The sequence below is a fragment of the Oxyura jamaicensis genome, chromosome 20 (assembly GCF_011077185.1).
Source record: "Oxyura jamaicensis isolate SHBP4307 breed ruddy duck chromosome 20, BPBGC_Ojam_1.0, whole genome shotgun sequence".
NCBI lineage: Eukaryota > Metazoa > Chordata > Aves > Anseriformes > Anatidae > Oxyura > Oxyura jamaicensis.
The window spans coordinates 9,029,542-9,101,630 of NC_048912.1; the positions used below are offsets into that span (position 1 = coordinate 9,029,542).

The following is a 72,089-nucleotide window of genomic DNA, read 5'->3' on the forward strand; positions in this document are numbered from 1 at the left end:
TGCAAGTGCAACTATTTTGAGGAGTTTTAGTGACTGAAACGTCCAAGAACCTAAATCCAAGTGCCCTCTACTGGTGCTGGCGAGAAAAGCGGGGATGGAAAGCGTGGGAGGGGAGAGCAGGGGTGGCAGAAAGAGGAGGGAAGTGAGATTAAGCAACAGCAAAAGGAAACTGTGTCAATACACTGGGTATGGCCTGAAAACTATAATCACGGAACAGAACCATTGAATTGTTGGCAGGCCGGACTGCTCGTGTAATGAGCAGTCCACGCCAAAAGGCACTGCTGCTCTGAAGGCACTGCGTGCCACAAGGTCGAAACTACTGCTGCTTTGGGGTGGTGTTAGAAGAGATAATGAAGCCCTTTTTAACAAGTAAAGTAGTCCCTGTAATTTACTTTTATTATTATTTATTATTATTTTGTGTGTGTGTGTGTGTAATTTTTAGCTTTTAAATTTTGTATTAAAAAAAAAGGTACAGAAGAGAAGTTTGGAGTGTTCAGTACTTAATGTCTTTACTTTAAAGCTGAGACCAGCAGTTGTGCAACAATGACATTACCATATGAATCTGGTCCTGGAAGAAATTATATCATGTGTGCTTATGGGAGCTTAATCCATGAGGTCCTAGGAATGCTGGGATCGTATGTGTGTACATGCACGCACACACACACACAGACAAAGCAGCTCATGGAAAATCTGTTTCAGACAAGTTTTTGGACAGAGCGATTCATTCTTGCCCTGTTAGAAAAGCAGTTTGTACAATTTGGTGGTATCACTGCACTGTGAATTTGCAAGGCCAAGAAATACTTGTAATATACACTTGTGAGCACAATGATTTTATTGAGACAAAAATCCTACAGATTACTGATCTACTGCCTCGCTAAAAGTAAAAACAAACCAAACAGAAAATAGAAATTCAAGAGGCAGATTTTGACATACTAGTAGTTAAAAATGTGTAATTTGGGGAATGTACTTTTAAATTCCTGCAATAACAGAAGTGAATTTTTCAGATTTACTGAAGAGACCATGACAAGAATAGGAGAGTCACCCAGCATGCAGAAGACACCAAGGCAGTGGGGAAATGCAGGCTAGAGCAGGAGAACTGGATGGAGATGGGATTCAGCTGCTCTATGAGGAAGCAACTTGGGGAAGTGACAATTTTGTCTGTTTTTCTGCCAGGAAGGCAGAGGAGGAGACTGCTCTGTGCAGTCTGAATGGAGCTGGATGGGATCACAATTACTGACTGGAAGACTGACGTAATGACCGCAGATCTGTGTACAGTATCACTTTTTCCTTGTTACATCCAAAATCAGTTTCAGAAACATCACGTGCTAAGTAACTCACTAAGTAGCTGTAATAGTTATACTGGGAGAGGATGAGCACCATTTGAGATCTGCAGTATTGGATCCATTCTGTACTCTTTGTTTCCACTAAATTCAGTTTGGGTCATCCTGACTTAAACCCATTCAATTACAGTAAAAGCAAGTCAATTTCTGACACCTAAATTATCTTAACACATTGAAGCTGATAGAAATGGTGACAAGACCTCATGCGAAATTGGACTCATACAGTAAGCCCCCCCCCCCTTTTTTTTTTTTTTTTTTAAAAAAAAAAAAGCTATGTATTATAGTTTTGTTAGACTACAAGTTGATGCAAGGATCGAGTCCCCAGTAACCACCACCACCAGACTGACCTAAAAAACCTAAAACCTTGGTCACCTTCCCAACATAAAAAAAAATATTTCCTGCTAGCCAGTTAGCTTACAATTTCTGTATGAAACACATGTTGATATTTGATTACTCCCTATAATAGTGTCCATCTGTGGAAAGGGCTGCAGTGCTAATACACATGCATGAAAGCAGTAATCTTATTTTCAATACCAAGGATTGTTTTATCTGCTTCATCTTTAATATTTCACTGCTGGGAACAGGTTGTGCATATGGTTTTGCAGCAGCCTGTTTGCAGTCATTTCATTGTGCACACCTCCCTTTTTGCACCTTCCCTCTCCACCTGAGCTGATTATACAGTGAAGCCACATTAGTTTTTATATAGTGTTCATCATCTGGCCCAAGCCTAAACCTCCTCACGGGCCGGATATTAAGTCATAAACAGCTCAGGAATAGTTCTGGTAATGAAAGTTGAATATCCCATCAAATGGGACAAAAAAAAGTCTACCTTGCCTGAACTTGGATGTGCCTCACTTGAGCAATGACTGCGTGTGCTGGGCTTCTGCTGGGCATGGAAGTCCCCGGTGCTGAGAGCTACCACGGGCAGTGGAAGACGAGCAAGCCCCACAGCCCTGCTTTGGCCCTTTACATGAGGTGGAGCACAAGGCCTCCCACCTGCCTCACACTTCACCCAGGGGAAAGCAGCCACAATGCACTTCATTTCCCAGCACTTCCCATGGGATGGCAGAAAGCTAGGAGGGCCTGGTGCACAGCAGAGGCTGCTCTGAACAGCTCAGTGGCCACGAGGACTGCTCTAATAGTCATAGGCCTCCTCCCCATGGCCCACCAAGAAGGCCACAAGGACAACCTGTGGCCTTGATCTCCCTCGTGCCCCACAGATCCGTGCCAGGCCAACACACAGTACTCCCACTGCACCACAGATCCCCCAGAGATGCACACAGTGTTGAAATATTGTCCTACAGGAGAGGGCTGTAGGACAATATTTCAACACTGTGTGCATCTCTGGTTATAAAGTGAGGAAGTCCAATTACATCTATGAGGTACAGATAAGTACAGAACAATAACACATTATGTTACTGGGGATATCTATTTTAAAGGTAGCCACTGCACCAACTTTCGAAGACTGATCTTTCCTGACAGAGAATTGCTTTTTGTTCTATAGATAGCTAGCAACAAGATACAAATTCAGACTAGCGACTGGAATAAAGATCTCATTTCAAATATCTGAGATGTTTGCTGTTGATAATGAGTGGATTACTCTCATTGGTCTTAATTCTCATCTCAGATAGCAAACTAAGATCTTTAAGAAATACTCAGGATTTCATATTCAATTGTTGGTAGGGCAGAGGTCAAGTAACCAACCTCTCAGGAACCTTCCTCTTAATACTCAGAAATTATTAAGAGGAAGTCAGACAAAAAAAAAAAAAAAAAAAAAAAGTATTTAGATCAATGCAATGACTTTCACAATATGCATTTTTAATCCTGAAAACAAGTAAATAAAAATATTCTTCAGAAACAGATAATATTAAGTCATCCCTGATGGAAGTCCAGTTCTGAACTAACTCACCCTATTTTTTCAGCATTTATAGGACCTAACACTACACTCTCATGAAGAAAGAAATTGAGAGAATAAATTCAGAATAAATGAGAAGGTTGGAAGTATGCTAATAATGTCAATTTAGGGGGATCTTTACAGCACCTCACTGTCAAAGCATCACCATTCATAAAAAGTTCTTTGAGAAACTACAAGCTGAGTACCCTAACACTGAAGCACACATAGTCATTAGTTGCTTAGGAAATTCTTGGCAAACATGTACCTAAGAACAAAGATACATCTGTGAACAAAAAGCTTAAGGAACACTTTTTGCAAAACCTTAAATACTGTTTCTATCCTAGAATATAGACATTTACAAGTAATTTTGCCAGTAACCAGTAGTAATTTTAGTACAATATTTGTTTCCAAGTACTTGAAAGCACCTACTCTTGTGTCATGGACTAGGAATAGTAACTGCCAACTTCACCCTCCCTACAGAAATTACTGCTTGCTTCCCTCCTCCCCCCAGTCTAGAAAAACAAGGCACAGATTTGATGGAAAGAGTAATTTTTCTAAATTCTTCCACTTTTGGCATATGGTTTAGTTTTGGTTTCCTCCAAGCTAGAACAATATGCTTTACAGGAGACAAGATGATGAATGCTTAATTTTGGGTTCTGTTAAAACAAACAACTTTCTCTAAAAGCACATGCTTTGTTTCAAAGTGACATTTGTTAAAATATCTCAGTGTCCATATTATATTACATAACTGCAGGTCGGCTCTGGTGACTGACACAGTGACATGGGGCAATGACAGAAGGCAGCTTTGCCTTAACCCTCACCCCTCTGCATCTCCCACATGCTCTGGACAAAGCACAGGTTTCTACTTCCTTTCATACTTTTTCTAAACTGCTTCGTGACAATCAAGGCAAACTACAAACTTAAGACATGTAAAGAACTTAAAGAGAGAGAGAGAGAGAGAGAGAGAGAGAGAGAGAGAGAAAACACACCAAGATCAACCTGGTAACCACTTAAAAATATACTAAAAAAGTATTTATTATAGAGCACACACAAAGAAAGTGTAATGCAGACATGTCTGCCAAATCCAGCATCATTCTCCAAAATCAAGATGTTCAGTGCAAGCCTTGCTTGAGTCTGTTGGTGAGGCTCTTACAAAATGCCAGTGCATTTTACGGGCAAAGTCAACTGAAAAAAAAAAAAAAAAAAAAAAAAAGAAAAAAGAAAAAAAAGCTTGTTATTTCTGTGATGAATGTGCCTATGTACTTCTGGGCTTCAGTAAATTTACATTTTAGCACAGCCATTCATCTTTAAATAAATATTGATTGAGGTCAAAGCTGTTTATGTTTTCAGGGTTGAAGTTAGATGGCTAAGCCCACATTTAGATTTCTGACAAAAGGAGTGTATCACCTCCCCGTCTTACAGGTGCACAGCACTCCTGAAGTGCTTTTGATGAGTGCATGAGCTAAGACATTGCCACAGCATTTCCAAACCAACCACACCGCAAACTCCAGAGGAGGCTAAAAGCAGAAAAGCTTATCAAGGACCAGTGTCTCCTTGGGAGACCACAAATAGACTCCCCTGAAAGACTGAACACATACTCCAGATCAGAAGACAACAAAGCAATCCCACACCATTGTGTCTGCTCTGTTTGGGAGCATACAGCCCCTACCTGGTCCTCTTTGAATCCAACCCTTCTTCTGGCAGCTAACACTAGCTTTATCTTCCTTCCCTATCCCTCTTAAAGAAGGTTAAATCCTCTCAGCAACTCCTTTGAAAACCAGCTGGGCTGACCCACCCTACTGCAGCGATTAACCTTTGCTAGGTCTCTGTGGGACCTGTGGACCCCAACATGACAGCAGGTTGATAGAAATATTACTAGCAGGACTGAATGGAGGTCAGAGAGTGGGAAAAGGAAACCAAAAATGATCTTTGTTGACAAAAACATTAGCATGGATTCAGTCACACTGGAATTAAATTTATGTAGCTCATGTCTCTGGTGGGGTCTTTTGCTAGCACAGTTGTAAACACTTAAAATCACCAAAATGCTTCTGTATGCACCACTAGTGGGTTCTTTGGGTACAGGGAAATGTTTCTACAATATCTACAACCAGGTTCCAATCCATGATTGGGGATTTGAATATAAATACAGGCATTTTATGCTGATAAGTCAGTACTAATAAAATTGCCTACCCTCGATTGCTGAATTTGATCAAGGGTGCTTCTGAGTTTGTGCCGCAGACATTTAAGAGGTTACTGTCTCCACTTAATTGCTCTCCTATTCTTATGGCAGCTGACAAATCCTTTCAGTCATCTCTGGACATAGGCAGGCATTTTAATTTACTCTGAGAAAAGTATGCAAAGCTGTGAAATACTTCTGAAGAGTCAGCACAGATTGACTTCTACAAGTCTTCTATAGTACTTCCAGTAAGAATCACCAGGCTTTCGGAACTCTCCAGGTATCTGTTTACCAAGGTATTTATATGAACCTGATCTCAGCAACCAAGCATGATGTGCATTCATATGTAACATGACATCTCCTCCAGAATGGTGGCAACAAGCACATATGTTCATACATTTACTAAAAATACTAAATAATTTGCCAAATGTTAACTATTTAAATTAATTTACTAAATTATGCAGAGAGAGGAATTTATTGTCTCCTGTACAAAGGCTGAGTGAGAAGGCTGTGAGAAGTCTTTGAGAGGGAGAGACTAAGTGAGAAGGCTTTGAGAAGGAACAGATAGATACAGGATCAACGGCAGGCAGCAGGACATCTGCAGCCTAAACTCCTACTCTTCCTACAGACCTCGCATTGTAGCAGTGATTGCAGTGCTGCCTGCTGCCCTGTTAGCCCATGCTCCCTTTCAGCCCACGCACCCTCTCAGCCCACACAAGTGGACTCTGAAGCCAGCTGCTGGCAAAGTCCCATGTATTCTTCCAAATCCTCTCCTTGTGCCCTGGAATGGAGGCGTTGCAGAGCCCCCTGAACACAGTTCTCTGTGACAACCTGCTGAGGAATTGGGACAGCAGCGCTTTGGTTTGAGTCAAATGAAAAAAGGGAAGACTTTCATTTCTACCAGACATATGTTCTCATTTCTATTCTCTCACTTATCAGGGATTATATGATCTATCTATGGAGGAGCAGGTAATTTGATAATTGCATGCTTTTCCAATATTGTGAATTGATGTTAAAAAAAAAAAAATGCTTCAGAGGCAAGCTGAATTTTACAAGCAAAGTTTTGCACACGCAATTATTTTCCTCCACTCATGACAGCCACTGCCAGCTCTCAAAAGCTGCCAAGAGAAAGCTTCTAGTGATGACAGTGCCTCAACATATTGGGATGCTTCAATCTTGTTTACTCAAGTAATGTAATTTCAGTTTATACCAAGAATCTATTCCTCCGATTAACTAGAAATTGCTAACAGGAAAAAAAAAAAAAAAAAAAAGTAAAAAAAAAAAAATTGAAACTTAATCCTTACTTGTTCTCCAAACAACCCTAATGAAGAACTCACAAACATCCTTAATATTTCTAAAGTGCTGCAACAAAGATGAGCCTGCAAAATTCTAATAATGTTTTAAATGTCCTAAAGATTGTGTTCAGTTTACTGTTCTCTGTGCACTGCAATGTCATAGTAGGCCCCTACTTCTACTCTGTGTGAAGGTAGGTGAAGGGGTAGTGTCAAATGCTGCATCACCTGATTACATTGGGATGTGATAAAGAAGGAATTTGGACTTTGTACCTTTCCGGTATAGAAAGCAAATTGTTAATGCTTCCTGTGCAGTAGGCTGTTTTCCCATAGAGTTCAGTAGATGACAAATTTAATAGGAAATGATTAAGTAAAAACAAAGAATGTCAATAACAGATTTATTCTTCTTCTTCAATGCTTTTGATAATTTGTTTTTGAAAAAAATAATGCAGTCTTTAAGGAATTTATACAGTTCTTCAGCCTCTGTCAATGCTGGTGCAGAATTTCCTGTTTTTGTGTTCTCAGAACTGCTAAACTGCTGAAGTTGCCAGTAAAGACCTGGGTGTGTTATGCAGAAGAGGTGGAGCCTGTAGCAAATCCAGATTCTTCACTGATACTCTCAGATGAGTATAAAAAAATTAGAACTATTCAATTTGTAACCTCACAAGTAGGGTCAGTTCCCAAAACCACAACTCATCCGTGCACTAACCATTTGTGTTTATCTCCTGCCACACTATCCTTTCTGTGTATGACACCATGGATTTTGTTGTATAAGTCATCCCCAAACCAGCTGTAAACATACAAAAGGATATGGATATAGTCATAAATCATGTTCTAAACGTGGGGCGCAGAGCTAGCAAGCGAGACACACACTCACACCCCCTTGGAAGCAGCTTTGTCCTTCCCATGGTTGGACCCTGGTCTCAGCATGAGCAGCCCTTCCCCAGTCATCTCCTAAAGAACAGCCTTGTGTTTACAAGGGGCAGGATACTACTCACGTTCCCAGCTGGAAACCTGCTCCAGCTTTACAACAGTTCTGGTTGAGATACAGGCCTGGCATGTTCAGGATTTGGCTTTATCTTTCAAAACTGCATTTAGCAACCTGCCTTATTACAAATATGATAACAAGGAATGTCAGAAATAATCCACAGAATTATCAGGAAGAGTAGTCAGGCATTGGAATGGGTTGCTCAATGAGGTGGTGGATTCACCATTCCTGGGGGTGTTTAAGGAAAGGTTGGACATGGTGCTTAGGGACGTGGTTTAGTGGGTGACATTGGTAGTAGGGTGATGGTTGGACCACATGATCTTGAAGGCCGTTTCCAACCTTAATAATTATATGATTCTACGAACATGTAGAAAGTACAGGTGTGAGGTAATCTCTGGGGTATATTTCTCTTTTGCTTTGTGTGACTGTTTGGTGCACACAATTCAACAAGAGGTTTTAGTAGACAAGCAACACCATGGGAACTTCAGAACACCATTTATGATATTTTCAGGCATATAAGAACAGCTAAGACAATCTGGAGACCACAAGAAGTAATGTACCTTGAAACTCAGTGCCCAAGAAAACTGTCCCGCCTGACAGTCTTGCACTCTGATGAACTCCTCAGGTGGCAAACAGGTGGAGTTGTGAGAGGAACAGGGTTTTGGGGTGCAGAGAGTGTCTGAGGGGCCCGAGGGGGCACCCTGGGGCTGCCTGCCTGGCTGCTTCTGGCCCACAGGGTCTCCTCAGACCCAACAGGACCTCCTCTGACCCATGGGGCCTCTTCGGGGCCTCCTCAGAGCAGCAGCCATGCAGATGCGCACAAGACAACCAGCTCACAGTGCAGACTGAAAAAATGGGCTGTAGGAAATGCTTACACCAAATAAGTAATAGCTGCTGAAGTGCAATTACCTATTTTGTGTGTGCTGGTAATTAGCTGCTGGTCACATGCACGATTAATGGGTGGACTGTTTAATAATGGAAATTACATTGTTCTATGCAGGCTGTGTATTGTATGAGTTGGTGCAGGGCAGTTTTGCCAGGAATTATCTATAAAAACCTTCTTGAAGTGTAATGAAGTTAAACATCTGGACAGATTCCAAGGAAGAACAACCGAGCTCAAATATACTTTCAAAGGAGATAATTTGCTTTCAGGTTGCAGAAACGCATGGCACCCAGGCTGGTGAGAAGGTGCTTGTCCCTCCGTGCTTGGACTGAGCATGGCCCACCCTGAGCTCATCCCTGAACCACAATCAGGAGCAGAGGCCTGGGGTAAACACCTGTCTATTGTAGAGAAGTGCTTACTACACAAAAAGTGTCAGTTTAAACCCATTCTTGGGTTATTTATATATTCCTGAGACGGCATTTGGTTCTTAAACTTTTTCAAATATGAGTACATGAAACACATCTTAAGATCCTACAAGAAATCTGATCTACTTCAGTTCCCCTCAAAAGATTCTACGTTTAAAAACAGACCTTGTTTGCTGACAACAAAGCCTAAATGCAATGTCTTGGTTTGGCTGCTCTTTTCCTTTGTCTTGGATTGCAGCCTTTTCCAAAGCTTTGATTTCCAAATGACTTGTTAAGCTTTACCGGGCCTGAACATAAAAGCTGTACTTTCATGTTTGTTATATAGCATGTGGAATGCGGAAGCTCAACTTAACTGTGGATGCATCTCCTAAGACCTTTCTTCCTCCTGGGGCTCCATGTGTTGCTGCTTTATGAGAAGGCTGACTCGCTTCTTCAAAGCTTGTGTTGTTCCTGTTATCAGAGAGGAATAAAAAAAACGGGGAGTTTCTCTGTGGGAGGCAGTGCCAACCCTAACCGTTATTTCATCTGCAATAATAGCTCTGTGGCACAGGGGCACCCACAGCCAAACTTACTGTTTTTCTTGTTTTTCTGCCAAGAGGATTTCCTGATTCCTGAAATTAGCCCTATTGCCAAGTGATATGGTCAAATCACATGGTCACCAGTCCTAATTGCCTCAGGAATACAGAACGGCAGTCAGTACAGATCTACTCCTAAAGCAAGAACCAATGAGTTATCTTCTACAAAAGGCCTGAGCTATCCAAAATATAATAATAACATCTATACTATCTATAATACACTAATAATAACATCTATAGGATCTATACAATTAGCTAGAACATTTTTTATTTGAAAATAGATTAAATACATTTCTAATACAGAGGCAATTACACTAGTATGAAGTTACGATATAGCACAATAGTTTATTCCTCTTTTCTGATGGCACTCACTATGCCAATGTCTGGCACTTTTATACAAGCATGTAACCATGGTGGTTGTCTCACTGTTTGTAGCTTTACATGTGCGGATCTAATTAAAACTGTATACTGTTGTAGTGTAGACAAAGTCTAAGACTGTTTCTTTTTGTGTTGCAATACTGGATACGACAATCCCAGTTCTTTCCTCATGCTACTATAAATGGGGATCTACAGAAGTCACAGGTCCTACACAGCTGTAGAAGTAGGTTGTTACAAATCAGGTTTGAAATCTGTAAGTGGTCAGTCTTGATTGATATAACTTTGTGTGGCATCAAAGACCCATTGTCCCAGGGAGGAGAACAGAAAATGCTATTATAACTAAAAGACCTTTTGTTTCTGCTTTCTACACGTAGAAACAGTGCCAAGTTTTAGTGTAATGCCTCAAGTCCACGTTTGCAAGGCAAGTGCAAAAATGATATCTTTCTACAGTGAATATTATCAAGAAAAATAGCTCTTTTACCTCTGTCTATGACTACTTAGAAATGTAGTTCTGCAGATTTTACAGAATTCTCACTCAATTGTCAGTTGTAATCTTTCCTCAAACAAAGAAAGACAGATATTCACTCCACAGGCAGGGCTTTCATATGTTGATTTATGCCTTAATGTCATATCAATCATCAGAAAACAGGGATGCAAATAATAAACTTTGTTTTAAGATTAAAGCAGCAAATGATTTTGTGAAAGGATTAGTATGTTTATTTAACCATAATGAGATCAAAATATACAATATATATCTTTCAGATGCTAGTGTGACTTAAAATGTCAGGCTTACAGTTCTTTGTCTGAGTAAAGGGCTGAATAAACCACAGAAATCTTATTTTTCTGTAAAATTTATTAACTACAGTTATTACAGGAGCCTTGTGAAGCAGGGAGGTGCCTGGACAGCCTTGATTTTGATTTTATTAGGATTAATTACAAGTATAGATATAAACAAATATCTGATGAAACAACTAACTTTTTTTTCCCTATCTGAAAAACATTAATAATAGGATTGTAGGTACAGCCTTTGAGTTAGGACTATGGTGGGGACGCGGGTGCCCCCTTGTGTTCCTATTAGAACCTTAAATAATTTTTAATTTGTTATCCCACCTCATCAAGACAGGAGAGAAGTTGTCTCAATCACATAAAGCTTTTGCATTTTAGCTTTTTAACTTACATTAATAACCAATATGAAGCTAAACTTTATAACCACTGATTCTATCATACTGCAGACTTTTTGCTAATTTTAGCACTATTTAATACCACAGAAGGTGACTTGTTTTTACATTTAAGTATAACATTTATCAAAAAAGATTTTTTTCCTGGCTGCTTTGAAACTCTCTGAAACTGAGGATTTGTTGCTCATGCCTTGCTGCACAAACTGCATTCCTTTGTCACATGCATTTTTTCTGCTATTTATTTAATTCACTGCCCATTTCTTACCTTACTACCCTCTATAGACTGAAAATCATCCACATGACCTTTCTTTAAATATAATACTACACATTGCTTCTTGATGATCTTTACAGCTGCTTTCTAACATCTAATGAACAAACCCTGTAAATGATATACCTTAAATGATACACCAATGTTTATTGTAGCCTCAGGCATCTGATGACAACCATGTAAAGGAAAATAATGAGTCATCTCTATTGCAAGTGAGCGTAGAGAGAGCTGCTGATCCTTCAGCAGCCAATTGTATTCATTACTTGGATTTCCCAGCAGGTAGGATAGACACTGGATCTGTTTGCACTTCGGCATCAGACATCCTTTTGGAACCCTGTGGAATAAGATATAGAAATTTATAAAAAAATTTGAATATTTCTAAATGGTTAAGTGGGGAATTATGTGTTAGAGCTTTGCTAGTAGATGTTTTCCTCTCATTTCAGTTCTCTGTTCTTCTTAATTTTCTCTTTACTTAATATGTAAGTACACGAACACCATCTATATCACAACAATGTCAGAATGCTACTGCCTGCAATTTTGCCTAAATGCATCAGTTCCTTCAATATAATTTTTATATGATTTCCCCAATCATCATGAAAAGTGATTGTGCTTAAGAAAGTGGACTAGCTAACATAACAGAGACTTGTTCCTGCTTGCAGTATTGTAGTTTTGGCATAATTCTCACCAAAATATCTCTGGTCTAAACGCTTCACTGAAACCACACCAAGAGTCCATCAAGCATGATTAATAGTGTATTATAGCCAGCCTCGGTCTGCTCTAAGTTACAGGAACATTAAATACTTTTATGCATGACAGGTATTTGACAATGTTAGAGTGATAAAGCTTTTCTACACTACAAATATAATTCTGGTTTTGGAAAAAGTTCAAGACACTAATCCGGTTTAGATGAAGAAAATACATAGATCTAGCTCTACTAACAAAATCTTCGACCAGTAATTAATAGAAACTTGGTTTTAGTTTACAATGCCTTGGCCCAATTTTACTGGCATTGAACATTGCAGCAGAATGGATCCACAAACACTAAGAGGTCACTGTTAACAGCGTGTATGGATGCCAATCCTGTTTGCAGCCAGATGCCTAAATCATTACATACTGAACAGAAAAATACAGTGACAATGCTAAAAGTGGCTATGTGCTTTTCCTATAACATGAACTTTGCAGAATCAAATATGAATTGTCCTTTCACACAGTACACTTCACACTGGGAACCTGACTCACCACTTCAGGTCACCATGGGACTATTCTGTGTCAGATTAGGAAAGGGAAACATCTCAACTTCCTTGTCCCTTTCAGGGAGGTAAGATCAGTGTTTTTGTATATCGATTAGACTTCGCCTCACTGACATGCTTTCAACTTTTCACCTTTGAAAATCTAAGTATAAAAAGAGCAGACAACAATCACAATGGACTGAAAACAGCCCCTGCCTTAAATTAATTGTAATACTGTGCTGGGGTTGGCCAAGAAAAAAAAAAAAAAAAAGTAAAAGGGAAAAAAAAAAAAAAAAAAAAAACACCATGTCAGGTCAGGGGGTTTGCCTTGTTAAAAACATGGACAAAAATATTTTTTTTTTTTTTTTTTTTTTTTTTTGCCACTTACATGTAGCAGCAAATATAAGGCATTAAAAATACAAACAGTTCTAATGTCTATCAAAAAAAAAAAAAAATTAGCTAGTCATTCCAGCTTTGTCCAGCAACCCTAAAAACTTGCCCAACACTTGGATTTCCCCCATTACATGATTAGATTGGAGTCTCTCAACCATGGCTGTAAGTGAACACATTTCTAGGCTGCCTAGGAAATAAGATGATAACATTTGCCAGCCTTCCTATAAATGATGCAGACTGGGTGGAGACTAGGGGAAGGGGAAGCTCATTTCACATAATCCCCATTTTGACTCATTTAGTACATATGCAGAAGTGTCTTGTTATTTGCCTATACTACAGTCTCCCTGCTGCACCCATTTTCATGGTGGTTGCTGATTAAAGCAGGAAGCTTAAAGAGAGACCAGCTGATGATTCCTGTTAAACTGGAATTTCCAAGCCTGATGTGAAATAAAGAACTTTGTTCCTGCCCTTTTAACGGACAAATTCCAGCTCTGCCCTCAGATTCAGAAGCGCGGGTACCACTGGCTTACATCTTGCTCTTGATTACTCTGCATAATCTCTTTCAGCACAGTGAAAGTTGCCTGCATTTGTGACAGTTAGGCTGGAGCATATTTTGGGCAGAACACTTTAAAGTACGCCTTCAGGAATGTCCTGGTATTGGAATATTCTTTTTTTTTTTTTTCTCCCCCCCAGCTTGTGCTCAGAAATTTATGTCAGTATACCAGATACACAGATCAGAATAGGTCAGAATAGTTTCCACATGCTAAGCACTTCCAGCTTCTGACAACTTCAGTATGAGTTATTCCAGCTCAGAAAACAATATCATTAATCTTCTGTGTCCCGTCCCCCTCCCCCCCTTTTTAGATTTCTAATCTAATCTTTCTAATTTTTACTAAATACTTTTGCATTTCATATAGCTTAGAAATTCATTTATTTTCACATAGGAACAGCCACTGAACCTTACCAACCTTGCCAAAACCACACAACCAGGCTATAATACAGTTTGCTTGCATAAGTGGCTCCGTTTGTATCAAAAGTCTCAGTATTTTTTAGCCCAACTGGGAGCAGAGGCTTGAACTGAAGCGTTCTCATCAGCTGCATTCCTGCACTATGACATCCTCTTACTCTGTGCCCTTTCCCAGACAAATCAACAGATTGAGGAGAAAGTGTTGTTAAAATAGCTGCTATTGAAACAGCTCATCAGAATTTAGGAGGAGCTCAGTGGGCATGGGTTATGTAAGCAAGTAAGACTTTATAAGATCTCATTAAACATCTTCTGCTTCCATTTTATCAGTATAAAGCTTAATATATATATATTTCTTTTTTTTTTCTTCTTCTTCTTTTTTTTTTTTTTTTTTTCTTCTCTGAGTTGTTACCAGAGTTGTTATCTTGAAAGGAAATTTCTGGCATTGGTTTGTGTCTGATCTAATACTTTTAGATTAATGATTACACCTTCCTGGGTCTTAGCTTGATTACTTAGGAGATGTGTAGATTATTTTTTTCAAAGCATTACAGAACTATGTTTCTTAGGTGTGGGTAATCTTTGTGATACTGCAAAAGAGGTAGTCACTTCCTGGGATATATTTTCCATAAATAATGCCTCTTTTTTTCCCTTCCTCATCTACAATTGCAACAGAAGACAAGGGGCTATACAGCCAAGCTGTCCAGTATACTACTTGAGCAAGAAAGATATCTCACAGAATATCTCTACTTCCTCTACCTTTATTCTGCAGTTCTTTTTCCCAGAATGGTCTTTTAACCCCTGCATCACCTTCTCTCTTGATCAAAAAGCTTTCCCACCACTCTGAATCACAGATACCTTTCCTGCATCTCTGACTCTTTCATGAACTTGCACTTAAAAGCATTTTTCCTCACTAGGTTATAGTTCTTACTATCTCTGGATCCTTTTTGGAATAATTCTAAATTAATATCTACTTTTAAACTCTACAAAAAAAATTTGGGCACAGTTCATATGAATGACACCATACAAAGTGCAGTTGTCGACAGCAAAACCCTTCCACATACATTCAATGAAAATCATGATAAAGGAGAGCTGTCATTGCTTAATTACAATAAATTACTGGACTAGAAAAAAATAAAATACAATCTCAGTTTTCTCCAGAAATCATAGAGGTAGTTAACCTTTGGCCAATTTCTAGATAACCTATAACAGGAAAAAAAAAAAAAAAAGTTACCATCATGTACATGGTTTAAGCAAAGATTCCTGATTTTACTGCTGGGAGCAGGGGGAGATGTTGCAGATCTCCACATCAGGATATTACACCTACACGCCATGCCTGGGAGGTGTGGATCAGGTGTTACACATATGTACTGATGTTGTGTGCAATGGAAATTTCATACAGAAATTTGGAGACAGAAGGAGGTGAGGAAAGAAAAGTGCTCATGCATGTGAACGTGCATGTGCTTGGTAACTTGAGTTAACTAGTATAATACACAGATACATATAAAAAAATGTCCTGTCTTTCTCATGTTGTGCTAAGCAAAAAAAAAATAATAAATAAAATAAATAAATTATCTTTTTGACTTCACTGGGACCCAACATGAAAGAAGCCAATGGAAGCTGGTGGTTACTCCAGGACTTTCTTGCTCCACCAAAACACACAGGAACATTCCAGTGGTTCATGATGGACCAGGATTTTACCCCAGCACAACGGGGTGAATTTCAGAAAGCAGAAATGGCTGAACTGTTGCTGATCAATGTTTCAAAAAGTTATTTTTCTTTTGTTCTTAATTCCCCTGATAATGCATAATTATTTTGGTAATGCAAATAGCCCTCGGTACGATATATAGTAATTCTGTGAAATGCGTGCAAATTAAATACTTCTTATGATGTGGAAAAACATCTGCCTCAGAATGAGTCATATCGGTCTGCATGGCAGCCTGATTTTATAACCCCATGTCCTAATAGGGCTAATTTTCAAATGCATGTTACCCTTTCACTCTGTATTGCTTGACATTTCTTCTTTCAGACCTGGAGGGATGACTGGCTGTCTTCTTCATTCATGACAGCCTTAGAAACAGAGTAGGGAAGGAGGAAAAAAAGGCTATACATCTCTCAAGAGGAAACAGATTCACTAGGAATCATTGCAGGTAATGTAGTCAAATCAGTTTTTTTTTTTTTTTTTTTTTTCCCCCCCCCCCCACCACTTGAATTTTGTGATGAAGCACAGGTTACAGACAAGGTTCCCAAAAGATGCTAAAAAAACAACTCTGAATTCATTGCTGCTGTGGCAACAGGAGGAAAGAGAAGCAAAATGCTCCCTCCAATTGATTTATAAAAAGTAATGGAAATCTGTCCTCTTGCAGAGAAGCTCAAGAGGTAGTCCCAGAAAAATCCATCTATTTAGTGCTGTGAGGAAGCACTTGTTGCATCAGTAATAAAAAGTCTTACAGAAACTCAGATTTTTAGTGCCCTGAATTTTTTCATATCTCTACTTCAGGTTTCAGTGAAGTGGGGGAGCATATCAAGTTTAGGGTACAATTTGACAAAATAACATAAAATAAAAGTACCATGTGTTTTTGTTTCTTTATCTAGTCCATAATTAATTACTAATGCTAGGAGCTTATCTTGTGACATCTGTGCTAGCTCCCATTCCACCAAGAGGTCTACCTTGATTTTCTCCTGGAATTCGGTCTACCACTCCTTGCAGGGATGTCCCAGGTGCTCCGGAGCAGCAGCTGAGCCATCATCACGGGAGGCAGGTTACTGCAGCAAACTGACATCATCCTCACTTTTCCTTTACATACACACCATAATTTGTAGATGGTTCAGCACCTGCTACTGGAGCAGCTGAATCATCCCCATAGCCAAAGCATGAACCTATATAAAGGGTGTGGGAGCAATTATGGCTGTCCCATAGTAAATTGTACCTGCCTGTGAATCAGTGCCCTGAGGTCCAAGTTTTCTCACCTTTGCCAAAATTTGCTGTTTACCCTTAGACCTGCAAGCTGCTTATGAAATTCCAGTCCTGACACTAGAGCACTGTGCACCGAAGCACAAAACTCGCAGGGTTAACAGCTTGCAGGTCGGGTGCTTAAATCAGCTGAGAAATAACTTAAAAAGATAGGATTAACTTAACGTACAAGGCCCTTAAAAAACCCTCCAAGTGACTGCCTCTTCTCTGTCCTCTTGTAGGAGGAGGGTTCCTTTGAAGCGTCTCCTCCGTTCTGGATGGAGTCGGTCTCGGCTGTTTGCTGCTCCCTGGAGTCTGGCTGCTCTCTGGCTTCCTGTTTGCTGCCTTTCTGCTTGCTCAGCTCCACTGTCGACTTCTTGTCTTTTGAACTCTCTTTGCTCTTTTGGCCCACAGGTTCACTTTCAGCTGTGGCAACTGGCCTCTCTGTGGAGTTTGATGTCTAAAGCGGTTTCAAACAATGGTTATTTTTAGAGGGAAATGTAAACATTTTGGAAGGCAATCTATAAATATATTTAGAAATGAAAGGCCACCTGGCAGGGAGAAATCCTGCTGTCCAACAGGTTTTCGTCTCCAGATTTCAGGACTGACTCCTGCAGCCTTGATTCAGGGAAGTACTCCCAGGGAGCTGACAGAGTTACTTACATGAGCAAGGACTGCAAGATCAAGCCATCTCTGCACAGACTTATTTACACATGTTTATGCTCAAGCTGCTTTAGGAGCCAGGGAACATGCATGCAGAGATGCACAGAGTCACAGGCATGCACTCCCACTGTTACTCCCCCAGATTTTGCATTCCAGGCTGTGCAAGCACCCAAAAAGTACTAGGCAAAGGTCTGGAGAAGGAAGTAAGTAAAAGACATATTAAGCAAAAGATTAAAAACGTCTCTACAAAACAGCAACGCTCCACCGAGAATTAAAAACATAGGGCTTGGCTATGGAATAGCACATAGAAAATCCCATGTATAAGTGCAAAAGAAGAGATAGTAAATATTCTAAAGACAAACACAATGACAGCGTACCTATTTATAGTAAAGGCAGAGATTCTGAAACTTAGTGAAGTATGGGATATGTTTGAAGTTCAAAGGAAAAAAACATAGACCTGGCAAGCAACTGATAAGACAATGAAACTGTCACTATTTCCATAGTAGCTAACGACTAGATATGTTTTTTCCTTATGCCAAAAAACACATTACCTTATTTATTTTCTAAAATAATATTTAAAATACTGTGATAAATGAACATACAAATTTAACATGTTGGAAAGCTGGAAATCTTACATCTGCACTTACGGCACAGCTAACAGCTTAATGATATGTAATTTTTCCAACTTTGTGGATTTTGCTGTTACTCTTGAAGTGTTTAGTGTTCTTCTAAAAGCCTGGACTTAAACACTTACGTGAAGGTTAGCTTTCATTCAGAACAAATATATATTTAGACATAATTTCAGACAAAAACCTGAAAACAGAAACTCTAGACAAATAGAATGCAAATACACCTCTGAGGTCTATTTAAAAACAAACAGAAACAACAACAACACAACCCTCAAGACACTCTAATTTTCTGGGGAACAAGAATGAGAATGGTTAGCAATATTGCTACTAGCTTTTTTTCACTTTATTCATCTTTCTTCCCCACCTAATCTTAAAAGAAAACCACCAAACACATGAAAGTTATAGAACTTGTAAACTTGTTAGTATTGCAAACATTTAATACATTCAGTATTGAGCAGCTATCTTAAGTCCTAAACAAAATATGGCCTTGTATTTAACTATTTCCTTTTCCAGAGAACAGACATGGGTGTGTGTTTGCTTACATCTGGATTTGCCTACTTAAAGGACAATCAGAAAGCTAGTCTTTACACTAGTTCTGCAGGCAACTCATGAAGATAGCACATGAAACCTGGAGATGCAGCCCTGTACACCATGGGCAGACACCATCTGAGTGCCAATAGTTTATCAACACAAATTCAGGAAGCCCAGAGTTCAGGAGAACAGTCTGGGGAGCTGCACAGACTTCACACACAGCCTGCACCTTGTGCACCTCTCTTGAGGAAAGAGTCCTGCTTGGATGCACCTCCAAGTACCCAAGTGATGCAGGAGCTCTCCCAGCACAGGGACAAACAGAGCTTCATAAGCCCGAATTTAATCGTGTCTTTCATTTTGATTCATTTTAACTATAAAACAGGAAGCACTCAGATCCTCCTTACCCTTATTTGCCTTAGCTTGCTTTTGAAACATTTCCCTTTGGTGCAATTGCAGATGTGCACATTCGATACAAAAATAACCACAGCACCCAAAATACAGCGATGAGACTGGATATGTCAGAGTTCAAAGGTGCCATAACTTCTAGCCCTTATTAACACACTGTGAAATCTGTGGGTTTATTCTGTGGGTGTTAAATTAGAGTCAAGTCTTGCTCACCACACATATTTGATTGTGTAGGTGTCTGATAGTTGCAGTATTGCAGCCGAATGCAAACTGGATACAACAGGACTATTTCTGGGAGCAGGTTTGGGCCTTTGATGTTAGTCAAACAAAACACTTAAAGAAATATTCATAATACATTTTCCAGGCAAAATAAGAAAAAAAAATCTCTGATAATCTCTTTGAGGTGTTTCATATTAACCTTGAAAGGCAGGAAATTGACATATTTTATATTGATGGGAGCAGCTCAGGAAATACAAAGTGAAACCTATGAATAATGAAACATGCTAATGTTTCTTATACTAAAGGCTGATCTGCACCTGACAGATTGCTTTTACTCTCTCAGCCATAACAGTGCAGCTGGAAAAAAAAAAAATAATAAAAAAAAATCAACAGGATAGTGTTTTTCCCATCATGTTATAGGAAGCCTTAATCCAAGGCTGCTTTTTAAATGCAAAAGACCAACCCCATAAATTTTGACAGACTTTGGATAACTGCTGTAATGCATTTCTGCGGAGTGGCAGTGATGAAAAGGGAAGAATCACAGAATTCTAAAAGTGGCATGGCAAAATTTATGGGGATTGTTACACAGAAAATCTGGAAAAAAAAAAAAAAAAAAAAAAAAAAAAAAGAGTCTACAGCAAATGAAGACTTCCTGGAGCACAAAGCTGTGCTAAGTTGTACCAGTACAAATAAGCATCGGGACTAATAAGTTGGTTAAAAAAAAAAAGAAGTAAACTGAATAATACTTAAAATAATAAAATACTAGAAATAATAGATCAGGGATGGTAACTTTTAGCCACTTAACCAGATCATTTCAGAAAACTGTTGTATGAAATAAAGAATAAACGTCACAAGACCAGACCTCCTATATTCTGGGATGTTTCAAAGAAAGAATTCTTAAAGTTTAACCTTGGTATCCCAGAACACCATTTAAAAAAATAAATAAAAGGGAGAACATAATTTATGCTAATAATTAAGAGGAGATATAAAAATAAAATTCTGAAGGGTTACTTTTCAGTACAACCTTCACAGATCCTGAGTCTTATCTCTTGTCACTGGATATCTCAACCTGAGGATTTGACTTTCAGAAAAGGTAATAGTATTTCAATTTCTAATAAAAATATTATTTTTCTATGGCATTTTTAAAGCCATAAAGAATAAAATGTAAAGTTCATTGTATTTTTGCTTTAAATTTTATGGACACAGAATAAGGCAAAAAGAAACAGAATAAGAAAAATATATTTTCATGGCTGGCTTTTGTTAAATGGCAGTGAAGAGTTTTCGTTCTCACTTTCACTTTTCTTCTACATGAGTTTCCATCTAAATGATCCTTTCCTCTGCAGACACATGCGCATCAAAGTAAAAATCATTCTATTTAGTTTCACTACCTATACCAAGGTACATGCAGAAAATAAATAATAATAAAGTTATTTTAACAAAAGAAAAAAAGCATGATTTTTAATCTGACAGTGATTCATTAAAATCTTGATTAATGGTATAAACAGATAGAGAGAAGTAAAGAAAAAAGGAAATATATGAAAGTGAGCATATAAAAAATTATTTCAGTGATTTTTTTTTTTTTTTTTTTTTTTACATTTCAAAAGCTAAAGTTGTATGGAATTAGGTGATAGCAATCCATCACCAAAAGATGAACCAAAAGATGAAAAAATCTAGGCACTTACTTGGTGACTGGGGCTTGGGCCATTTACCTCTTCTGAACGGGTTGTCCCTCCATCACCCTTGCCTGACTAAAATAACAAAGGATTACAGGAATTCTATCTAGGTTCTTGTCTGAAACAATCAATATGAAAAAGCACAAATCAAACAATGCAAGTTTTGATTAAGGATACTCTTTACAGTACTAAAACAAAACCAGACATTTCAGGATCTCTACCAACATTTTTGAAACACCTACAATTCAAAGTTAGTTTTTTGTTTGTTTTTGGTGTATGACACAACTGCCTTCTGCAAGGTAATTTTCCCATTAAGGAGTGAGGAATTTCAATGAAGTCGCAGTGGACCAGAGATCATAGGCAGTAAACAAGACAGTGCTATCAACCCTGCTACTGTAATGTTGTAGGAAAGAGCTTTTATTTGCTTTTCAGAGAAAAACCTGCCTTGTAAGGTCTAGTGTAACTTCTGTTCTAGTTTACCATCACACTAAGTGCATATTCCATGAATAATTAAAACCCACTTAACATTATAGATATATTTTTTATACTTTAATCAGCATCCATTCTCCCCAGTTTTTGCTTTTCAGTTTTTGCCTTCTCTCTATATGCATCTATGTAGCAGCCCTTCTCGGTGCCCACTCTTCCCAGCCAGGAATAAGCAGACCCTGAGGCTATAGCACAGGCAGAGCAAACCTTGACTCTGAAATACATTGTCAAGGTATGATCCCTTCTTTCTATCTAGACTTAAAAATGAGAAAAACCTGTTTGACAAACTAGCTCAATGAGTGAATATTACAAGGTTTGTGACAATTAGATTAAGGTTTAGTTATTTGTATTAGTAATATGATTACTATATTAGTAAAAATAGTAAATAGTAAAAATAAAAAATAAATAGTAAATAGTAAAAAACATAATTAGTAATATGAAAGAAAAGTAATGGCCTGTACATGTTTAGTTAAAAAGTGTTAGAGGGTTCAACATGGTAGTCTCTTGAGTACCATATAAGCCAAAGAATTTAGCATGAAAGAATAAAATAAACACCAGAATTTCAAAGTGCCCAAATTTAAATGTAATTTTTCATTGCATAAGTTCAATGAAAACAATGAAAGGATGTGACTTTTGTTCTAAAGATAGATCAGGAGGATTTGTGGTTTTCTGCTGCTTGTAGATTTGTTATTTGAAGCACAACATTATCTGCTTGATCCTAAGTATGGTGTTATTGCAAGGACTTATTTCAGTCTCTGATTTTCTCATAAGCCACAGAAAAATCAATATGTAGCATCAGCATGGTAGAAAACTGAATCACTAAGACAATTAATTACTTGTCACAAATTGTGGGAAAGATATTCTTTCTGGAACATGCCTCTGCTTAGTCTCTTGCATGTTTATGCTCGTCACTCTTTTTATCTGTGTAAGAGGTTGTAGAAATGGAGGAGAGGAAGCACAGTGTGGTCTGTCTTAACACTGCAGGATAGAAACTCAGTCCAGAGTGCATGAAGATGTGTTGTGATAATATCTAGCTTGCATTTCTATTTCAGCAAGTCTTTAAATGCCTTCAGAAAAATTTACTAACATTAAGAAAATTTATGGTAAAACAACCACCTGTTTTTAGCTTTTTAAAATTTTCTTGCCCGATATCAAAAGCAGCAAGACACAAATGTCTTCTGGTTTTGCAGAAATTTATAAAGAAACCTTGGGATCATCATCTTCATGCAGAAGAGAAATCCAGTAGACAATCATAATAATGTAAAATAAAAAAAATAAATCAAGTTTCAGCAGCCAGATAGGTAACTGATATAACTATAACTTGCCAAAAGGAGACTGAATAATAAAGTACACCAGGAGCGTGGGTTTTACTGCAGAAGTCCTGCCACCCTCCTTCCCCTACCCAGCACCATTTGTTTCAGAGGCCATAACTTGTACTTGTGAAGATCCTATCTTGCAAGGTTTCATGGCTTGCTTCATCTACAGCAAGGCAAGAGGAGAGCTCAAAGATGATACACCAGAGTCAGTGACCTGCATCATAAGGATGGTACGGTTTGTGCTGACTGCTAGCACTTCGAGGCATTTCCCACCTCTCCTGGAGGAGCCTCCTGCCCCAGTACCACTGGTGAGAGATGGAACAAGATACATGTAGGCATTGGGTTGAGGTTTGTCCAGATTTCCAAGTGAAAGAGGTTGAATGGATGATAATATGAGGTTATCATTTCATCCATTTCATTCATTTTCAGCGTTCATCATTAGCTCACAAGCATCACAGAATCTAGTTGTTTAGCAGTAGTTGTTTAGCAGTGTTCCTTCTTTGAAGGACACCGTCTGGCTGTGCTTTGCGCACAGATTCATCAGGGTAGCTCCGCATACCTACAACTCCAGGACAACACCAGCCACCTTATCACCTCAGTGCCTTCCTTCTGTTTTCCAGTTTTCCTACTTTGTGCCTTTCTTTCATCTCACGTATAACATCAGTGAAGCAGTAACTGCATCTTAGCACTTGCCAGCCTGGCTAACTGAGCACAAGCTGCAATAACGGGTTTCAGAGGTAGAAGCACAACTCCCCGCAGCAAGCCCAGCGCTCACAGCAGTGCGGAGACATTTCACCTGCCTCCAGGAGCACCGCCCAGGCTTCCCATCCAGCAGAAGCAATCCGTGAAGCTGAGGGCACGGACGCACTTCAGGCTGCTGGGTCCCCCCTGAAGGGCCCTGCCCCACCTGGGCAGGGGAGCTGGGGCCAGCTCGGAGCCGGGGGAGCCGCGGCAGCCCCGGGCAGCCCCCGGCCGAGCCGCCAGAGGGAGCTGCAGGACGCCGAATGCTCTGGATGCTTTGGGGGGAGCAGCATCCCTGGCTGCTGCAAGCCGGCGTGCCTGCGCTCCTGCACCTTTTAGGGAGCTTTGGAAATAACTTCAAACATTACCACCCCCCCACCCCCCAGACTCGCAGTTCGAGTTGAAATTCACAGTGTCCCGCTTACCAGTTTGAAAAACTTCCTCAGGTTTGCTTTGGGGGTTTTGCTTTCTTCTTTTCTAGGTTTCACTTCTGCTGCTTCTGGGCTTTTCTCATCTTTGTGAGGAGCCACAGCTTCTGAAGATGTGTCTGCTTTCTCGTTGCTTATGATCTCTGCTTCTTCTGATGTGTTCTGGGGGTTAGTTTGAGCAAATGTTAAAAATGCAGAAAAAAATCAGACAAAAAAAAATAAATGAATTTCACTCATTAAGAGATTACCATCAAAGTGTTTCAGCAGTACAGTAAGATGGGACAAGAGGAATAAATATTGCATGAAAACATTCTCTGAGCTTCAATACATTTGCACAGGTTCTTTAGGAATTCTATTCACTCCAGTTCAACAAAGCGTATAGGCCAGGGGGATTTTAAGCACTCATTACATTGAAGAAATAGCCTTCCTTGAATAGTGGGGTAGCAGTTCCTAAACGCAATTTTTAAGGAAAATTTAAGATGCAGTTATTTATAGCAAGTATGTGCCGTGAGTAGATTACACTTAGGTAAAACCTTTAAAAATGAGAAAAAGCTCATGCCCAGGTGTTCACACCCAGAAGCAGCAATAAGATTAAATACTTCAAGAAGAAACACGCACAACAACATAGGCATTAATTGTTAAAACTGTTTAGCACCATTCTTTGACAGTGACATACTGAAACTCAGGATCACAGTCACAGCGTTCTCAGGCCAGCCACATTTGCCTCACTAGCTTCCTTTCCCAGTTGCAAAGACAAATGACTTCTTGAGGTATATGGTATACACATAGCTCATTTATTACCTTACCTAATCCCCTGGGTCACAGTCACCCTCTTCAATAATCTTGACCCCCATTTGAGTTCAAGAAAATCTGCTGGGTACTCAGCAATGTTGCTTTTATAGAAGGATTTTGAATCCCACTGAGCTTTTGTGCATTACTGGAAAGTTCCTTCTATTATAACAAGACTTCAACAGGAGGCATGCAGTTTGTAAACTCCTTTGAAATATGGATCTGCCTAGCACTTACTAATCTCCTTCCTGGCTCATTCCGCAGCCTTCTCAAGGCTGTCCTGGGAGTCCTCAATGAGGAGAGGACAAAAGCTGGGCTGTGCAGCATGCATGAACAGGAGGCAGAAGCACACCTGGTCAGGAAGCTGGGCATGCCTCCCTTAGCTGTTTCTTCTGTCTCTTATAAATGCCCTGGTAAATAGCATTCTCCTGTGCCCACAGGAACCACTAATTAATTCCCATCCCACTGAAACTGTATGAAGTGTCTTCCTTTCTGCCATAAAGAAGCTATTATGTTAATAACCAGGTAATCTGACCTGAAGCCAGCACTTTGTCATTTTGCAGGCTATCCAGAAAGATGCAGAACATTACAAGGGCAGCATAAGTTGCACTCAGCCTTCAATATCAAATCAAACAAAAGCAGTTACCTTCATTATAGGCATTTTAAACACAGACTTCTGTTTAAAAGTATAGTAGCTACAGCTGAAATGCATACTGATTACTACAGGAAAGAAATGCTGAAAATAAATCTCCATAATTTATATTTTACATTTTTTACATATACATACAATAACTCACATTTAATGCATACTCATAAGACTTAGGTGAAACTAATTTTAGGCACACACACAACATGAGAACAATTTAAAGAATGAGACCAAAGATTCACCACAGCATCAGATCTTATCTCTGTGGTCAAAAAATGGATGCCTCCTGCAGCAGCAGCTTAAAGTACTACAGCCCTCAGATACTTTTCTGATCATCTACAACCAGTGATACCCGTGTAGTGTCTCTGGTTTAACAGCTCCTGATAGTTTTTTCCTACATAAATTTAGCTAAACACCTTGAGTTGCTGTAATCTCCTGATATCCAGCAGCACCCTGTGGCTAAATAAATAAATAATTCTGCAGCTGAAGTATGCGTTATGTGGGAAATACTTTTTGTGGCCAAATAATTCCATTTACTTACTACTTTATTGATTTTACTTCGAGCAAAAACAACTGATCTTTCTTGTTCACATTTAATGTTACAGTAGTCATTCTGCATTGCTGTCACCTTCATTTCTGCCAATTTTTTGGAGCCAAAAAAAGTCTTAATTTATGTAGTTCTTCTAAAGAAGCCTTTCAAAATAATTATGCACTTTTTCACTCTCAGTATTATACCTTTAGTTTAATGATATTCTTTTTGAGTTGAGAGGACCAGAGCTGCACACCACTCACCATGGTCTTCTAGTGCAACATGACAGATTCTGCTTTGTACTTTACTCCTTTCCTTTTGTGGATAAAGTGACTTTGAGGGAGTGACGGAGAGCAATAATGCAGGAATAAATAGTCCTTGTCTCCTGCTACCTGAGGTGACTACATCACAGACCCCATCCCCACAGAATTGTATATCTAATTTATATTTATGAACATTTCTGAGATAATCTATAATAATTTTAGCCTATACTTCTGCCTCATTCACATATATATAATCAATTCACCATCTATTTGCTTGAAGAGAAGATTCATTGCACGTGTTAGAACACTGGCTCAATAAAGCAGCAACCTAGCTTCTGGGAGCTCATCATTCAAAGATTACAGTTTGGCATCATATTACTGCTATGCTGTTACAGCTGCAAACCAAATGAGTTTTGTCTCTCAAGCTACTTCTATGCAACGACATTAGTGTCACTACTAACAAATGCATCCTGAGGGGAAATGCCAAACTCTGAAAAGCACTGCCTATTTAAAAAATAAAATAAAATGGAGAGCTAAGTGATAATCAATTATTCAGAGATGGATTTTTTTTTTTTTTTTGAAGTAATAAGTGTCTTCAGTGTCTTTTTATACATTTATTGTATATTACACAGAAGGCTTAAGGAAGGTTTCTTAAGGAAGGTTTAAATCCTGCTTTAGAATACCTAATTGGTATTTTTTTTAAACAGATAAACCATTTATTTCTAGAGTTACTTTCATTTTTTGCTCTATTAGGCAAAGTTGTTGCAGAAGTTACAGGTTATCTTGTAATTAAAAATATCATTTAATGCTAATTTTCTTGTAATTATCCCCAGAAATCATTCTTGTTTACCCTTCTCTCTCTCCAAGATAGAATGCTGAATATTTACTTTTATGATTTTTTAAATTTATTTCAGAGATCCTTGGAGATTAATGACAAACGACCAAGGCATATTACTTCAGAGATGCAGAGAATGCCTGTGTATAGTCTTTCAGCAGAGGAGAAAACCTCTTCCTGCTAAGGTTTTCTGACACTTTTAAGATTAGAATTTTTATTTTTTGTTCCTGTTTCCCCTAAGAAGCTAGAAGAAAAATTTGCATTTGTGCATTCAAGAGAATCATGAAGGTGATTCTGGCAGGAATTGAAAGTGTTAGGAAGAGCCTGACAAAGATAAATAGTCAATAAGCTTTGAATGATGTTGTGTTAACCTAAACTGTTCTCTAGTGAAATGGCTAAATTTCTTCTTTGCTTCACCTGGGACAAAATCAAGTAGTATCAAAGTTGTGGCTAGTTTTAAGAGGACACTACTTTTTGTACATAATAATAATTTGTAAACAGCCAAGTTCTATCAGCTTCATGTATTTTTTATGCATGTATCCTCATGAACATGCTATCTGCTTGTAAGTATAATTACATTAATTGAGGTTGCTGGATTCATAGGTCTAAATTCTGCCTCCAGTTTCCTTATACAAAAACTGTAATAAATTCAACCTGAGTCAGCAGATATTGTTAGGGTAGGTTATTATTATTTTTAAAAGGCACTCTTTGACAAGCTTAGAATACATTTAATGAAAAATTTGTCTGAATTTACATGAGAGCCATTCTCTGCTCTTCATATTAGAGAGCTACCACTGTTTTCCAAAATACTTTATTCTATCTTTGCTAGATGTGCTTTATAAGAGTAGTTTACTAGGGTCTTTCTTTCACTATGTCTGTAAAACGTTCTACAAGCTATTAAATAATGGTGCCGCTAATTTTCTTCTAGTAATAAGCTTAAGCAGTTATAGTTGAAAGTTTGTTCAGCCTTTGAGTCCTCTTTCTGGTTCTTACAAACCTTCCTGTTTTTATGGGTAATTATTACTACACCACATTCTTGACCATAGAAATTGTTGCCTTATGATAATATAACTTATTTTGTGATCTGGATAACTTTGATAAGAGTTTTCATTTTGCTTGCTGCATCTTTCCTCAAAATTGAGGTAAACACTGTACCCTGCTTTGATACTGTGCTGAAGTCCACTGCATAAGAATCGAGGTACGGTTCTTCTGTCTTATCTCGATCGTACCATCCATCTGAAACATATTTTTAAGATAAAAGAAAAACTATGAGAGATAGCCTTTTGCTCAAGAAGTTTCCCCTTAAAAGACCAGTCATGCTTGAGGTCTGTTCCTGCCTCTTGCAGGCTCACAGGCAGGAAGCAGGGAGGGTTAGCAAGACTTTAACCACCTTCCTGCCCTTCTTTGCCAGCACAAAGACAGCAGAGGCTGCTGCAGTGGAGGCAGCTCAGCCTTAACCATCAGTGCAGCCTTGGACCCCCACCCTGACACTCTTCTCACCTGAGGCTGCTGCCTGAATGTGCCACCCGGCATGGCAGGAGCTATCACAGTTCAGACTAATTAATATTCATCACTGCCAGCTGATGGTGAAAATCACACTACTCAGTAAACAAGCCAGGAACATTGTGCTGACTCAAGTCCTATTGTTTTTACTCACTGGTTTGAAGAGGTTAAGGCTTCTCCCAGCTATAAGAACAACAGCTATGCCAGCAGTCATCACTGTTAAAACCAGACAGGTTTTGAACTGGCCCTCAAAAACCCATTGCTCATCTTACTCACTCACTGAACCAGAGGGAATTCTCTTTAGATTTTTTCTGCATCCAGCTATCCAGTAATAAAATAAAATAAAATAAAATAAAATAAAATAAAATAAAATAAAATAAAATGCCAGAATCTCCTTCCCTCCTGCCTGCCAGGTGGTATATTGCAGGATGGGAGCAGGTAAACTCTTGTCAGGAACTTGATAAGTCCTGGGTAGTTTTAACATTTGCCTTGCACACTCCACTCAAATATTTACCTTTTCTTTCCTATGGCAGAGTATGGTCTCAGGCTCAGCAATAAAAGGTGTTATTCTGCTTCACCTAACAGTTAACTATTTTGCTATTTGTATTATCAGTACATAAATACCTTCCAGTTAAAAGAGCATTATTTCTGTGTCTTGTGACAACAGAATTGCAAATGCTTTTCTTTTATATATATAATTGCTTTTAAAGATAATTCAGATCAGTCTTAATATTGAGTCCCCTCCTGCCATCGTTTACTCGCATACTTTGATCAGATATAAATGAAGTGTCATGTTTCTCTGACCTGATCAGATATCTGCAAGGTCTTGAAACCAAGTTTCCAACACAGATATGTGAAATTATTATCTGTAATTTTCTCTTAATATCCCTTAACATTTGCTAAAAAACACTTATATGACAAACATTTGAGTAACACTTATGAGAATTCTCTTGTGGACCGATCAGGAAGTGGGGCAAATACAGTTAAAGTGGTTTCCATCTGCAGAGTTAAAAAAAATATCCTAATTCAACATACTTATTCAATTCAGCATTAACTGCACCATGTTGACAAGCACTTCATTAGCTATACTTTGAAGTGAAAGCTCATCAGAAGATAGCCATCTGAGAGACTGCCTGGAAGGAGAGAAGTGGGCTCTGAATTCTGGACTATTGAGTACCATAGCTGCTATTTATTAGTTCAAAAGAAGTACACGTGACTGAGTTATGCACCTATTTGGGACAGTTGTTAGCTTCAATCCTCTGTCCTAAAAGAAGAGCAGTACATTAAAAAAAATCACTGCAGAAGAAAAAAAGACAATCCTCAAACCAAACTGAAATTTGAGGTTAACCTGTACTCTGAGGACTTCTATACATCTATACTTTTTTTTTTTTTTTTTTTTTTTTTAACCCTCAAGTTGAATGGGTCACCCAGGTCTTTCAAAGGAAATATAGTATTATTCTCTGTCAAGAAAATCCTGTAAAGTAAAACCAACCTTTTATAAGTAAGGATTCAATGTCTTTTATTTTTATTTTTAAAATTATTATTATTATTTTTAAATGTGAACAAATAAAAAGTGAACAAATTCAATTCTCTATTGCAGAAATTTACTTCAGAAAACTTATGAAAAACTGGGTCTCAGGGTGATTCCAGAAACAAAAAGTTCACACTGAGAATAAATAACCTTTTTCTACAAAGTTCAATGTCAGATTTCATTTTCTAATATACTTCTGTGTATTTGGTACACTGGTATAAGTAACCCTTAGTATTTCTGGTAGCAACCAAACTCAGCACTGGGTTGTACATGTTTCTGCACAATGCTTGTAGTTTTATTTTAGTGATGATACGGGTTAAATTAAATGCAGAATTATGAACAGAAAAGTGAAAGATGGAATTTTAATAAAAAGTCCTGTGGTTTTTGAGATTCCAGAACTTCTGTGAAAGTTGTTGAAAAGACTTAGGCCTAGTTTAACTTAGCTTTAATATGACATATTAGCTATAGTATTAAATATGAACTTCAGACAGAATTACTCAGTTTTACATTAAAACCTGATGCAAACATTTGGCAGAAAGACTCTTTCTTATGATGCTCAGCATACATCCTGCTTCCCATTTATTTTCAAATAAGCTAGACTATTCAGACAGAGGAGGAGGTTTCCGTAGCAATAGTAACTACATAGAAAAAAATCTTCCTCTCCTCCTTTACAGGTTTTCTCTCATTCTAGATACTTGGTTTACCCAATTCCACAGGAAATGAAGTCCCAAATAACAAGCATTTCAAGCTTAGATCATTTTCAAGATTGTTTACTCTGTAAATATCCAGACAACTATTTTTTTTAAATATGCAAGTAACAAACTCAAACTATCTCTGCCCAGTAGGGAAAATACAGCTAAAGAAGCTGTGCAGGGCTAGCCACACCTTCAGCCTCTTGTGTATTTGGAAGCATTTCATTCCTGGATTTTGAACTTAAACAGAAGCCCAGGAAAGCAACTATTCAACATACAACATTTCGGCAAAGTTTAACACAGCTCTTCTCTTCAATGAAATTAGGAAGAAAGCATGCTTCAGCTCTAAGGATCATTGAAACAGGAAAACCAACCAACCAACCAAAGAAAACAATTTTTGTTTTAGTTAAAGTTGCTTAACCTAAGGGAGAGCATCTTTCTAAACAAGTGACCTCAATCTCAGTGGACCCACTCTTGTATGATTTTTTTTTTTTTTTTTTTGAGTAAGAATAGACCCACCAGATTCCAGGTTTTCGGATATTCAGGAATAAACCATTTCTCACAAAAACAAACAAACAAAACCACTATGTTTCTACATCTATATCTCTATTAATGACACTATTTGGTAAATAATATAATATCTATGGGATTTTTATCAAGTGTGTTGAATTGACAGACTAGTATTTCTTCAATAATATTTCTCAAAAATACTACAGACAGGTTTTAAAGACTATGGTTTTACAAGATCTTTCCAGAGGACTCTAATTGCCCTTATTAGCCATGTGTGCATGTGACTGCCCAAAGCTCATACATGCACTTGCAGCTGAATGTAGTATTTATGTCCCTACGCACTTAGCACGCAGGATGTGCTCAGCTGCACAGATGCATTACTGCTGCTGTGTACTTCACAGTAACTCCAGACACTATGTGAAGAGGGAGCTGTGGGATGGACCAGCTTTGAAATTCAGACATACCTTTTTCCAAAAGAGTTTGCTCAGTGGCATAGGAGTGGATGATGCTTTCTCCTTCGTCACCTCCTTGGGGGCTTCAGTGGCTGCTGCCTGCTGCTGGGCTGCAGGCTCGGGGGCTTTTGTATTCTGCTTAGCTGTCTGCAGCTCTTGAGAGGAAGGGACATTTTTGTCTGTTTTCACAGAGCTAACAGGCTGCTGTTCAGTGCTCTAGAAATAAACAAACACACAGGCTGTTGGAAGTGTGAGCAACAAGGTAATCACAGCATGTTTTACCTGATTTAAGCAGTATGTGCAAAACAGGTTGCCACTGCACTGGGCACGTAAAGCAATAAGGCACAGTTTCTGCGCTGCTTTGCCCTATTTTAAAGTAGTGCCTTGAACAGAGGAAACAAATTACAGAGCAACCTGCCCTTCATAATAGAGATGATTAATTAAAGAAATTAAAACACAGTCTTTGAAACTGAAAATGACAGTGAGAATAACCATCCTTTGACTGCATTATTCATTCAGATAACTTGAATCACCCTACTCACTTTGGTGTTTGGTGTCTGTTGGGTCTCCTTTGCAGCCTGGAGGGAAACAAAACAAAGACAAGTCTGACAATGTCAGCGCTCAGTTACACAGTTCAGGAATTGTCTGACACTTTTTTTTTTTTTTTTTTTTTTTTAAATGTTTAGTGAATGTTTGTGGAAGTCTTGGCTCCTGCAGCCATGGAAACTGATCCCTGACAGAGGCAAGGCTGCCTGAAGGGACTGCCAGCCCTTGTCCTACCTGTAACAAGGCTGCAACCTTGCACCTAATTGTTTCATTCTCATTCTACTGTGATTGCAGTCCTCGGCTGCTAAAAAGAAAACTATGTTTACATATGTGTTTCCACTCTCTTCAGGTAAGACATAGCACAGGGTTTTAAGATGGTAGCAGAGATTTTTCTGAGCTCTGCGTGTCTTTCAGTGCACACATACAAGCCAGAGCCAGGTCTTTTCCACCAAGGGAGCTGCATGCCTGCCACAGACGTGCTAACGTCATACTGCCTTTGGAGCAGTAGCCTCTGCTCTCTGGGCTGCACAGACAGACAGCTGCCTGGGAACGAAGAGCACAGAACAGCAGCAGCTTTGTAACTTAGAAGCAGGAGTTGCAGCACTGCAGAGCTCTGCAGGTGAAGTAGGGTTGTTTAGTCCATCCACTTATACTTTTCTCAATTAGGTGTAATTTATTTTTTCTGTAAAAAATAATTCATGCTCATGGATCCCTTTCATCAAAATGCATGAAGCCAGGAGGAATCCAGTTTGTTAAAGTCATTTCTGACCAGTAATACATGCAAGTATCTATTAACCCTGACAACCATCTTTACTTATACTGAAGTATCTCTACAGTCAAAAAAAAAAAAAAGTTTAGTATGAAAAAATAAGTTTTGTATGAAAGGGCAGCAGCAAGCCCCAGACACAGGTAAATGTCAGCCCAGCCCACTGGGTTTTAGCAGCCTGCTACACTTGTTGCAGCCTTCTTAAGAGAATAGGTGAGAAATATTTTGCAGGAGCCAAGAACTTCTTTTTTGTGGTTAGCTCTAAGGAGCAGGATCCAGAACAACTGTTAAAAAAAGCAATGTAAATGCCACAAGCTGGCTTCAGTGCTAATGCTGAAAATAAGTGATTAACCCTCTTCTTCCCAGTCAAAAGTCAGTACAGTTACACTACAAAACTAGCATGCAATGCAAGGCAAACATATGTGGATGGGAATAAAAGCATGGACACAGCCCCAGCTGTGAAACCCCATCAAAACTCTGAAGCTGAATTGCCAAATCCTATTGCATCAGTTTTGTTATGAATTTGTATTAGGATGCATAGATTGTTTGCAAACAATATTTACAAGTTGTAAGTATTTATGTAAACAGGACACCAAGAAACAATGCTTCTGGTAACCTAGGAGTCCATCTCAACTAAGATAAGTGCAGTTTGGAAGACTTGAGAGGCAGAACTTCCAGAAGAACCTGTGAAGTGCCTAAAATTAAATGAGAATGACTGTATATACTTAAATGAAATGATTGTTTCAAACCAATTAATTCCCTATTCATCTAGTTAACACATAAGGCATTTCAAAGACAAGCAGAACTTTTTTTTAAACTAGAGGTGACAGCGTCGGGGCTTGCCTGTCCCATCTGTGCTCTGATTTGAATTTTCACTTTCAATCAGCCTTACAAGCTAACTTAACACCATTTTAATCCATTGTGCTTATTCCTAATAGGTCACAAATTTTATCCCACTTGTTTCTGTATTTTGTGTGTGGAAAGAAAGTTGTGTAAATAAAATAGATAGGTTTTATAAGACAAGTTTTATTACTACAAAATATTAGTGTTGTTTTCTTAAAGATAACGGCTTTCATTCCATAAAAAAAAAGAAAAAATAAAACAACAACAACAACCCTCTATCAAAGTCTAAAGGAAAAAGTCATCTCTCCCTAGAACTTATCTCAAGATTGAGATGTTTTAAAGAGAGGCTAGCACCTTAAAAAATGATAACTGGTTATGTTTTTACCTAGAAGCAAGCCCTAATGAACAATGAACGAATAAATTTCATTTAATACATTTAAAATACAATCAATATAGTAGATACTTTAACTTTTTAAGCAGTTGGCAAGAATTGTAGTACTAATGCATTGGGAAGTTTATTCCTTCAGTGATAAGCAAATGATAGTTTTAATTTCCAAAATGAGAGGGCAGTAGAAAGAACATTGTTTTGGAAGTGTTAAAGAATTCCCTTGGCCTTGTGCTCAGATATAACTGTCAATTATAAAGACCCCTACTCACCAAAAACTCCCTGTGGGTGTTTTGAATGAGCATTAAATATTAATTACTTTCCTCCCCCGGTGAAGGGGGCTCTGCTTCTGCATTCTTTGGACTATTTGGACTAAACAGTCTCAATTCTCTGTCTCCCTGCCACAGAGCATCATGGCATATTATCCTCTTTAAAAAAAAAAAAAAAAAAGAAAAACAAAAAGAAAAACATATATGGACCCTGAGAAAAAAGCTGGTGAAATGTTTTCAGCAATTTATTAAAACTAAAACCACTTGCATGAAAAGTGTGTTCTTTCAACATTTTTAAGTTATCCTTGAAAACAAAGCTTTTTCCATCCAAACTAAAATTAGATATTAAATTTTATGTTTCAAGTGAAAGGTAACTATTTGTGAAGGAAAGTTCTTATTCCTTCCCAGGGTCATATCAGTTATGTCCCCATTCATCAAATCACTAATTTCAACCACATGACTGTGCATATTAAGTCAACATGAAACTTAAAGCCTTAATTATAGTTGGGCTGAGTTCTTAAACTTGCCCTACAGGAGATGTAAAGGAGATGTACATATCTGCACACTTCATTGTTTGTCAGTACCTTTTATTTTTGTTTTAAGAGACCAATGGAGCTTAGCAAGTGTTAGTAAGCATAACCTGTGCAGCATGGAGCTTGGCAGGTTAGAGGAATTGTTTCAGAATCCTGAATTCACAGATGGTACAACAACAAGTGAAACATTGCACACTAAGCTTGTTTCTATAGTGCGTGGCTCAGAAATGCTCACATTGTTGGTTTTCAGAGCACTGCACAGCACAGCTGGCCAGACTGAGTTCAGTTACCAATTACATTTCACTCTGTGACAGGAACCATCTGTTACTGCTCAGGGTTCTGCTCTTTCTAGGGTTTCATACAGACCTTATGCCTAAAGAGTTTGCTAAAAGTACTGTGTCCTAGCTTGGGACTCTCTGCCTTCTTTTTCTTGGCTCCTTTAGTCTGGGATTCTGGCACCGTCTTCGGAGTAGGTTGCCCACCATGGCCTTTTTCTGCTTTCAATCCCTTTTGTACGACATCATTTGGAGTTTATTACTTGTTACAGAGCTTGTATAGTTTGTTCATTAAAAAGAATCAAACACTCATACTTTGTTTTCAAAACAAATATTTCATTTTTGCTCTGGACATCCCCCCCCCCCACTCCCCCCAAATTTCTCAGTGCAACAAGTAGTGAATGAGAAATAAAAACTATGGTAATCCACTTGACTCAGAGTTAAATCAATTTGCCCAAATATTCATTAAATTTAAGCTTCTGTATTATTTTATAAGTAGTCAACTGAATTTGGGGTTATTTGTAAACTGGGCAGATAATATCCCATTGAAAATACCTTTTAACCCCCCCCTCGCCCCCCCCCCCCCAGTTTTATAGGGGCTTTAAAGTGTTTTGCGTAATGAAGTATTTATGAAGAGAACAGTATGAATATTCATCCTATGCTACATAAAAATATTACAAATCTGCATGAATACACATAAAGTTAGCTAGAAATAAAAGTATCAGAAATATTAACAATATACTGATATTAAGAGTGTTGAATTGAAAAGCATAATTTCCCTTTTACTCCATTCCAAGTGCCTGCAAAAAAAAACCACACTACTGATTTTGGGAGTCAATACCCATTGAAATTAGAGACAGGAACTCTAGGCACCTCATTGAAAAATGCATTACAAAGGGCTAAGTATCAAAGAAAAACGTTGACATTGATGTCTATATGGAAAAAGTAATATCAGGTTATTTTAAAATAGTGGTAGCAGACAACCTGCAACTCAATGCAGATTAAATTACCCTATATCAAGTAAAAGTGGGTCTTTTCAATTACATGACTTTTCTACAAGCCTTGGGAAAGAAATACAGTAACGTTTTAGAAAAGTGTTCTATTTAACTTTTAACAACATTAGAAAATAATCTTTAAAAAAGCCAAGAACCTCCTCAAAATATCACTGTTCCGTGTTCTTCCCCCCCTCCCACAACTCTTCAACACAATTCCTCTGCAAGGTTGTGTATTAGTGCAGAAATTATGTTTTTACTGTTCTAAATAATGGCTTTTTTTCCTCCTTCCTTCCCCATCACTTTCAAAATTTTCAATAACAGAAAAATGGAGGACAAAATTAAAACATATCCAAGGTTGCTTAACTGAGCTTCAAAATCCAAACAAGTTAACACAGGAGCATGCACTATGGTAACAACCCCATACATATGCCCACAATATATGACTAATCACAAATACAGGGTAGCATTCTTCCCTCTACAGTGTTTCAGTGTCAGTTTTAATGATGATGTATTTGTGATTACTTAGGACAAAGGAGGATGTAATATTCTTCTAGTTTTTACTTGCTAGTATCCAGGACTTCATTCTGATTCCCATAATATTTTTCTTAGGCTATTTAGTTCCTGATTGAATTAAGAATCATCTATATTCTAATCTATGTATATATATATATTTAAATCATTTTATTTATTTTTAAATGAAAGATGAAGTGTTCACACTCAGGAGAGCTTTCAAAGAAGTTGACAAAAATTCCAGGAACTACAGGAAGAAGTGACCCAAACTCTGAAGAAACAAATTGGCCTACAGTATAATATAAAGCATCAAGCACTGGGGCTGACTACATGAACAGGATAGGAGGAAAGGTCCAAAACACAGAACGTAATGCTTCTGAGCATGGGAAGCCGAGATCTTGGTTTCAAGATTGTAAGAAGCATCTAATGTCACTGAATGAAGCAGAATGCCATGTACTATGGACAGGCTGCGGCCAGTTGCACCAGAATTGGCTGTGCTTCCCTGCTGTAGTGCAACATTCCCACACGTGCAGTGTCGTAACTGTCAGAATCAGTTACCAAAGGCACAAATAGGTGGTCTGGAGCAGATCTGATCCAAATGAATGCCATGTTGGTTAGTATAAACTTGAAAAGGACCGATTAATCCCAGGATGTCTGACTCAGCTCAGTATTGTTTATTATGTAGGCTAAACTCTTGTGTTCACACAGACGAAATGACAATCATTAAGGGTGCGCCCATGCTGCTGAAAACATACGTCTCTAACCAGCAGATTAAAGCCAGAGGCACCACTGATGACAGCATATTGCTGCACAGACTGCAGGTTTTCTGCATCAAGTTGAACTCGGTGATACTGCACACCTCTGCATTTCACCAGGAGGGAGGGTGCTGCTGTGCTTTGCTGAGCTGTTTCTCAGAAATACAAGAACACTTGTCAGTCCTCTTAGCTATGGGAGAACAAAAAACAAGTGGGTCCGTAAGCAGACAAAATGAAAGCGTGACCAGGACTTAAATACCTCGTGGTCCCTGTGCCAACCAGCCTATCCAAAAAGCTGGCACTTGGGAAAGGCTCAGCCTGAATGAGGCAGAAAGCACACTTGAGAACACTTCTGTTAAAGACAAATTATTTTTTTCAGGGGGAAATTGACCATTATTTCATTATACATATCAGCTATAAAATTTGCAAATATTCTATTGCTGTTGACATGTTAACCACTTTAATGTATTTTTATTGAATATAGTTAAAATTCAATTCTGTGTGTCAGGAAAACACTAGTGAAGATAAAGAAATTCTTTGTAAAAAGCAACTCCCATTAACATCTATGCAAAAAGTTTGCGTATCCTGCTAGTCATCTGGATTTGTTTACCCTCACAGGTGTGATAGCAAACCAAACCCAAACAGCATATTTGTTTCCAAATTACGATACGCCTACACCAGTTACCTGTTATAGAAGCACATGATAAATTATACAAACTGTACTGAACAGTTGGATTTTTCAGAATGTGTTGAAAGAGATACAAACCTCACTAAAACAGTGCAATTTGGTAACTATCTTTTCTGGACATCTTAAAGATCAGCCCTGATTAACAGCTTCCAGAATTGAGCTAAAAGCATTGAATGTACTTATAAAGTCCTGTAAAAATTATTCACCGTTTTACTACCACACTATGTAAAGATTGAATAGGACAAAGGATAAAAATGGGATAGAAAACAAGTGTTGATGCAAGTAGTGAGTTTTGTTACCTAATAGATGCATGGAAATAACTTCTTGTTTTTAGGAATTTATTCTTTGTGTTATTTAAGTTTTTATCACAAATGTTGCAAGAGAAAAAAAAAGCACATTTTAGTTCTAGTTATAGCAACATTTATTCTGGGAGTTCTCAGTCATTGAGACAGTCAGTGACATGCCTGTAGGCTAATGAAACACTGAGGGAGGAGAAGGCAGCTTAATACAGATCATCTCACAAACTCCTGATTCTGTTGAAGCAATTACAAGCTCTGGCACTCACTTAACAATTGGAAAGAAGGAAGAAGGAAAATACTTTAACCACCTACATTTTTCCATTTTAAGATTATGCTTTCACCTTTTTTAAAACAAACAAAAAAACCCTCTGCCCACTCTTTCTCCCCCAGCCCACTAGCTCCAACTGTAACATGGTCCAAGCAAGGGTGCTTCAGCCAGAAGAGTCCCAGAGAGGAAGCACTGGGAGCTTCCTTTTGCTTCCTGCTGCTCCTTATTGATTTCAACTCGAAGATGATCCTCCCCATCTTCCCATACCCTGAGATGGGGGGCAGGATAGCTGTGCTGCCCCTGCCCAAATAACCCCTGTGAGCAGGGGGCCTCACATGCCCTCCCTGCAGTGCCGCAGACATACCAAGAGGTAACAGAGATGAGTATATGCATTACAGGATGCAAAGAACGATACACTTTGCCCAGCTCTATGAGAAAATGGAGTTTTGTGGACTCAGGAAGGTTTCACTGCAAGGATCTGGACTCTTCAGATCAAGAGCAAGTCAGAGTAACAGCCAAAAATATTCTCAGGTTATGAACTTCACAGAAAGTGCTACAGATCTGATCTTAACTGCACCATTTGATCTGAGGAATCACACTGTTCATACTCATCTTCCTTTCAAATTTATTCAGAGGGAAAATATTTTAAATTGTGACTGAAAATGATATCAGTAGGGAAAGAGGCAATACAATGAAGAATAAATACCTGTGATAAAAATAGTGACCAGTGACAGAACAAGGAATTTGCCTACCTTGTCTTCAGGTTCACTTTTGGTTTCAGCTTTGCTTGGTGAGACCTTAAATATATTTGAGGAAAAAAACACCACAAAAAAAAGTGTCATACCCAACTCAATCTTGCAAAAGATCTGAAAGTGTATCTGTTTGAAACTGACAGTTTTTTTTTTTTTTTTTTTTTTCCCCTCCAGCACAGAGGTGAAAGTATTTTTTCTTCCCTCTCACATATGAGAAAATTTCTAAGGCAAACATTTCTTAAGAGTAACTTAAAGGCAGTGGCAAAGATGAAAAATACCTGGAGCAGAAGTGTTATCGAAGATTCTACAACCAAAAATCCATAAAAATGAACTTCAAGATTTTACAAATCAAACTTTAAACATGCAAAAAATATTTAAGACAGCTAAATACCTACAGGCTTACAAGTACTTGTGCAGCAGAGGAAGTTCTCTGAGTAGGTCATCATTTTATCAAAACTGCACTGTACCTACGTCTATTATCTCTTGCCATTCTCTAAAACATCTATTTGGCTTCAGTGTTCCTCAGTGTTCATGACAAAGAGTGCATTACATTTAGCTAAGCACATCCACAAGGGGTTTTTACAAGCACTCATTTTGAGCCATAGCCTTAAGATGTAGAGGAAAGCAATGGCTTACCAGTGTTTTAAAGAAACTCATGACGGAGTGGTTGTCCACTGCAGCAGCTGCCTGGGGGCTGTCTTGGTTTACTTCTGCCTTTCCAGGTTGCTCAGCAGTGAGACTATTGACACTTGCCAAGTCCTGCCGTAGGTCTCTTCGGTTGCAGTCATCTATCTCCTAAAAGGAAAAAAAAAAAAAAAAAAGGGGGGCAGCTTCCTCAGTCCCAGCTTGCTTGATTTCCAGTGGAATGAAAAAGTAACATTTGTGACTTGCATTATGTTGCTCAGAGTCACAACCCTAATTCCAACCATATTTCTCCAGCCTACGTATTCAGAACAATTGAGCATTTATACATCTCTTTCCCCTCTTTTCTAATATATTCAGCATTTGCTGTTGATTTGAGGAACATTGTTCTGAGCTACCAAGTATAACAAACCCAAGGAAAGTTGCACACAGCATCCTAAACAACACTGCTTTTCTCTTTTCAGGGCTGAACTTGTGAATACAAACACTGAGATTTTTAGCCTTTGATGGCTCACTCAGTGTCTGATTGTACCATACAAAGATTGCTTCCGACACCCTATTATTCTGCAACTCCAGAAATAATTTAATACCAACACAGTATAGGTTAAAAAGAAAAAAAAACACCACCACAAAGTAATTCTTCTGAAACAGATAGGGTTGTCTCCTCTCCTCCTGGAATTACATTCACCAGAGCCCCAAAATAGTTTCCCAGTGCTCAAGCACTCACATGTATGCAATATTCTTAAAGATTACTTAATTTCTATTTAGAAACCTAGACAAGGGTCTGTTTTATTTTTATTTATTTTAAAAACAAATTTTTAGACCAGTTTTGGAGAGCATGGCACCCCTTTGCACTATTTTTTCTGCCATTCTGGACACTTTTGCCTTCAGCCTGCACAGGTAAAGCCAACACAAACTTTTTGCAGGAGAGAATAGCTTGAGACAAGTTCTCATGTCCAATTAAATATTTTCTTTTAAAGAGCACCACATATAATTATTAATATCCAAGTCTTATCAACAACACTCTTCCCTTTTGTTTATCTGTTTGTATCATAACTGACAGATCCAGCCATGCATTTATTAGAGCATGGAAGTGTGGTGACCTTGGAAGGAAAATTGAGACTTTACTGAGTGGACCATCATAGCAGTGCTGTATTTCTCCAGAACTTATCTTCAGTTAGACAGAAGCATACATCTGCTCAGTTAGGAAGCAGTGACTAGAGGAACAGATTTCAGGACACCAGATGCCCCGATGACTCCTTTCCCTGTACCAAGGAATTTTAAAAGCATATAGGATTTTTAAAGAACCTACGTTTCTATAGGTCACTGAAGGAAGGAGAATGAACACACACAAAGGAGTTAAAACTTCAGAGGGCTAATTTGACATCAGGAAATATGAGCTTGGAATGACCAGTCTCAATGCAGCATTTAAGGAGTTAAACATATGTTTGACTTGCAAGAACAGAATTCTGTTTAATTCTCCACCCACCATTTTCCAAATTTACCCATGAAGAAACATAACACAGTAGTTCAGAAGGTTTCAACAGGCTATTTAGGAGTTGCTCGCAAGGTTCTAACACACCACTTTGTCCAGCTGCCAGCTACAGGCCTGAGCCGTTCCAAGAACAATATGTCCCATGCAGAACACACGTGGCCACACCAGCTCCAGCAGCCCTTCCTCCGGGGATGCCATCTAAAGAGCTTTGGTTCTATGAAAAAAGCTGGCTCTATTTCAGATATTAAAGGGGCAACAGAAGCATGAGGCAAGAAACCGAAGAAGCAAAAAGCAACATACACATTGATAAACAAAATTTCATTAACAAAGTACTTGACACTATCAAAGAAAAAATAAGTTTATTTATTTTCACACTTGCACGAACCCTGCTGAGGTGCATGTTGTTTAGGAGGAAGGACACTAAAACAGAACAGCTATTATTAGCAGCAGATACCACCTGGAACAGCTGCAGAGGTCACAGTCACCACAACTGGCAGCACTGGCGGTGCATCTCCCTGCTATCGCCACACTACCCAGATGTGGCAGCTATTGCAAACCATGCAGAGCTTCAGGCACAATGCCATCCAAAAATCCCTGCAGGTTTGCAGAACACAAATGGTCCATGTAGTGACCCATGGCCCAAGGAGCCCCTACTCCAGAATTCTCAAGCCAAGACTGCTGCTATACAGACAGATCTGGACTTTGATAGATACTGTGACCCATCCTGTGCTTTCATAGGGATACTGCTGTAGGAAGGAATACAAGCTCAGGCCTTCAGCATGAAAATCAAGCAGAGATAGCACAAAGTCCTACAACCACGTTTTCTAAGCCAAATAACCACAAAAACCTCTGCAGCAGCTCACTGTGTAATATGCTGTGCAAAGTCCCGAAGGCAAATAATAATGAAAGAAAACTCTAGAAATAACAGAAGAAGAAAGTCAACATTAGAAGTTAACAGTTCCTGTGTAAATGCTCAATTCATTTCTTTGGGGAGCCAAATTTGGGGGGTAATAAACACCTTAAATACTTATACTGTAGCTTTAGTTCAGTCATTAGAAAAATATATCAGAAGAATATATTCCTGCCAGCACTTTTGTTTGTATGAATCATGGCTCAGTGAAACATTTCAGGCATATAATTTATCTTTTCTTTGGCTTACATAGTAAATGCTTCATGAATTCATGAATTCTGTCCTTGTTTTAATTATGCTGTCTTCTGAATGTAGTTTTGTAGACCACAAAAATAAAGAGTGGTTCACCAAACACAGAATGTTTGTGCAGCTCGAGCTACAACTGTGGAGTCTCTCTCTTACTTACCAGCAATGTTATTTGTTATGTGCTGGCACTCAGTTCAGGGAAAGTTTTATTTAGCTTTCACAGATACTATAAGCCATAATCCACCAAAAAAAAAAAAAAAAAGAAAAGAAAAAAAAGAAAAGAAAGGGTAGCAATATCTGGATTTTTAATATGAGTATTTGGTAACTGTCTGAAGTTACTACAGTAACAGCAATTAAATTAGATTTGGTCACTCCTCCATCCTACATGAGAATGAACAAATTTAGAGGAAACAGAAGGCAACTGTGCTGCAAGGCAGAGCCACAGCCTTTGTTTTAGGAACAGTTAAGATCTGGCAACATGCCAGAAGTGTTTTGCTGCTATATTTTTTTCCCAGAAAAGGTCCTTATCAACTCTCCCCGATCCCCAACACATACTCCTTCGTGTATTTGAGGAATGAAAGACAAAACTTATAGACAAAAAACTTAAGGATATGGTTAAAATTTAACTATGTTGTTATATAGTTTTGTGACTCGTTTACACTAACTTAAACCCTGATTTTTTGAGCCCTCAAACATTTCCAATGCTCCAGCTTTAAGCATGCATGTGAAAGATGTACAGGCACTTTTGTTATGTGTGATACCTGTGCTCAAGCAGGCACCAGGCATAAAAAAGCTGCTGTACATGCTAAGACTGTGCAAATACTTACACACATCAAATACCCCACAACTGATTAGTGCTTGGGATTTCCTATCATCCCCATTAGAAGTTCAGCATATGAATAAGATGAAGAATAGAACAAAATTCAAAATAAATCAAATTTAGATGTTATCAATATAAAAATTTGGGTCTGAATGAACAATGTTTTTAATATTTGTCTGGACTAGCAAAAAGTTTTTATTTTCTTGTTCTGCCCATCTCTTGACAGATGCTTATTACAAACGCTTGCCTGAACTTTCCTAACATCACTATTTGCTACCAGCAGATGTTTAGCTCAGACTTCTGATTAAAGTTACTTTAGATTGCTATTTCATTAAAGAAAGTTTCATGCTGTAGTACTTCCAGAGCATGAACCATGACATTTCACAGTCTGTAGTTCACAAATCACAGCAAAATTGGAAATTATGAATTTTACATTTGGTTATAAAAGTAACTATTCTTGTGAGCCACAGGCAAAATCTATTCTTTGTGTGTCTTAGTCAGTAATATCTGTGGGGAGTTTATAAAGCTGAAAAGCTTTATAGCTGCAAATAGTTGTGGCAGTAACACACTGAATAGGTTATTCATTCTGAATTATTGACCCAATTCTGTTTTTGTAGAGAATACTTGATATTCTGCTAGATTGAGACTACAGATTCTTTAAAGTCACATACATAGCAGAAACACTGGTGATGGGTGCCTCCTTTGAAATTCAAGGGTCTAAAGTTTAAGTCTTACAAACAAATTTGCAAAAATACTGAAATAAGTTTATACAACTAATGAAAACTTAAATTTTGAGGAGACAAAATAGAAACAAAGAATAGAAATTGAAGAGACCTTTGAGGATAACATTCAGCATTATCAGTACAAGTAGTGAGCATCCTGTGAGCTCACCTCAAATGTTCAACACTATTAAAAGCATTAGTGATTATGCAGCAAATGTTGTTTAAAAGCCTGAACTAAGCCAATAAAAACAATTGTCATTAGAATGGCACTTACAGATTCTGATAGGGACGCCATGAAACTAATTCTTTCTTCCTGTTTCTGATATTGGACAGGCCACTTATTCACAATTCAGGGGATGAACGTTTTCAGTAGTTAGCTGAAAATGAATCCTCCAATGCATTTACTGATATTAGACTCTGCAGGAGGTATACAAGTCTTATCCTGCTGTCCTTAAAAATTAGATTTTTTGGGGGGTATGCATCTGGGCTGAAGCGAAACTTTACTGTAGTCAATGAACTATACCAGTGACAGATCTGACAATTGAGATGTTACACTCATCTATTCTAGTAACATAGTACTACTGTGGGCTTGGATTAGTTCTGACCAGTTGGTTATGATGATGATAGTATACGTATGGAAAAAGTTGAATAAAATCTCTCCTCTATTACTATCTGCCATACTGCTTTAGACTAAATGCTAACAGTTGGGTTACAAAGTGGCTACCACTAAAAGCAGTGACAAATTTCTGTGATGCTTAACGAGCCACCCTAAACTCATGCCTATTTTCAGCTCCTTTCTTTGACTAGCAAGCTCTCTCAGATAGGTTATTCTATATTGCATTGTCCTCCTGTAAAAATAACTTCTAAAGACTGTATTTGCTTGACTAAAGGTCACAATGAGCACAAAAATTGTTACTGTATATTATTCCTTTGCCGGTATGTGCGGGATGCAACAAACAGCTATTGTTCACGAAAAGTGACCATCTTATACTAATTTATTTAAACCATCCAGTATCAAACTCCAAGCTCATCAAGCACAAGAAACAATTTTGCATTCAGGTATTTCTGCCTTCTTTTGTAGCTGGCTGCTGTTCACAATTAAGACTATTGGAGCACGAACACAGCTACCTTACCTACACCTTTCACAGCAACAGAAAAGAACTGAAACCCTCAGCCAGGTGCCAGCACTGAGCCATGGAGCAGGCATCAGAGCTGCTATTGCTCTGCCATGGGTTCTTCTCCCAGCCACCCCTCCAGGGTTACCTCCAATAATTTTGAGAGCAAAACCAACTCACTCACTGAGCCACCATGGCATCAGCTTGTCCTGGGCTATCGTTATTATTCCTAGGAGGTGTCAGTAAGTATGATACAGAAATTCCTATCCCAGCACTTGCCTTCCCCGGTGGGATGCCGTTTGAAGTTCTCTGTGGTCCAGTGGCTTCTTGTACAGCACTGCACCCGTCGGGAGCGTCTGAAGCCCTCGTTTCCTTCTGGGTGGGAGTCTGCTCTTGGCTCCTTTCCTTCCCCTTCTCCAGTTTGAAGATCTTGTCAAAAAAGTTTACTTGTTTTGGCTTCGGTGCAACTGTAGCCTCTCCCTCAGGTGTCCCAGGTGCCGCTTGGCTGCTGTGGTGAGGCACTGGTGCTGACTGGGCCTGGGCCAGGATTTTATGGGTGCTGGGCTCTGGCACAGCTGCTGTGGGCAAGGCCACGCTGTCACTCGGTGCTTTGTTCACATCGGGCGCCTCCGAGCTGACATCAAGCTTCGCCGATCCAACTGATGAGTCTGACGCTGGGTCTTCAGTACGCCCTGGTACAGACCATGAAAACGTGAAGACAGAGCGGGATTTAGCAGATGGCAGGGCCCTGCTGGCAGTGCTCCCAGCAGCCTCCCTGCCTGCAGCGCCGGCGCTCTGCTCCTTTGTCTTCGGGGAAGAAGCGGCCGCATTATCTTGTGCAACACTTGCCTTCGCATCAACTGCAAACAAGCATAAAACAGCAATTATCCCACACAAAGTTATACGGGTTGAACAATTAATTGTGGTCACTTCACTCCGTAATAAACTAAATAGTTCGGAACGTGGAGCCCCAGGGAGGACCACACACAGCGTGGCTTGTTTCAGAACCCCGTTGTTTTCCTGCACTAAAAACGAGCTTCAGCTCTTCAATTGGACCTGCCCATCTGATTTTCCTTCCTCTGTCATTCTTCATTGATGTTGGCATAAATTGTGTTCTACGCAGTCCCTGCTCAGCTGTGTCAGGTCATGGCTGAGGTTTTGGAGCACTCAGCCTGGCGGGTGTGCTAGAAGAAAAAAATCTGCCCTGATGCCTTCAGCATTTTAATCAAGTGGACTGGGTGATTTCATTTCATCTGAGAATGTTACTTTCCAATTAAAGACATTATTTGTGAAAGCATCAGTAAAACTTAAGACAGTTTTACATTAATATCATACTTTCCTTTGTCAAAGTTAGACATAAATAAAGGCTAGAGACAGAGAGGACTGATTTTGTTTCCTGGTTTGCCAAATTCCCCAAGGCCTGAGCAGTCACAACATATTTCATTCATTTTTCCAACACTGTTGCCTTGCTGCCTACTCTCTATAGTGCAGTTTCTACTTTTTTCCTCTATTTTCTGTAGGTTAGTTTAAGCCTGATTTGAATAGTTACAAATCACATCTGAGCAAGGCTTTTTATCCTTTTGTTTTTGACTTCTTTTTGCCCACAAGCAATATGGCTCACTCACTTTTCTCCCCCCCCCCCCCCCCAAAAAAAAAAAACAAACACCAACCTCACAAGTAATTCCTGCTTGTGTACTCACATAGCCATTACACTTTAGATTTAAAAAGTCTTTCATCTTAGAAATATATTTTATGATTTATATTACAATTGCACTTTGGTAAGACAGTTAAGGTGAAAATTCTAATACTGTATGTGGAGATAGGAACATTAGGCTTTTACTTTATAGAAGACAAAAGGAAGACAAAAATGAGAAAAAAAAAATTCTTATCTGCTTTGTGTATGGGAGGCCAAATCAGACAGCTTATGTGGTGTGAAACCCCTGAAAACAAGAATAATCTTTTACAGAGGTAAATCTTACATTTTGAGTTTCTATTCTCTGCTTTGGCTGGAATATGTATCTATTTTCCCTGTCATTAACCAGCACAGATTTCAAGCATAAATTTAGGTCTACTTAATTATAGCTGTACTAAACAGTCAGTCTCAAACTGACTTGTTAAATTTCAATTTTAAAATTATTGGTTTCAGTGTAAAATAGAAATAATTTCAAATAATTGTAATTGTCTTTAGTCAATATTATGCCCTTTGTATTTTAGTGTAACGGAAATAAAATCCTAGTTGCCAGTAAAACTTGACTAAAATGCTTGTCTTCCACAGTACACACTTCCAGCATTGTTTCATTTTTAAAATTCCTTTTCAAGATAAGGAAAACTGAACAGATTAATTACAGCTTCTAAAACTACCAGTTATCTGTTCACAGCAGAATTACACTAACATTCTGATCCTCCCCATCAAGATTTTGCATAATAGACAGCAGCAGGCAGGGTACAACATATGTCCTTCTCCATTTCATGCTCTCCTCTTTGGGCTGTGCTCAGGGCTCCTGGCCACATCTCTGTGCAGAACAAGAGCAGAGCCCACATCCACAAACACTGCCCAGTTCCCATCAGCAAGCATCCAGGGACTGGAAGTCCCTGCTGGATTCCTTGGGCACAGCCCAGGGTTTGTCCCACCTATCAGGAGGTGGGGGCTTCCCCCCTCCAAAAAAAAAAGAAAGATGTAATGTGTGCTGGCATGTCAGCATATATGTCAAGTGAATTTACTGAAATACTCCCCAGCAGCAGGAGCAACAGCTGATAAAGCAAGGCCTGCTGCTGCAAGATTCACAACTGAGGCCAGCACTTCACCAGCCACCAGGGGGGCTTTTTTTTTTTTTTGTGCATATGGAAGCATGCAGGGGGGGCAGAGGACCTCAGTACATCCCGTTCTGTCTAGGTAAATAGATTTTCATTTCTTTGTGCACTCTAATAGAGAAAATTTCTTTCCCTGGATTCTTTGTTACTATTCATGTAAGAAAATGACTCATGCTGGCAAGACTCCTTTGCCACTAATATTCTTCTACAATATTCCATGAACAACTATTTCAACATAATGACATGCAAAGAAAAGGTACAAGTAATTAGCTATTTTACCACCATCGTATCTTGCAGGTCCACTAGGCGTCAGGTATACTTTCCTAAGCCTCACATAGTACTATGAAAAAAGAACTGAAGCACTAACTTCTAATTATAGTTGGAAACTTGGGAAGGAAGTAAAGAAACAAGCCCTTCCCCAGCTAAAGTAGAAAAAAACATCCACTGGAAAATAATTGTAATAAATGCTGAACTTCTGTTTTATGTAATAGATTAAAAATAAAGTAGAAAAAACTGTCTTTAGTATAAAAATAGACATATAAGCTCATCATTAAGAAAACCAACTAAACAAAAAGTAGCTGATCAACCTACCAAACTCCTTTTATCTCTAATTATCATGGAAGGAATGAAAGACCTGGAAAATATCACTGGCATGAGCTCTGCAGCATGTCTTTTGTGTCAAAACAGTTCAAACAGTTTCAGGGAAAGTCTGCTCAGACACCAGGCAAGGCAGATCCTACCACCAGAGAGGAGACATTCATGTGGTGGGCTGAACAGAAGGATTTGACTCATGCCATATTCTCAGCAAACTGTGGAGGATAAAGTTTTTGAAATCACATTGTTTGGATGAAAATGTTGCAGTTTTGACAACGTTTTCCAACCCCTCAACACTTCCATTCCAGCCCCTTTTCATTTCCACAAAGGGTTTCATTTTTAACCAAGTCCTTACTATTGCCTGTAAATGCACAATGTCCACAAGATTTGGGAACATCTTCACAGATGCCTCTTTCCAATTGATTTCTCCCAATTAGCTGATTGAAGCTTAACCCACTTCTTAGCAAGTTCTCTGGCACTTGAACTCAAATCTCAACTGCTCATTCCTCTCAGTTGTTTCTATTTTAGAGCACTTTAAACCTCTGTACCACCCCCCAGGAGGCTTCCACTACTCCATTTCTCTGCCAGAGCCTTGACAATAAAAGCACACCATTTGCTGCATTCATTCAGATATAGACAGCCATAAGCCAGACTTGATTTTTTTTTTTTAAAAAAAAAAAAAACAACACAGGAGTACTGTTCTTTTCCAAATTACTCACAAGAGGCAGAGTTAGGAATAGAAGGAAAACCTCCAATATTCTAGGTCAGTTCTGCAAGTGGATCAAAGCTGTTTGCTCTCAATAAAATGAATACCAGCTCTGAAACAAAAATCAACACAATTTGCAGCACTGCTGTGAGGTTACATTTCATACCACTACTACACGGGCATTTTGCTGTCAAGTGTTTATCAACAGATAACCATACTACAGGTTTGTCCTTCCTTTCCCTTTGCTTCAGCAAGATATGTTAAAAAAAAAAAAAAAAAAAAAAAAAGGCAGTACTTCAGCTGCAAATTCCAACTTGTGTAAGAACATCCTGGAGGTAAGGATATTTTTCTGAAATTTGCTAGATTTGACATTTTTTTATTATTAAAAAGCTGTGCAGCAACTCATTTTTAGCTGCTGAATGAGGAAGAGCTTTAATTACCAAGGTCCTCACATAGATATCTCCTGCTGTGGGCTACTAGGGTGTGAGAAACATGCCATAAAATTAATGCTAGGAAAAGATGTTTTCTGCTATTTTTCTTTGGACAACAGAAAAAAATCCATTGTTTTTTAAACAGACCTAATCCCACCATTAACTAAAAACGTAGTTTTAGTATCCTTGGCTATTTTGAATACAAGCTAGTTACAAACAGATAATTTGTTTAGCAATGTAGTCACAGAACTGCAGCAGTATTTTTATTCATAGAAATTGAAACACCTAGTTACAAGAGTGCATTTCCTGTGTAACATTTCAGATGTTTTATAGATATTGTATAGATTAATTCTTCATTGTAATATTTACAACTGAGTTGGTTTCATAATGATAAGTTAAATGTAGACTTCCTTGATCTAAGCACATCTAACGTTTGCATGGGAGACACCACCTCCACCCCCCAGAAAAACAGAACCAAACACACACTGTTGTGATGAGACTACATGAATTTACAGAAGCATTACAGTTCCAAAACCAAGACTTTCCCTCCTTTCTTAAAAGGAAAAAACTACATGAATATTCTTTTGCAATTTTTCTTGTCCAATGTAAATAATGTTGACAGCACATGTATGCTCTAAGAATAATAATTTCACAATGTTAAATAACATTGACATTAACCTAACAGATTTACTGATATTAACAGATACGGAGGAAAAGAAACTAGCAATTAGAATTGCAATGATCATTCTTAAAAAATAAAAAAAAAATAAACAACAACAAAAAAAAACTAAAATGTATCGCATTTCACACTGCACAGGCAGACAGATATTGCAATACGCTCACATGTGTTAGATACAGTCTGGTAAAAAAAAAATGCTGAAACCAATTTATCCTCTGGACATAAGTTGCATCTAACTGAACTTTTGTTCCCTGTGCAACTTTTCTGTTCGCAAGCATTATTAAGCACATCATTTAAGGACCTACATATAACTACCACTCAAATGCAGACTTCTTTTTCCCCCATTTTGTCCTCCTATTACATTTCTACTCTGTGCAATGCAAAACCCAGAGATAAGCTGCTGCTAGTTCTGTCCATCTTCCCTTTGCCTGTCCACCAAGCACTTATATAACTTCTGCAAAAAGGTAATCAGAAAACATTAAGAAGTCAGGATCAAATTTGCTATCCTTTTGCTCACAAAGCAAGACATCAACAAATAGCAGTAAGGGCACCACTACTACTTCAGTGTCTTTACAAGAAAAGAAGGTGGATGATAGCACTGTGCAATGTCTGCAGCCCTGATAATCAGAAGCAGGAAAGGCAAGCAATGGAAAGAATCCCTGAGCCCACACATCTGTCAGCCTGTTTGAGCAGAAGCAGCAGAGAACCAGTCACCAATCTGCTCACCCAGATGTGAAACAGATGGTTATGGGGCCCTTCCAAATAACTTTACTTCCCCTAGTCATATTAAGTTAGTTCTCTGGACTCCTTTTTTTTTTCCAATATATTAGCAGATATAGATTTCATAGACTTATCAACTATACTAAACACAGAGCACATGGTCAGATCACTGGCAATCACAGAAATGCAATCTAACAAGACAAAGGCCACAAACACACATCTATTAATGAAATCCTCTTGCTTCACTTGCCTTTTGCAGCTCCTTTATCTTCTCTAGAAATGCTCACTTTATGGCTATAAAATAGATCACTGTACTTTTTTTTTAAAAAAAAAATGTTATCAGCTACATTTTCTATAAGAATAACTTCTATTTCCAAGAAGCACTCACGTCTTTATCACCAACACCTTGATTAAATTATAGAAACTAGTGCAATTTCAGTGCTATCTACATAGTTAATGATTTAACTGCTGCTTAAACCTTAATAAAATTAAAATATGAGTAATATTATAATAGGCTAGTCAAATTTTTCAACATGCTACATAAAACAGTTTAATAATTACATTAATTAGGTAATCCATCTAAGTAAAACATGCTTCATTTTATGTATTTAAAAACAAAACAAAACAAAAACAAACAAACAAACAAAAAAACACCACACTCTAATTTCCTAAGACTTCAGGCAATGTAAATCATCTGGCTTTTATTTACTGCCCAGAACCCTGGTAGCTTGCACCGTCAGAAACATAGCGACAGGTGTTTATTTTTTAGTGGACAACCATTTAAACTGATTTCTTATAGCTAGATGACATTAAGAAATTAGCCACAGAGTGGAGATTCTGAACTGTAATCAGTACCATCTGCATATCCCCATACCTGTCTTGATTATTTTTCCTACGTTTAGTTTTTTTTTTTTTTTTTAAAAACTGAATATAACATACTGAGAAATTTCTCTTAACAACGAATAATAGAATATTTTATCACAGAGATTGGAGGGAATTGGTGGCTTTCATTATATTTTGAGAACAGAAATAAATCCAATACAAGGAAAACACTGACAAAATTAACTTGGCTGGATCTTCAGGGTTGTAAACTGTAGCAACACTGCTACAAATGAGCACTGCTGAACGCTGGTCAAGAAGGCTCCAAAGCCAACAAGAGGTAGTAGGAGAAATTAATGAGGTGCTGAAAGACAAGGAGAGAAACGCACACATCTGTGGCTGAGAGCAATTGCCCATGAATATGTGGAGACAACTTCTTAAGATTGTTGGCAGCCCAATTTTTAGTGGACAGGCCATATATTTCACACCAGATTTTCAAAAAGGATGTGAACATTTAAAGCAGGTCTCAGCTGCTGACAGGCACCTCTCCCTGGGGAGCCCAAGGTTCAGCTTTGCTATCACTTGAAACTCTGGTTGGTGTCCTGTTATGTACACCATGAAATAAGTCTGAAATTGGGTTCACTAACAGCAGCAATGTACCCATATCCCCACCTGATACCTCTCTCCCCTTTTGTTCTTCATAATGCATAGTAAAGCACTGTGCAAGAAGAGCAAAGCCATGCCAGATACCATCCTTTTTCCAGACTAACACCCCCAGTTTACACATAAGGGCATATCAACATGATTTTGTTAATGTACAGATAAAGAGAACGCCACCATTATGCACCAGTTACCCAGGTCCTTGCTGAATGGCATCCAATATGTCCTATAACAGTAGAGAGGTGGTCATGGTTACAACATTCTTTTTTTATGACACAGTTTGAATAAACTTCTAGTAAATAAAACTAACCTGGCAGTATTTTCAGCTGTACTATATTCTCAGCTTTCACTTATCTAGCTCTCTGAACTACTGTGCCATAGCTCAATTCTAGAAAATCTGGGGTGACAATTGAGTTTTATTTTATTTATGAAGATACCACTGTAGATTAGACAGACATGCCCCTCTCTCCCCAGGGCGTACTACCTCTAAAATAAGAGCAAAGTAGACTTCCATGTATGCTGCTGTGACCAAGAAGGGGCTTGGCAAAGGAAATAAGCCTGACCAAGAGCACAGACATTTGCCTCCTGGAAGTTATTTCTCCACAGAAGCTGGGAAATGTTTTAAAGTTTAACATATTTACTTTCTAGCCTGCATAGATCTACATTCTTAGATACATTCAGTAACTTCTTTGTTTGTTTTTTGATAATCTCCTACATCCCCTCCAGACTATCAGTTTCCACACTAGCAGATATTTCAGTCTGGCGTCTGAGCACAATGACCTCACTTGGTAACTCCCTGCTAGCATCAGGGATGCCACAATGTTAAAGACAGATCATTCTCCCTCAGAAACACGCACTTCTGCCTTCTTATGTCCTGCAGAACAGCTTCCCATCGCGTCCCCCACAAACACAGAGCCTGCTAACAAGCCAGCCTATCCTTGCATTGGTGTCATTGACACATTATGCCCCAGTTTGTGCTCTGAGACTCCTCAGAAACTTCTTAGAGGCACAATTTCCTCCAGAACTTCAGCAGAAGCAGTTTATCATAGGACACCCTGAAAGTGTCAAACCGTGTCTGTCCTATCATACTTCATACTAACCAAATAACCCCTTAGGGGGTGACCAAAAGCAGAACCAAGCTCCTAGAATAATTAAACAGATTCCAGAAGACTTTGGAATTAATTTTCTATTTCATTTTTTGTTACCATTTAACTCTCAAGCTTCTGAGTAGCTGCATATGTAGATTCATGAGTAAGAATCAATATATGAGCTCATTTTTTAATACAATACTGTGCATCATCATTTACTGTTGCTCCAGCATAAACCTCTCTCTGTCTCTCTGGTGGCAAAAGAGGCATAAATGTTGCCCAGTACATACCTCCACCATTCATTGCAGGAGAATGAGTCTGAACAAATACAGCAGATCCATTTTTGACACTGGTAGGAGATTCAGGTAGAGCCTGAAATACCAGATAAAATGGTTCTTAGGATTAGACACACCAGGGCATCTGAAAAGTATTGGCTTCTCAATAAGTCGCAGTCAAGGAAGATGAGAATGAGCAGCTCTTGATTACCTGATATCTTATTACTGGGCATGTACTGTCTTCTTTAACTTCCTCTGGGACACTCACTGTGTTGCCCATAGCTCCTGTGAGATGGGAAGAAAAAAGAAAATGTACCTGCTTTCCCATTAATAGATTTACTACCTAACTAAAATTAAGAGATAGCCAATGGCGACAGACTTTGATAGCCTGTTAAATTCCTTGTAAGCCCCACCTGCTTTCCCCAAAGCACCTGCCCTTGTCATCAGTCTGCACCCACCAGAAGTATTCAAACCAGATTACACACAGGGGTCACGGTTGCTCACTGAAAATGGCACAGATTAATGAATTCTTCTTTCTTGAGGAAAACTAAATACCGTTACTCCAGCATCATTTGTTAGGACTCAGTAGATAGGAAAGACGTGTGGAATTAGTAGCAGAATAAAATGTCAAAGACCAAATAATATGAATTAATTACAGAGCTTTGTGGGGTTTCACTTTTTTTTTTTTTTTCTTTTTTAATTTGAGAAAAAGATGAATAGAAAGAGGCAGCATGCAAAGAAATCACACACATTCACATGTTTGTTCTGAAAATCTGGCCCTGCGTGGCAGGCCATTCTGTATAACAACTCCTACAGAGAAACTATCCCTCTGAATATGGCTGTGAAAGTATGGGGCAGCTCTAGGCAGCTTTACGGGTCAGTTGCAGCTCACAGATGCACCAAGTGATGTTCTCTCAGCTAGCTGGAGCTGCAGCGAGGCAGAGGCAGCACAAACCAGCCACCACTGACTTCATCTGTGGTCCTGGATGCATTTTTCAAGCACGTTGCATCTTGTGTTGCCACATCTGTAACATTACTGGTACCCAAACTGGGCAGTTTAAAAAAGCTTTCTCATGTTCACACCTACTGGAGTCACATCTCTGACTGTAATAAAAGCATAGTTCGATCTAGTTAATTAACATTAAGTCATTAGATAATTCAACGCTTATTTAAACTGTTCTTATTTATTTAAAGTGTGTTTAAGGAGCAGTATATTTGATTCAATTTTAGAATGTTTTCAATTCAATCTTTCCTATGTAGAAGTATACATTCAACTGTGTTGTCTTTTTCCCCTTATGTATATTTAAGTGCCCTATGGACTGTAAATTCCTTGGGACTAAACACACTCCCTGCAGCATGGTTGAAGGCTGAGGGTGGAGGAAGGCTCCTGTTGACTTTGGCTCAGGATATACATATATATGGAGCATTAAAGCTGCACAAGCAAACAATAAGGCCACGCCTTGAAAGAGGAAGGTCTCCAGAGAGAGGAAGGCTGAGGGCTGCAGCCTGCTCCAGCCTCAGTGCTCATCCTGCTGGATTTCCTGCATGGGCACCACAGGTGCCAAATGCTCCTCTGCTCCTTGCTGCTGTGCTGTGTGCCTGTATGGACCAGTGAAGCTGCAGCGGTGTGGAAGAGCAACTTCTTCCTTGGTGCTTTGACTAAACAGCCTTCGACTATTAGAGAAAAGGAGGAAAAGAGCAGTTTTGCTAAATCATCTTCACTAGAATTTGAATCTCGGAAGCAGGGTGAACCTCTCATTTCAGCTTCCAGTTACTGCTTAGAGTTCCAGCTGGTTGTGCTTTTTTTGGTAACCTCAATCTACAAACTTTTGCTTGACAGGGGTAGTTCAGATCAGATTTCTATTTTATGCTGCATCCTAGCTGACATGAAATCCAAGATGGGCCTCTCTTCCAAGCATGGTTTTTGTTCTTCGAGTGCCCAGTGCTGAGCTGGACACTGAATGGCCCCGCTGATGCTGAAACATGAACGGCAGCCATGTGCTGCTGAGAAGCGCTGCAGAAATAGTGACTGTAGCACCAAGCCTTGATTTCAGACTGCTGAGTTGTTTTACAGGGATTTTATCTTCTCAGCTGATATTTCCACTATAAATCAGAACTTCTGATTTATTGTGGAAAACAGCCAACATGGATGTACAATGGCCTCTTGTCCTTGCTATGTAGTTCTGTCTCCTAGCAACATTAAGTACTATCCTATCGGAAGGGAAGAAAACAAAATTCAAATCCTACTGCTTAGTCTCAATGGTAAATTTAGTATCTAGTTGAATCTGGAGGATTTACTTTTGTTTTCCATTCACAAGGCCTCCTGGTTTATGCCAGGAGACAATTTAAGCAGAGGGTGGAATATTTGCAGGTTATGTGCTTCCTTTTTCACATGTGCTGTGAAATAAGCATATATCGGAGGGGAGTGGAGAAGCAAATTCCTATTTTTTCTTATTTATTTCTACAATGATTTGTAGCTCGATTCTCAGTTACTCCAGTTTCCTGTTGATGCAGCTCTACTCATGTCAAGTAAGTTATCTTTAACTGATACAGAGCAGAGATCACAGGCTCTAATTTCCGGCATATTTTGTCCTAGAAAAAATAACCCATTCTCTACAGCCAAGTTTATAATTCTGACTGAAATAAAACATGCACAAAGGCCACATGGAATTATAAAAGATTTTCACTTTACCAGAAGCTGGAAAAGTCTTGGAGGCTATTTTTGAGAAAAGACCAGGACTAACTTCCTACATAACAATCTCAAAATATGTCCCCAGAGCACGAAATGCAGTGCTCCATCAAGCATGTATATTATAATTCTTCAGACTTTTACCTTCTTGCAGCAGTAATCAATTATTGCATTGCATTGGTTTTTGTATGGTGTAAATAGTTGCCTTTTTATCATGCTCTGAGGCCAAAAGTAGATAAAGAAAAAAGGTGACAAGTCTACGGTCATTTCTATGCATACGGAACTCACTGTCCTGGCCCAGACCCTCCAGTAAAATTAGGAAAATGTATATGCATGCATGCTTCTGCCTTATTTTAAGGAAAAAATGAAAGGTCACTGCCATCTATAGACAAAACTGAGTATTGGCAGAAATGATAAGAAATACAAAATGGTATCAAACTGGCAGAGATTCAAGATGCCAAGCAAGCAATGTCACAGCTATTCATTTCTGCCATAGCGTCTAGGAATTGCTGCTGCAGAGACTACTGCTTCTGACTGCATGCATATGTGGCTCCAGATTTGCAAAACAAGAGCTCTGCTTGAAAAAAATTAAATGGTTACATTTTTCCCAATGTACTCATGCCTCTAGTTTATACAAATAAATCATTTTTCTCTCATTTGAAACATCTTCTCAGGTCTGCTTGAAGCTAAAATTGTAAATGTGGAGCCATGAAGATTTAGGAAAAAAATAAGGGGCTCCCAGTGCCAATAAAAGTTACATACACAGCATCGGCCTTCAGGAGCTCTCAAGATCTGGCCACGTACCTGTTTCTAGTGGGCAGAACTAGACATTGTCAAGTGCTGGAAACCTGTGTCCTGCTGTGAGTCTGTCCTGGTAAACTAACCCGATCCCAGCCAAATCCAGGACAGAGTCCTACACTGTTGCTTGGGTGCTGACTCGGTCTGTCCGTTGGGTGTTCTTGGTATGTCTCAGATGTTAATCACAGTTATTTATGAGTGGTGCAACCACCAGGCAGCCCTGTCTGTTCTCTTTGTCCTACAAGTGATAAACACAAAGCTGGTCTCTGTAGTAAGCCATGAGAATGGAACAAACCCTCACCAGACCTGGGAGGTGTTGTTGGCAAGATGTCTATTTTATTCACGCAGGACAAGGCAATTCTCAGGGACTGATAGGGGAAAAGAGAGGATCCTGATGCAAGAACATATATATTTATATATTTTGCAAAATGACAAGTAACCCTTAGAAATGAAGAGGAACTGGAGTAAGCATATTCTCATCCTTGGGCTTCCTTTCTAGATACAGATTTTCTGATTAGGTTTCAAGGATTTTATCCTCGTGGGGGGCTCACTTAGACCCACTGGAATGCAGCCTGACTGGTTTAAAAAGGAACATTTGCTACCAGCCTCCGGGTCAGACACAGCTCAGAAACAGTTCCTGTCCCAAATTATGCTTCACTGCTTCAATTGTAATGAAGAAGGGAATCCAAAAGAGAAATAGGATTTTTATCATTATTTTTTGTGATACATGAACTGTAGTATGCCCTGAGCCTAAGCTCAAGACTCAGCAAAATTTGTCTTTTTCTCTCATTCTCAGAAGCATTATTTTGGTCTTTGCAATGCCGTAAAACTTTTGAAAACTAAGAGAGAAAATTACAACAAAATCTATAGTGTACTCTGTCTAAAACCAGATGAGTCTGACCTTTTTAATGTATTGACCAACCTGCAAAATTACAATTGCCTGTCGCAGTGTTTATTAATATAAAAAGTACACACAGATTCAATTAATTTCACACCAGAACTTGCCATATGTTATACTTAAATGTCAGAAAAGAAAAAGATCAATTGTGCCTAGTTCGCTTTGTATATAATTTCATTATAAATACGTCTACTCTGTAAGCATTGGAGAAAGACCTAAATAAACTTGTGTATGTTCTAGAGGCAGTGGAAGGACCTAGAGGCATCAGTTCATGCAAAAAAAAAAAAAAACAAAACAGTCCCAGGGCAAGGACTGGATCCTCAGCTCCCCAGTACATCCCTCTCCTAAATCCTGCCTCTTGGAGAACAGGTGAACGTGGGGACATGTCAGCCAGTGGATAGCTAGAGGAGCAGGTCCTGTTCTGGTTCATGTGGAGCCAAGGAAGAACTAATAACAGGACAGGGTTTTAGAAAGTCTCCTTACCTTCCTTCCGTGCAGCTCTCAGTTGCTCTGTTGCAGGCAAAGATAACTTGGACACGTATTGGGTATGATGACACCAGTGGACAAAGGCATCTGAGGATTGTCGGTGGCTAAGGCAAAGAAATGGACAGACAATAGACAACAAAGAAGTGACAGGAGAAGGAAGGACTGAGATGACTCACCCAAAGCAAACAAGAAACACCCAAGAACAATCTGAGCAGCAACCAGGCAGCTGGCCGTGCATTCAGGACATGCAAAATTACAGTCCTTGAGGCTTTATGGGCAGTTTTTAACACAATTATTTCAGCCACTCTGCATTGTAGTCAAATGGGAAAAGCAAAATTGTTCAAACATTCACACCCCAGGCTTTCAGGGTGGGAACAGTCCCGACCTGGTTGGTAGAAATGCTGTCAGAAAGCAGATCTTTTTCGTGTTCTGTCCTTTTGCTGAAAATGACAGTACACTGAAAGGGAAAACTTATCCCAGGCACCTTAAAGCCCAAACAAAATGAGCTGAGCACTTGTAGGAGCACCCAGGACCATTTAGCATGAGAGCACATGCAAGGCTCAAGCATGGGACAGAAGTGAAGAAGGAAAAAGAGAAAGGAAAGAAAAGCCCAGAGAAAGCAGCAGCAGCAGCATGAGTTACCTTGAGGTGGGAGACTGGGCACCAGCACCCCAGGAGCCAGAACTTCTCAGGGCCCGGTGCTGCTGGTAGCTCTGCCTCTGCTCCGGCACTGCTCACACACCGGGTGCAAACACACGGAGGGTGGAGTTGTCCACCTTCCCGGCCCTTCACAAAATAAGTTCTGCTCTTGAGCTTTCTGGCCACCCAAACCTGTTCAAATGCGTATTTACATTTATGGCTCTGGGGGCAGCTCAGCACAGTCACTGTGTTGGAAGTTGTGGCTTTATGAACACCTGAAAACTCTTCCCAAACACGGGTGTTTCCCACAGCGGCAGAAAAAACAAACTGCATTTATTGACATGGCTGTTTGCTCTACTCAAAGTGGATCTTAATATCCCTCCATAACATGCAAACAGACCATGTGTTTGTACCTGAAACCTGTTGTCAGGACTTATGGCTCCCTCACGTGAGTCGAAGCCCAGGCTTGGACCAGGGTGTCTGTAGCAGGAACAAGATTGTGTTCTCTGCTTTCATACCACCTCACACAAAATAAAATTTGGTTTCATGAACTGGGGTTCCCAGAGATTCTCGTAACACAACCAACAAAAAGATCATTTATTTGATAGCTTGAGAAAGCAACAGCAAAGAGTCTGCGGCAGGGCTCGAGGGAGCTCGCTCCTCCCCAGCACAGGGGGTGGCAGCAGCCGTGCTGTTAACACTGGCAGGATGTGAAGATACTAAAAGCATAATGGCAAATTCTCCTTAATTATTAATGAAATATCCCGAGGCCAGGGGTTCCCAGAGGTTCTCTTTAGGCTTCCTTTCATCACAGCCTGCTGTACGTAGATCACTTGACTGTCAGCTTCAAGTGTTCAAATATATTAATCAGCTACTTTCAGGTTGTGCATTGTCTGCACTGTGTGTCTCAGGATTCAACTACATTAGAGCACCGGTGCAATCCCTTCAATCTTTTCCCCTGTTGACTTGCTTATATCATCTAGATGGCACTTTTGTTTCTCTGTGGTGCTTTGTTTTTGAATATAATTCTGTTATTAAGCATGGTAAAGAAATAGAAGCAGATCTGTAACAAGGGTGATGTGCTGACTGTGAATGGTGTCAGCTGGTTCAGAAGGTGATGAAGAAACAATATGCATGAAACCAGAGCTCCTGGTTACCACCAGCTCAGCAGAGCATGGGAGGCTGAATGAATATTCTGATTCTCTCATGTATTCAAGCATTAAGTCAAGCATCTTTGTCATTTTTTTCCTTATTTTATCACTTAGTGCAAATCTTTGTCTGCAAGCTCAGAAGATGCCCAAGTTCAGTCTTATAATCCCGTCTATCCTGTCTGAATGATACACATGGTGGTGGCCAGAAAACTTATCTGCAGGCTAAGGCACAAAACACCAACCTGATTGCAAAACAAGTCATCTGTTCAGTGTCTCTGGACTAGCTTCCACTCATTTGAAAAAAAAAAATAATAAAAAAAAATATTATTTTTTGGTCTTTCTTGTTGTGTTTAATTATTATTGTTATGAAATATTTTTGAGATACGAGATATAAATATTTTATTCCAGGAATACTTCATTCCCTAAAAAATGTCATTAAGATTCATTAATTCTTGGAGGACATTTTGGTTTCCCATGTGTTCATCAAGGGCAGACGAGAGGTGCCCATGGCAAAGCACTGCCTGCTTTGCTGTCCTGGCGGGCAGTTGTTTTCTGCATTGTGCTTGGGAACATCTTAGCAGGAGGCCAGCAGAGGGAGGAAGACTTGGGCACAGAATTTCCTCTCCAAAGCAGAGGAAACTGTGCTTTTAATGATTTTTTCAGTGTTTTATTTTTTTTTTGTTTTGTTTTTAATCCAAAATCTATAATGAAACTGTCACCAAATAAATCTTTCTCCCCTTCAGGGAATGCTCAGCTTGTGCATCTGACAGCTGCATAAAACTTCCTGTTAATTAATGGCACAGAGCTCCTGACAATTACATATGATTAGCCAGTTTCTTTTATTACAGTCCAGCATGAGAGCCAACAGCATTCAAATATTGACAGTTGAAAAGCAGATTAATATGGGTTTGTATTTCCACTGGTTTTGCTGTTTGAGATCTAGAAGGGGGTGATGTTAATTTAAGGTGATGTCCATCTGGCTGCTGTGGTTTATTTCACAGAGCAGGAGGGATGAGCAGCAATACAACCTCAGCAACACCAGGGAGAGCTGAAAGAGGAAACCTGCAGAACAGCAGAGGGAAGAAACTATTCAGCACAACTCCAGTCAAATTTTGACAGCTTCAGACAAAACACAAATGACGCTTTGACTCAGCCTTTCCCATTTCAGTCCCAATAGGATGGATGAAGTGAGTCACGGGCTTCCTTCATCTTTCCCATGAGGGAGGGCCATCCCAACACTTACATTGCTCAATTTGCCCTGTTTCCAAGGCATGGCAGCTGCCTCAAGCCCCGTGCCAGTACCGGAGGGCGGCGAGGAGGAGCAGAGGTTTGGATGGATAGCCCAAGGGGTTTCACACACCTCCCAGGGTCTGCAATGCCTGCCCCATGCTCATGGCTGAGTAACAGCTGTAAACACCAATGGGTTGTGAAATAGAGGATACTTCACTTACACTGAAAAATTCCAAGTTCATTGAGTTCAATTTCATTTCTGTCCAAGAGAACAGTGGAAAGGGCAAATTGGGTACATTTTTGTCTTCTTTAGCCAAAGAAATAGGCTAAGGGAGGAGGACTCAGCTGGGGTTACAGGTCTGCATTAGGTGATAATGGAGCCTCCAGGCCAGCACCAGAGGGAAGTGGGCACTGAAATCAAGCTGGTGATATGGAACTGTTTCTCTATAAATCCACCAGAAACTACATAACCACCTCCTTTTCTGTGATTTCAGCTTAATCTAAATATCCAAAATACATTTAACATCATCTGACTCTTTCAGTGGGAATTTTCCCCAAAGAAATTGTTTGCCAAATGTATAATTTGGTATGCTGTGTCAGGAAAGGCCATCCTGGCTTTTGCACACTGGCATAGCCCTCTCAGGAGGGTGGGAGAGACCCTATCATTGCTAACTCTTCAGTGAGCAAATGGCAAATGGCACAGCAAGAGTCTGAGTCTTCAGATGGACCCTTGCATTTCTAGGAAACTTTGAGTGAGAGCTGTGAGGTTCAGCTCTGTCAGATCAGTGACTTCAGTAATGGCAGTAATGGCAGAGCAGGACTTCTGTCAGAAGCTCGCAGGCAGTGCAATGTGTGGCTGAGGTTTTTACAGACCTGGGCATTCCCAAACTGGGATGTTGGCACTCCTGCACACCTGATCCCTGGGAGGAAATCCATAATCCTTGGGTCAGACATGGGCTGGAAAGATGGGCACAGGTAGTGTCAGACATCACACCAGCGATGTAAATATCCCCTCCTTGAGAGCAGGTGCTCTCCCAAGCTAGGCCCAGAAGAGCATATCTGAACTCCTGTCCCTCCAAAACTTGCATGCCTGACTCAGAGTTACAGGGCAAGCTGTTTCTGCTTAAATTATGCCTAAGTTTTAAACTGTATTGGATCTGGCTCCTTCACAGTTAGTGCTTCCTATTCCTGAAGAATTATGTTTTCAGCAAGTAGGTTTCCCCCACTGTCTCTGACAGAGCCCATATTAATTGCTGAATCTGTCTTGTATTTAAGCCAACGTGGTCTGAATGGGTAACAAAAAGGAGTGAGTGATTGCTTCAGTGTGGGGGGCCCCGGGGAAGCAGAAGGAGCAGCAGTTAAAGAGTTAGAGCCGTGTACTCCTGGTATCTCAGGGGATGGCGAGCATGGCTGCGGCTGCAGTTGCTGTGGCCTCACGCTGAGCTAACGCCACCAGGCTGGGTGGAATCCCACTGGTTCCATGAGATCCCAAGGCAGAATTTGGCTCAGATGCTTCAGCTGAATGAGAAACATTTGCTCAGGCTGCTTACCAGAAGGAGCCTGAATGTGGTTTTCCAAGCTATGTATCACAGCCTCTGGTTTCTCCAGACTTTGATTGTGGTTCAGAGTGCTGATGTAAGAAGAGAATTGGTGATCTGTTATTGCCTCTGCTTCCCCCATCACAAAATCAGGTTTCTGCTGCCTTTTTTTTTTTTTTTTTTTTTTGAGGGAGAATTACAAAATATACACCAGCTATTTCTTCATGTGGGAGCTTCTAGAACAGATAAAAAGTTACTGTGTCAGGATTGAAACAGAGAGTTATTGTATACATAGTTCCTTAGTGGGTGGGACAGGCATTTGAACCACAATTACTCTCCTGTATGAGCATTTTATGTTTCTATCAAATATGCACTGATGATAACAATACTATGTTAAATATTTCACTTCATTAATACAGCTTCTGCAAAGGCTGGGTCACTGCTTTTGCCAGCTGTCACAGCTTTGGAGCCTGCTGGTGGTGTTTTTCCCCAGCAGTCTATCACCCTTCTTCCTCCCAAGCCTGAAATATAAAATGTGAGGAGCAGCATGGATTATTGAAAATAAGAAAGAAGAACTAAAAAAGAAAAAAAGAAAAAAAAGAAAAAGAAAAAGAAAAAAAAAAAGTTCATTGCAGACTGTGCATTTATTTTCTTATTTGACAGAGACTAGCAATGCCACAAATAGCATGATACTGCAGCAGCTCTAGCAGTTAGATAATCAGTTATCTCAAAATGTGCTTGATCCATGTGGATCATGCCTATGATGCTTTGCTGTCCTGAGGAGAGCCAAGAGTGGGGTTAAGATTGCCCCAGCAGATGATGGGATGGTGAGGGATGGGATGGGGAGGGATGGGGATCTGCCTTGGCTTTTAGGGGAAGTGTAAGTCCCCAGGTCAGGTTTTGGTGTGGAAAATTCCTGGTGCCATCAGCCACGCAGGTGACGTGCTTCCAGCAGTCCTGCCTTTCTGCCATGGCTTGTCTTTAAATTGTAGTTCACCATCAGCCCTCATGGCTTTCAGCTGGGATAACACTGAAGAAATTGTCCAGTTTTTTTGTTTGTTTGTTTGTTTTGTTTTGCTTTGGACTTCTCTCAAGAAAATTTGTATTTGACTGCATTTAGATACATTTGGTTTGTTATTTTAATTTTCTTAGATAATTCAACTTGAAAAAAAGTTGTTGATATGAGAAAAAAAAATAGGAGTTATCAGATTTTCAGAATTCATACTGCTGTTCAAGAGCTCTACAGAACTACTGCAACTCTATAAATCCAGTAATATTTTACATTTTCTGTAGTGGATAATATTACTAGATAATAACTTCACAACTTAATTTAATATTTAAAACCGTAAATTCTCAATAGCAAAGTGAGAGTTATGCATAAGAAAGATAGGAGCTAAGCAAATTTCTCTCATCTGTAGCTCTGACATTGCAGTTTAGCACTAACTTCCCACTGCAATTCCTCCTCCAAGAGATCACCGCTGCAGTGAAAGCTCTCTGTTATTAATTTTGTAGTGAGTAGCAGTATTCCCTGGGGCAGAAATGAAACTGCGTTCATTGTAATTTGTTCTATCTCAATTCAAATTTAGGAGGAAAAAAGAAATAAAGAAAGAAAAGATTTCTAGGCCTGATGCAGCTTGGAGTAATTATTTCTGGATGCAAAATCATGCATCAGTTTTTGTGTTTTAAGTGAAGATTCACCTAATTTAAATGGAGCTCTCCAGGACTGACAGGCTAGTATTTGACACACTGTGCTTTTCAGTGACCATGACATGGCTTGATCTATTGGAAGTGGGACAGACCTCGAGGTGGGATTTGTACTTTCTGCATAATTTTCAAATCTGTGCTTCATTTCCCTCACTTGTCAAATATAATGACAACTTTCCCTCCCAACTGCACACAGAATCATTTTGTAAAGGTTTGGGGAGCACTGAGATATTACTGTAAAAAAGACTCCCAGGTGTACAAAGAGAACCCAAAGCTCAAGTCCTTGCTCTTGAGTTTCAAGAAAAAGACATCCAGACTCAAATAAATGCAAAGATTTGTGTTCTTTCTCCATTTCAAACATGTATCCCCAAACACTGCTGATGGCTTGCTCTCCAATAGCTTGTTACACTGTTTCCCCTGGATGTAGTTTTTTTTTTAAGGCGACAACTTAAATCCGAGTCTTTTTTCCTCTGTCCTTTAGGACTGGTTGCGATGATATTCTCCTACCTGTTTCCCCGCAGCAATCCTCCTAACACCCAAAAATCAGCTGAGAGCCAAGCTTTGGAAGGCAGAGGTGAGGTTCTGGCAGGCTGTGGCACCCCTCCCATAAGAGGGATTTCTGCAGGGCAAGCAGTGGGGAGCCCTTCCTGCACTCCTCGGTGAGCATCAGAGGATTGGCCTGAATTCAGGTGTTGTGTTAATCTGTCAATATGTGCTACGTTACATTAGCAATTGGATTAGAGGTGCTGAAATAATGGTGACAGAGGGATTTTTATGTGGCACAGGTGACTGTGTGGGATTCAGAAAACACACGTTTTGCAGTCAGGTTCTTTGGAACCAGCTCATTATACAGATGCCTGACCAAAATTACTTTTGCTTGAATTTCATAGATTTATAATGTCATAAAGATCAATAAAACTTAAGGTTTGTTCCCATTTTGTATCTCTAGTGTATATTGTCCAGATTCTTAATGCTGTGGTATAGTATCACAAAGTCTTGTGTGGCCCTAAAAATCAACATTGAGGAAATACAATAAAACAATCCAGGTGATAGCTGAATGAGTAATGCACACAAAAGTAAGCAAATTGTAGATCAGATAAATAAACAAAGCCCAGGAGCAAACCTGGGCTGGGTGAAAACACCTATTGGTCTTGGTACAGAGCAATTGCTCTTTGCCTTTGGGACAAGTGCCAACGGGAATGCCCTCAGGGTGGAAAAGCACATCTGCTGGCCAGCTTCTGGAATGACTTGTGTTGATACAGTGCAGAGAAAGCCTTGGCTGGTCTGCTCCTCCATGCAGAGGTGCGAAGTGCTCTGCCAGCCCTCCTGCAGCTGCTCTGGGCAGGAGAGCCCAAGGCATGAGCAGGTGTTTAAATGTTATTAAACAACCTGCATGGATCTAGGCATGGCTGACTGTAGGGTGTGTGAGTTAGCCCTCCCCTGGCAATAAACACTGGCTGATAACTGGAAATGACCTGAACTTAGCCAGCAAACCCCATTCTCCAGAAGGGTGATGGACCAGTCCGTGGGAGCACTGGGCTGATGTCCTCCTGCCTTTCAGCGAGCCCCTGCGTGTATTAGGCTGCACTGCGGTGCTCACAAGGATGATTAATGATGCCTAATTGTATAACTGTGCTTACAAAAACACTGCAACACAGAGAGATCAGTTGCCAAATAATTTCAGCACAACAGGAACAAAGGCAGGTGTTGTGAGACGGCGTGGTCAAAGCACAGCGATCCCAAATTTACAAGCAACTGCTCCTCTCTAACTTGTTGCCCACACAGTTGCACAGCTTTTCCTGAGACTGCTCGTGCAGGGGCTGTTGCAGAGCGGGACATGTGTGTGCCAGCCTTCTGCCCTGCCGCTGCCTCCTGCACCCTGCCCTGGGCAGTTTTGCTGTGTCCCGAGCAGAGATATATGGACTGGAAATTTTCTGGCACATGTACTCCTTGGGGAGATCCAAAAACCATTTCAGGAGGTCCCTGGAGTTTCCTGCACTTTACAGTGAAAAACAAACAAACAAACAAACAAACCACCTTTAAAATATCACATTGAGAGAGTTATATGTACATTAAAATATGAAATATAGAGTGCAAATATTTTACTTATCTACCAATTCTTTTTCTCTCAATCAAAACCAGGAGTAGCTGAAGGGCAAAAGATGTGCAAGAGATCATCTTGTTGACACCTTTCTCTTATTGCTTCTAATGAAAATTCATTAAAGTCTTCTCACTCCATGATTTATTTTAATTTAACCCTCCCCTGATAACCACCCACCTTTTCATCTGATACTTAAACATGACTTTTTATTTTTATTTTTTTCTGTGTAGTTTGAGTCAATTTTGAATGTTATTCTTGAGCCTTTATCTCCTTTGCCAATTTGGAAATAACGTATATACTCCAGATGCATAAATGTCGTTTTAATTCCAAACAGATCACAACAAAGTTACCTTGTTTTTATGAATGTAGCTTCATATATATTTGAAAGTCTTTTATGTAGTTACAAATCAAATGATTTTGTTGCCCATTGCTATTCATGTCTTTTCATACTTACTGTATCCTACTTTTATTCTTTCCCATAGTCTCTACATTGAAGCACAGTTTTCACCATGGTTGGGTGTGTATATTTTTTATAGCGTGCACAATTCTTTATCCTCTAAATGACTTCTCTATAGGCTACTGGCAGCAGTGCCAGTAAATAATGGTGACAGCTCTCCACATCACTTTTTCCTCTTAATTCAATAAAATGAAAGTTTACCTTGAAGGAGGTGAATCACTGTCAGGTGAGTCAGGGCTGGTGAGAAATCTCACAGATGGAGCAAAGCTATCACTGGAGCCAGGCTTTCTACAGCTCTATTGCGACAAACAGGAAAAAAGAGCTGGTTGCACACCAAGGCTCTGCAGTTCCTGAATTCTGGGCATTTACATGCCCAAGCCCTTTAGAAGACAGCCAAGATTTCACCTCAGATTTCTGTTGAGAAATAGGCTAGAAGAAATTCATTCTTTGCTACCACCTCTTCCACTGCAGAGCTGTAAGCTTCCTCCTTAGAAACACCTGTATATCTCCAGCTGCCAGTAGGAGTATTTACTTGGGGAAGTGATAACCTTTTGCACCTCCTTTCACAATTAGAAGAGGCCCATTGCCTACTTTGCACCTTTTATTCCTCTCTGCCTTATCCTTCTCTTTAGTCTTGCAGCCACATGGCAGGAAACCCTGGGGGCTGGTGTTTATGTGGCACGTAGTGCAGGGGAATACAAGTTCAGAGCTGTGATTTGCAGGAAAGACATTACAAACTGTAATTTCTCCTAATATATATATATTGTAAGAGACACAGGACTTCATTATATAGAATAAGAAGTTATTATCAGAGATAATATCAGGCTATTACTGCTACTGGGATAATTCATTCATGGATAGAAATTAATACACCCCATAGATTTTGTTTCGAAGCTGTCGACGTATTAAATTACCAACATGCCTTTTGTAGTGGTGATTTTTTTTTCTTTTTAATTTCTTGGTTTAGCAGATGATGGCAACTTTGTATGAAACAAAGCAATAAATAAATAAATATAATGAAATGAAATAAAATAATGAAATAAAATAATGAAAATAAAATAAAATAAAATCCACAACTTCCAAACTGTAGCCATTCGAAATGGAAAACAGGTGAATTCCCCCAGCCTAAAACTTCCCCCCGGCACGGGGCGGTTCCTGCGGTCCCTCCCCCGGCAGGTGGCAGCCTCCGAGCGCCGTGAGCGGAGCCCTCAGCCCCCAGGCAGGCAGCAACCAGGAGGTCACTGGGATCTGAGCTGCAGCATCCAGCAGAGAGGTCTTGGTCTGGGTTCTGCTCTGGATCTCAGTTTCACTGCTGTGTAACTGCCTGGGATGAAGTTCCTCAAAGGGCAGAGCCGCAGCCGGGGGTGATGCTGTGGGTTGCAAATGCTGATGTTGAGCTCCCTGTCTGCATCCCTGGGCATCTCAGCAGGTGCTGTGACCTGAGAGTTTTAGTCAAAATAAGGTTAATAGCAGTGTCTGCTCTGGCCTCCAGCATGAAAGAGAGAACTATCAAACCAAAGCCATGTAAGTAATGAGCATTCCAGTTCATTGAGTGATAAATTACTCAGGGATGACTCAAAATGAAAATACTTCTCAAAAAAAAGTGAAAAAGAAATCCTCAAATGAGCTAGGTCATCTGGAAGATTTTATTTGACCAGAAACTATGTATTACATAGCCCATGTTGAACTCATTAAGAAGGGAAAAAAAAAAAAAAAAAAAAGAGAGAGAGAGAGAAGAAAAAAGAAAACTTTTGAATTTATTGGAATACTTTTCGCTACTTTTTGCCCTGCTGCAGTTGTTCACAGGCCATAAGGAGCTTCATCTACATCAAAGAACAATCTTCCTCCAGCTCTACATTCCAGTGAAAGAATTACCTGATGAGAACAAATTGCCCATCCTCATTAAACATAAGATATTTTTGGCTAAACACACTCAGTACGCATATGCCATGTAACCTTTGTGTTAATCTATTCGCAGAATGACTGAGCCCACGTATGGCAGCACAAGACCTAAACATCTGAGGAGAGGGATACAGATAAAATGTCATTCTCTATTACCATTGCCATGATGACAGTCACATAACTGTCACAGTCACTCATATTTACAGAAAGAATGCCCAAATCAATGGGAGCTTGTTGTCTGGCAAAGCCTTTCCTACGTGCTGCTACTGCAAATTCTACAAACGGAATTGAGAAAATATGTGCCTTGGTCCTTACAGCTGCCTGATGTAGGCAGCTGGACTGATCTTGGTCTCTGGATTTCAAATGAGGATTCCCAGGGCGAGCTCTTGCTGGAGCTGCTGCTGGCATTGCCGGCTCCTCGGGGGGGGGGGGGGGGGTGAGAGCTGCAGGAAGGAGCTGTTCAGAGGAACACATTCAGCAGCATAAGAGATGTGTGAAGGGCACTGTAAAGGAAGCAATATCTGGGGAAGGCATGGAAAAGTGGCAGTCAGCATTTCTCATTGATGTTGCCTGCTGTAACAGTGACTCATTGGGGTGTGTTTCGAACGCTGCTGTTGGTTTGCATTTCACTTTCCCCACTGATCTGATTAGAAAGGTCAGCTACACATGTCACAGGGTAACCCATCACAGCTAATGTTTCTTATGGACTTGGGTATTTTTTGGATTTAATCATTAGAGCAGTACTTCAGACACACATAGCTGAGTCGTCATTTGCCTCTTTTATACCCCTGATAAGATGTATAAGTTTGGTAAATTCTGTTCTTCCTGCCGCACCTGTCCTTTCAAGTCTGCACCTTGCACTTTTAGACCAGGCATCTCTCTTTATTTATTTATTTATTTTTTTAAAATGCCAGTGTGTTGGTGAAGAGCCAATGTTACAAATGGCATAGGCTGGACCACAACACACATGAAGCTAATATTTCAGAAATTTTTGAAGGAGATTGGCTGCACATAAAAACAAACAAACAAACAAAAAACATAAAAAAAAAAAAAAGAAAACCAACAAAACAGAATAACAATAGTCATTGCTGGTGTACTTTTAAAATAATGTTAAATAAAACATTTTAGGATTTAAGATATTCACTTATTAGAGATTAAGACACCTTAATAAGGAACAGAGTATTTGGTACCTAGCTAAAACCATCTTTCTCCTGTTTGCTTTGAAGGTCCTTGAAGATCATTCCTGGAGTCAGTGAGATCCGTGACCAACCAAAGGTCTCATCTGGAAGAGTAGTTCCAATAGGTCCATGGTCTGATCAATAATTTAGGTAGGATCTAGGTAACCATAGCAAAGAAGAAGATTCCTAACAACAAGCCATTTTCTGGAATCATAATTCTACCAAATGAGAGTACTGTATCCACCAAAAAGTTTCACTTTTCCAAAAAGCTTCGATCTTGTCCATTATTTAGTATTTTCTTCCAATCCAGGTTCACGTTCCTGGGGGATATTAAAGTGATTACAATCTGAGCATGTGGACTTCTGGCCTTCTCAACTCTTCCTGCAGGTATGACTTTGGAAGTTTGTCTTTCCAAACCTGTTTAGTCTGGTTCAAAGCTGTCCACTCTGTTTATCTTTGCGTAATAGTTTTTGAGTCAGTTTATGAATTTTTGATTAGAAAGAACTCAAGACCTCAGTCAAGTCCTGTTAAAACCACCAGATTTTTTCCAAGTTTTGCATAATTTCCCCAACAGAAACCACCTTTCAGCCATATGCTGTCCTTGATGCCAAGCTGAAGGCCATTGGAAATGTCAGACCTAAGATTATTGAAAACACAGATTTGGACTGTCTGGGAATTTGGCAAAAGTTGCTCTGCAGTGTGATCTCAATTCATTTGGCAACTGGTATAGCACAGTCTGAAATGGAGTTTGCCTAATCTGTCCTCAAACCTGAGTGTCAGCAAGAGGTTGAGGTTGAGGATGTACTTTAAACAATTGTTTTAGACATCTGTGTCCTGCAACTTCCATAGCCAGGAAGTCTCACAAGGCAATTAACCTCATTTTAAGGTTTCTGAACATTTCTGTGCCTGGAAATGGGATATTCTCAT

General features: G+C 39.4%; 1 protein-coding gene across 5 annotated transcripts; it reads right to left on the bottom strand.

Moving 5' to 3' along the window:
• Positions 1 to 10,645: 10,645 nt before the first annotated feature.
• On the bottom strand, positions 10,646 to 54,822 carry BCAS1 (brain enriched myelin associated protein 1). Of its 5 annotated transcripts, XM_035344333.1 has the most exons (13): positions 54,805 to 54,822; positions 54,603 to 54,676; positions 54,407 to 54,488; positions 45,888 to 46,300; positions 40,295 to 40,453; positions 39,659 to 39,703; positions 35,483 to 35,623; positions 32,317 to 32,352; positions 31,787 to 31,990; positions 24,022 to 24,186; positions 21,063 to 21,128; positions 17,124 to 17,393; positions 10,646 to 11,731 (listed from the first exon to the last, which is right to left on the bottom strand). In XM_035344333.1, the coding sequence occupies exons 2-13, from the start codon at positions 54,669 to 54,671 to the stop codon at positions 11,657 to 11,659; spliced, it is 1,725 nt and encodes a 574-aa protein (XP_035200224.1). In that variant the 5' UTR covers positions 54,672 to 54,676; positions 54,805 to 54,822; the 3' UTR covers positions 10,646 to 11,656. The 5 variants fall into 5 exon arrangements, with proteins under 5 accessions (XP_035200224.1, XP_035200226.1, XP_035200225.1 ...); XM_035344335.1 differs by lacking the exons at positions 35,483 to 35,623; positions 54,805 to 54,822; XM_035344334.1 differs by lacking the exons at positions 21,063 to 21,128; positions 54,805 to 54,822.
• Between the last annotated feature and the right edge of the window lie 17,267 nt (positions 54,823 to 72,089).

What these genes read in the sequence shown, in the direction of transcription:
- BCAS1 (XM_035344333.1), bottom strand. Translation starts at nt 54,671, where the DNA reads ATGGGCAACACAGTGAGTGTCCCAGAGGAAGTTAAAGAAGACAGTACA. An exon ending in ACGGCATCCCACCGGGGAAG is followed by an intron (nt 40,454 to 45,887) that starts GCAAGTGCTGGG and finishes TTTTCCTTTTAG; the next exon opens with GAGATAGATGACTGCAACCG. An exon ending in TGAGGAAGTTTTTCAAACTG is followed by an intron (nt 21,129 to 24,021) that starts GTAAGCGGGACA and finishes TTGTTATTTTAG; the next exon opens with TCAGGCAAGGGTGATGGAGG.